Here is a 72,089-nt window from a genome sequence, read left to right on the forward strand (position 1 = left end):
TGGTGTAGTTTAGATGTTTCTGTGAATATACTCCAGTTTGATTTTGATTCATTAAACCTGTTATGGGAAGATGGACTGCATGGGCCTTTACCTATATATGTTAGGGAAGTGGGGAAATGGTCACTACCATATGGGTCAGTGCCCACGCCCCACTCAACACATGGAAAGAGAATTGCAGAACCAATAGCCAAGTCGAGATGTTTGTATTATGTCCTAAGTTATGGTATGTAGGCTGCTTTTTGTTGAAAAGGCATGCTCCTGAAGATGTAAGAAATTTCTCTATCAGGCGACCTCGGGCATCCGTTCTGGAGGAGCCCCAAAGAGTTGTGTGCATTAAGGTCGCCTGTTAGAATGTACGGTTCGGGCAGCTCGTCGACCAGCGCCTCGAAGTCAGAGCTGGAAAGGGCATAATCAGGACTAATGTAAATTGAGCATACCGTTATGAACCTATTAAAAATTATTGTGCCTATCGCTAAAGCCTCAAGGACAGTGTTGAGAGCGAGAGGGTGGCATGCTAGGGATTTCTGGGCTATTATGGCTACACCGCCCGAAGAGTGTGTGCAGCCAACCCTATCCTTTCTGAATACCATGTACCTATTTAGGAATTTGTGTGATTCGGATTCAAATGCGTCTCCTGAAGACACGTCACACTTGGCTGGTTCGAATGCAATATCTCATGGACGTCATCAAGATTTTTAAGGAGGCCTCTACAGTTCCATTGGGTAATATTTTCTCTTCCCATTATGGAGATTTAAAAGCTACTGAAGTCTGTGTGTATGTGTGTTCATGTGTCTTTGGGGGCTGTTACTCTAGGATTTGGCCTTTTGGGCCTATCTGCTGCTGGCTTGGGCGTCGGAGGCCGCTCCTTGCGCTGCGTTGCAGGCAGAAACGGCCCGACATCCATCTCGTCGTCGGATGTCCGAGGGGTGCCTGACGGACCAGGCCCCCCGGACTTGGCTCCCTTCGGGAGCCTTTCGTTTGAGCCGCCACCGCCGAGGGCGTCCGGGGCACCAGAGGTGGCATGAGCGGTGCGGTGGCGGTGGGAGCCGGTGCGGGGCCCGTGGTGTCCATCACCTCGGTACCCTCCAACGCAATGGATAACAGGGAGACGGAGGCGGGAGCGGCACCGGTCCCAACAGAAGTGGTTTGCACCACAACCGCTGCTGCCTCAGAAAGCGGCGTGGTGCCGGGTTGGGCTGCGTGAGGCAACCCAGCGAGGGGCGGAGGCGGGACCAGGTCAGACGCGCTGAACTGGGTCCCTGTGGACACCAGATGCCGCTCCGCCCCCCGGCGAGCTGCGTCGGCGTACCTCCCCAGGGGGAAACACGCGAACCTCTTTCGCGCCTCTGGGAAGGTAAGGTTCTCAGGGACTTTCACCTTGATGATCTCCTTCTCCTGTTTAAATTTCTCGCATGTTCTACAGTAGGCCCCGTGGAATCCCTGTAAGTTAGCACAGATGAGGGTTTGCGATGGGCAGTTGTCAGATGGATGATCGTGTTGTGCGCACTTGGCGCATGTTAGTCGACCACGGCAGGCGGCAGTGCCATGCCCAAACCGCTGGCATTTAAAACATCGGCGGGGTTGGGGATGTATGGCCTGACAGGGCAATGAATCAAACCTGCATTTACTGATTCAGGTGCTGTGGAATGGTCGAACGTCAATATTACATATTTTGTTAGGATTTCCTTGTTATCTCGACGAATCATGATACGCCTCACTGCTGTCACACCTTGGTCCTTAAGGCCTTCCAACAGATCGGTGTCAGTTTCATTCATCAGATCGGACTCAGAGATCACACCCTGGGAGCTATTAAGGCTGCGGTGGGGTGTGACCCTGATGTCGAGATGTGCGATGCGAGTTTGAGTCAAGAGATTTGTAGCTTGTTGCTTGTTATTCCCTTCCACAAGAACTTCCCCTGTTCTGAGTTTTTTGGCTTTGTATGACTGACCAACAATGCCCTCAAGAAATTTGGAGATCAAGAAGACAGACTGCGGCAAGGGGGTTCGATGCATCAACAGATTCAATTTCCAAAAACCTAGCATAGTTGTCCGGCTTTGGGAAACTCGTCGTTGGCAACCGACAAAAGGATACTTTGGTGCGGCCCCTTTTAGGGAGCCGATCTTTGGATTTAGAAAATTTGGAAACCATATATCATAGTATAAAAGCAGGGAAACGGGGGTACTTTCTCCTTTGACCTTACCCTAGTAGTCAAAGAGGTCCCGGAGCTCCCTGCCTGGAAGACAGGCAGGGAGCCCATTGGCCGGAGCTTGACCAAGGCTCCGACGGCCACCGTTTACGGCTTCTACCCTTCACCTTTAAAAACCTCGCCACGGTTGGACACGGCTTATGTTGGGAGCTCGAGGTCCGCGGTGTCGCTGCTCACCGTCACCATGAATACTCAAGGTGCCCCGTGCGGGGGGCTTCGCGGAGTGCCACAGCCGTCAGTTGTGCTAGGTAGACGGGTCCGCAAAGATCCAAAACAAGGATCCAATAGCCACGGAACGTAGGAACAATTTGTATATCTTAGAATTCCAAAAATATATTTGCTCAGTACAATCGCCTATTTACGTTGTGTGTACATTTTGTTCTGCATTTGTTTGTGATTATTCGCCCATAAGCTGTAAATAACTGTACCTTTCTCAACACTGCTCTTATGCGTTGGGAAGAGCAGTCTATGAGCTACAATTCAAGGCTAAATGTGTCCACTAGCTCAAGATAACAAAATAGTTTTGTGGAAGCACTGAAAATTGGCCATTTTTTCGCCGCAACGAAACAGTTAAAAAATAAAGGTTACTGGACGAAAGCCGTGCCCCGCAATATGCTCAAAGGAAACGTGAACATCCAAGAAGGACTCTCCCTCTTCATGTCCTCGTATAGTTAAGATTTAGGCGTTGTAACAGCGCTTCTCAGTCTTAAAGATTATTCAGCAGTATTTTGCGAGATCACTCTGGGGATCGCTGCTTATAATTGATTAGTTGCAAATCTTTGCATTATTAAGTTGACTCCAAAGGATTTTTCAACAATTTTTATTCTTTGTCTCATAAATGTGCCGGTAAATGAGGACACTGTGCTGTTGAGAATATTCAGGAGATCCTTTCTTCAAAGCTTGAATAAATGAAAAGTTATTGCTTTAATACCCATGAACGTCGTACTCACATGCAGAAGGGTCTTCGCATTGATGACAAATAATCCGCCTCCTTTAAGACACATGTTCCGAGGTTTGATGGTGTTGTGCAAAAAATGAATCTGCAAAAGCAAGTGTTGTGTTTTCAAGAAATAGGAATAAAAATTTCTGAATGTGTTCATTTTTCGCCCTACCATTGGGCTGTGAAGGACATTCCAACACCTTAAAAACCCACATTTATGCTAGCGCAGCAACCTGCTAAATTTACGGCAGAGATGGTAGAATAGCTCGTTGGAAATTCACATTGAGCCCTCCTCGGAGAGGTGTGAAAACCTGGATGATGAAACATAAATATGTCTAATGACGATGAAATATAAGGAAAAGCTTAGGGGCTTTTTTATTTTACTTGGAAGGAGGTAAAAACAATGCATGGATGCGTCACTGGCATCGTGGTCCTCATACTGAAAAAGTCAACTTTTTAATCTCACTCAGCTTTGTGGTATATTGGCCGAATCTCGTAGCTCACACAAATTCTTATTTACCGAATTATGCCGAATGAGCCCTGCGTATTCCTGCGACGAAATATAACTTTAGGCTGTTTGACTTCTTACCTGGGATATAAAAGTCGTTGACATTCCACCTGTGGCCGTATCCGCCAATAAAACTTTAACATTTTCGGTCTGAAAGAGACATTGGGAGGTTCGTGTGATTGCGTCATGGGAATGCATTTGCCTATAGCGTACGGTGACTATTCTATCGCGTTTCAACTGATATTTATTGCCCGAATTACTATTTTAAAATCTACGTAAGTTTTACGCATTGTATTGTATGTTATATATTGTCCATGAAGTCAAGGTGTGCAGTATTCGAAGGATACCAAGCATTATGCACCCCAATGCAAAACTTAGTTATCGCTAGTACTTAGGATAGCGCACGAAGGTGTAGCCTAAAATTGTGTCTATTAGTTGTACAATTGTGATAAATTCAAATATGAACAACAGTACATGCTGCGCTCGCTGGGGACGGGCCGTGTATGCACAGCAGGTTGGGAAACTCCTCTGGTAACTTTTTCTTACTGCGCAGGCGCAACCCCTGGCTTAGAATGCGGATTATGTACTCAAAACCACGCGCACCTTCGTTTCTAATTCTGTTTATCACGATAATACAGCGTGACTTTACATAGCGCTCCTGAAAATATCGCGTTGATTTAAATGCGGCCGTCAAAACAAATTAACCGTGTTGGTCTCCCTACGTTAGTGATTTTTAAAAGAAACTGAAATGGCACGAAATGCTTGTGCAACGTCAAAGCCGAAAAGCACCGTAGTTCATTGTGCTATTATTTATAATCTGAAACACAACGAGCATCTTTCCAAAAACACAATGCCTAACATTCGGAACCTACATGGAACCCGTATTGCAGGAAATAAAAAGCGATGCGACTACTATTGCAACGCTTACATTGTGAAGAGCAATTCACCAAGAATACCGAGTACCTACCTCTTCTTCCAAAACATTGCTTATTGATGCAATGTCAATCAGGCCAAATGCAACGTACAGAATGTAGACCGAAAGGAAGAAGCTGTAGTAATTGGTAAAACCTAACCGAAATAGAACATAACCCGATATGGATATCACGCTAAATGCCCTCAAACTGAAAAGGACTATGCAAGGATTTAAAATCGCGTTTATGTCCTCTTTTAAACTCTTTATGGAGATTAGTTTTAGGCCGACGTCTTCCAGGGCTGGGAGATTAAGGCCTATTACTTGGTGCTGCTTCAAGGCGTCTGCTTGAATCCTCACGTACTGGACCAAAACTCCGCCTACAGCACGGATAGTGGCTGCGTTTCCGTAGTCACAACATGAGTAGATAACGCTCGCTATCAAGGCGTAAGTGGTTTGCAGGATATCCAAAAATCCAGGGAGCTTATATCGCCCCACAAGCAAAAGTATGGCCGTTAGGAATGGACGCAGGGATATGCAAACGAAAAACACCCCATTGAACAACCTTGGCAACAAACAAACCATTCTTGAGCTATAGGTGCGGGGCACGACCAGTGTCTTCTCAAACAACGTGGCAGCGCGAAAGAACTCTAGCATAGCGCCTGACTTCAGGGACATAATGAAAAACACTAGCATGCTTTCCGCATTGATCACAAATGCCATGAATGTGTACAAGGAGCTGAAAATAGCACCGTGCGCGTCAGCAGTCGTGTACTTAAGTGTGCCGTAGATGATGTTTATTCTAAACGTGCAGAGGATGGATCCGCACACAAGAAAATAAATGGTGTAGAACGACCTCCAGGAAACCTGAGCTCGGTTGATGAAGCGTGGATTAAATTTAGCGACAAAACAGCAGCCACAGACACGCCACATTAAAACGATCCAGTGCAACTTTCCTGCCACGCTAAAAACCGCAGACGACACCGAGGGTTCCGAACAAGCAATAGTGGTGATAGACGGTCCGGCGACCGGCGAAGGAAGCATGACTCTGATAGCCTGTGCGTCCTCTCGTGTCACACGAAACTTCGTAACAACGAAACGTATCTCCGTTTTTAAAGAACCGGTTTTCCTGCAAAGTAAAACGAACACCCCTAGAGGGAGCGTCCCATCAAAAGCTGTCGCTTGCCTCTGGGATATCAAAATGCATGAACGTAAAAGAAACACACATAACACGAGTGCACACTGCGCGCATGCTAGTTGAGCCCGTGTTGGCGATTTCCGTGTCAAAAAACTTTTTAGAGCAGTTGCTGCACGGACGCAACTCCTCGAAATCTTTTGAGATAACGCATATCAAACTAACGGAACATCGGACTAGGAACACTGTTGTGATTTAATATGAGAGTGATTTATTACCCAATATCAAAATAGAAGCACATAAGTCGTACACTGGGTTATGCATTGCTAAAAACTAATACCTATCATTACCTTCTGAATCAATGTTTCATGGAGATGCTAGGACAGATTTCTGTAAAGTTTGAGTATGTTCGCAGTTGCATACAAAATTCTGTTGTTCCGATGGCTGTGATATTGACGACAAATGAACGCACAAGGTGTGTTACTTCTATTTTTGTGGTGTTGGCGGCCAAAACTTGCTGTTTTTTTACATGTGGATTTCTGAACACATCTGCTTCTGCTTCCAAACCAATGTGAATCCTAGGAGAAAGATTCTGCTTAAAATTACAACGAACGGAGTTTTTTGGGGGTACGATAGAACCAAGAAACTCGGCTCCATAATTTACTGGAAATGACGCGGTCATAATAACTAGCACATGTATTCCGCTGGGCTAAAAAGTTTGTAAATAAAAGCACCACGTGCGAAAACCGCATTTCCAGTTTTGAATCCTAACAATAGGTAATGTTACCCTGATTTCCGCGATTTAATGCATCGAAGTGTCACTACAGATTGTAAGATTAGGATGTTTAAGGCTTTTGCTATTGTTTGAAAATAATCAGATTAGCTGCCACTCTGAATCAATTGTTAAAGGAAGACACAACTTGTGATGGATAGACTCACATAGATAAATTGCGGCAGAAGACAGTAGACAATGCGGTCCTTCACGTCTTTCGTGCTATAAAAATCTGTTATGATGAGCATAATCACTCTCAGTGGTTTTTAAAGACAATAAAATTGTTTATTTTAATTGTTCCTGCTATATATATATATATATAGAGAGAGAGAGAGAGAGAGCAACGTGCGCAAGAGAGCAGGGCTACACAAGCAAGGCTATAGGTAGCAGTAGAGTTCTGCAATGTGGGCCACGTACATTACTGGAAATTTTTATGTGGCCAATAACAGTTTGAGTAGCCATCGCTGAATATGGACGACTCCGATTAATACGTTTCTGGCTACCGCACCTTGTTGGGCACTTTCCCGGGTGATATAAACAGGATAACGCGAATCAGGAAAATCGATGACAAACCTCGTAGCCTCCACCGCCCCCCCCCACCCGCCAAAAAAAAAGAAGAAACGCATGCCTGCTCTAACAATGAATAAGACGAGCACCACCTGGGGATCTTTAACCTGCGCCGAAAGCTCGAACACACGGGCGTTTTCGCTTTTCGCCTCCATCAGAAAAGCGGCCGCCGCAGTCGGGAATCGAAACCGCGTCCTTGGGTTCAGCAGCACAGTGCCATAGCCATTGCTATGGCAATGTTTTAGTTACTGAAGAGTTTTGCCACTTTAATCATTTCTGTTGCAAACAGTACAAGCGACCGAAGGTACGCACTTACAATGATTAAAATGCCTAGGATATAGCAGCTTTGAGGAATGACGCTCCGCACAACTATAGTGTCGAGAGAGAGAGAGAGAGAGAGGGAGAGAGAAAGAGAGAGATCTTTTCGAGAAAATAAAGACGATATGTTTGTCCGAAGCAAGCGGAGAAAGGGGCAGACTTTTTTGAATGTGGTGTTGGGTTCGAGTGGCTCCTTTCCGGAACGACATAGAAATCGGCAAAGGAAAGAGGCAGCGGTGAAAGACGGGGCCCGATAGATTAGAGGGCCAAAGATGAAGAAAGAAATAAAAACTATAAAAAGGTAAAAATAACAAAAATACAACAGCTGCTCAAAGGTCTTTTTTCTGTAAATTGAAGCTCTCTTTCAGCTCTTGCCTTGCTGCTCCTTTTCACGGTGCAGTGCCATAGTCTAGGTAATCGCTCAAGAAAGTAATGGAATTTGGACACTGCAAGATCGCACTTGTTTAATAGAGAACGCCAGAGTTCTCTAACCCTCGCGTGTACTCGCTCGACCCTGATCTGCACCTTCGCCTACCTGCTCACATACCGCGCTCGGACGTTCCTAAAGGTTGTCGCCTGTGGCTAGTATTCCCCTTTACAAATGCTTGCTTTAGTCACAACCGGCATGGCTAAAAGCCAAGCTTGTGAAGCGTATGCCACAGAAGAAACATTTGAACACCTATTGTGCCACTGTGTACCAGAACCTCTCAACCATAATCCGGAACTCGCCGACAACTTGCTCAAGGAGCACGCAATTTTGCGTTAATCCAGCCGTGTTTGATTGCACGTAAGCAATTTTCCTTCAGCCAAACAAATGCAAGGTAGCCGATGTAAGAAGTGAAGCAGTCGCGTTTTTTTAAGGTTTAGTGACAGTCCGTGAGCGACTTCGAGGACTTGTTGCAGGTTTGAAGCAGCTTCAACTGATACGCAGACAAGTTTGAATGGTGCGGCTGATTTACAATGTCCACTGGTGCGCATGAGTATTTACGCGAATACAACTGCTATAAGTAAAACAAATACAGAACTGATCGGAACCACTTTCTAGAAACGTGCAGGTGAGCGGCCTCAAACGCCACCAATGTCTCTGGCCGACATCTGACCCTTGACTCTCTGCTCTTACACGAACTGCCCATCTCTTATTTCTGACTAGCTCGATGTAGCATTCCCCACACCTCAAAGGCTAACTGAGAAAGAAACAAACTATATATAAGCAAAGAAAATCATCATCATCATCATCATCATCATCATCATCAACAACAACAACCACATCAACAACAACAGGCCATTAGGTGCACTGTTGGCCGACGGCCTCTCCCATCGACCTCCAACGACTCCTGTCTAGTCTATTCTTTGCACCGAAATTCGCTATTTTTTTCCTCCGAGCAATTGGCCTTCCCCTTCTTCTAACCCTTTTATCGGAATGCACTCTGTGACTCTGGTAGTCCACCGGTTGTCATTAGGCCTAACTACGTGGCCAGCCCAAGTGCATTTGTTTTAGGAGCGAAGCTGTTTAGAAAATGGTATTTTTTGCCTGCCCACCGTTAAAAAATACCAAGGAAACACGCACGCGCAAATGATAGCGCGCACGTGAGCGCGTGTCTCGCGTCGACCGCCTAGCATCCCCGGCGCACGTTTGTCAAGCCAAGCACACCCACCTAAGAAGATTTGGCAAACGTGGCAAAAAAAAAACCTTCACGGTACCCCGTAATCGCGGCAACACTTCCTCGGAACAAGAAAGACACGTCATAATGCACGCCACTCCAAATTGATGTCCACTGATCATCACTTCCAAACAATTAAAGGAAGCTCGCACTTATAGCAACAATCATGGAGTAAAGGTCGTTGTGGCAGCGAAGAAACAAATCGGCTGCAATCGTGAACTTAAATCGTGAACTTACTGGTTAGTGTGAGATTTCTTTATTTTTATTTATTGGAAATATGATATCTTCCACTCTAGTTCCGTCTCTAATTCAGGAAGCTCGTTTCCTTTCCCTTAATATTACTCCTACCATTGTTCCATGGCCCGCGGAGGCAACGTGTGTTGGATTTAAAGTCGTTTAGTAAGGCCCCAAGTTTCTGCTCCATATGCCCTCACCCGAAGTACGCATTGGTTCTTGGAGCTCACCAATTACTTCAATAATATCTGGAAGGACGGAGCAATACCTGAGGACTGGAAGACCACGGAGGTTCGGCTGATCCCAAAATCAGGAAAACCACCCAGTATAGAGAACCTCCGGACCATATCTCTTACTTCGTGCGTAGGAAAACTCCTGGAGCACATCATCCTGAAAAGACTTCAATCCTTTCTGCAAGACACGGAAAAACTGCCCCCAGAAATGGTAAGCTTCCGACCCCATTTATCAAGGCAGGATATACTGCTCCAGCTCAAAGAAGAAGCAATGAGACCCGCAACTCGTAACTCCCCGACGGCTATATTGGCACTGGATTTAAAGGGCGCTTTCGACAATGTAAAACACACGGCCATTCTGGCGAAGCTAAACACCCTGGACTGCGGAATCAAGACCTACCAGTATGTCAAGTCTTTCCTCACAGATCGGAAAGCCAGACTCAAAGTAGGCGACCACACCACGGACCCCTTTCCAATAGGAGGACGTGGAACTCCTCAGGGGGCTGTACTGTCTCCCCTCCTCTTTAACATTGCTCTCATAGGACTCCCTGCACTAGTTAATTCTATTCAGGGTATAAATCATGGTCTCTACGCGGACGACATTACCATCTGGTCCACCACGGGTGCAGTGGGAGCAATGGAGGAGCGCCTACAGGAAGCAGCGGTCGTAGTAAATGGCTACGCCAGGTCATGCGGGCTGAGCTGCGCCCCTCAAAAATTCGAACTATTGCTCGTGTCTCCAACCAAACAGAAAGCTTCAAGGGCACCCACCATCGCCATACACAGATGTGCACATTATCACCCCTGCTCAAAGCATCAAGATACTGGGCGTCACCTTTCAGGCGGACAAGAAAAATATCATAACAATCAAAAAGACCAAGACCATGACGGAGCAAGTCACACACATGCTCAAGCGCATAACAACTAAGGCAAGGAGCATGGGCGAATCCGATACACTCCGACAGGTACACGCGGTCGTCATCTAGCGGATCACTTACGCAATACCCTATGCTCTGCTCTCAACATCGGAATTGAAGAAACTCGACACCATTATACGAAAAGCCTACAAACAGGCTCTGAGCCTACCAATCAGCACCTCGACAGACAAACTGCTTCATCTCGCACTCAACAATACAGCTGATGAACTCATAGAGGCACATCTATCCCACCAGAGGGCAAGATTAGGCACTACAAAAACCGGCAGATCCATCCTTTCGAGACTTGGACTATCGATTCCGCTTCAACAACCAACACCCCAAGTCACAGACATCTCGCATAATATCAGGCGCTACATCACAGTACCTGTGCTACCGCGAAACATGCACCCAGTGCATCAAGCCGACCGCAGAGAAGCAAGAGCCCGTGCTATCTCAAAGCGGTATGGAAGCCATCCTGCCGTGGCGTACACGGACGCGGCCCTCTATCCCGGAAGGCGGGCCTCAGTAGCAACAATTATTATAGGCCAAGAGCACCGCACCAGCGTATCACGGGACCGAGCCAACCTTCTACTCGCCGTGGAAGCGGCCATTGCCTTGGCGCTTACCAAAATTCAAGTTCAGACCGTAATTACTGACTCAACAGGCTTGTCACAACATTTCCTGCGGGATAATACACAAAACTGCACTTAAAATACTTCAACAGAAGCCAGTAAGAAGACCCGCGAAGATAATCTGGCCGTCTGCGCACATTGGACTCTCAGGGAACGAGATTGCCCATCTCACAGCTCGAGAATTGACTGACCGAGCACCTGAAGAAGATCTGCGTCCGCTTCCTCTAGTCTCGTTTCATGAGATTACAACGCACTATCGGTTACAAAGACAAACGTACGCCCCACCGCACAAACAACTACCCAAGGGCCACGATAGAATACTTCGTGCCCTGCAAAATAATACTTACCCAGACGATAGCTGAAACCACTACATAGCCCCTACCCTGTATCCCCGTTTGTGCCGCTTCTGCGGGGAGTTTGGAACACTTTTCGTATGGTCAGCGGATGTACACAAAGCCCACTTGACCCGCCCAATCCCTTCCACACTTATGAGCTTTGGGAGAGCGCTATGGCCAGCTCTTACCTCGACGTCCAGCGCAAGACGGTGGAGAGGGCAGAAGACGCGCCCGTGCCCATGGACTCCTGGAATGAGGAAGCCACCCTAAAGAGTCTCTACTAAGAAACAATAAACATGTTTAGTCTCTCTACCTCTCTCTCCCTATAATCTCCTTTTCAGTGATAGAGGTACCTCACTTTTCGTTATTTGGGAGTGTTTACCGAGTGCACCCCAGTCAATACCTACACTGCGCCGCATTTCATTCATGTGGTTGGGATCAGCACAGACGGCCTCCGAGGTAGTTATAATGTTCTACTTGTCCTAGCGGTTCGTTGCATAAGCCGAAAAAGGCGTTTTAGACAAGTTTACTCATCATTGCTTCTAATTTATTCTTGTTTATCTTTAGCCCTACGGCCTTTACTTCTTAATGTAGTTCCTGGAGCATTTTGTTTCGTTTTGCACGCACCCTCAGCAAGACTATGTCGTCTGAAAACCTCAAATGGCTCAAGTATGCTCCGGGTATATCTAGTCTTGCGTTTTTACGGTCGAAACTCCAGAATACCCCTCCAGACAATCTGTGAACACTTTTGGTGAGATATCACCCTGTCGTACGCCCTTACCGACCAGGAGTTTGTCGCTTGGCTTGTGGAGTAATATAGTGCCCGTCCATCCTTTATCTATGTCGTCTAGGAGTCTTATGTAGGTCTCTCCTATCCACTGGTGTTTCAGTGCTTTTAGCAGGGTTTCAGTGCTTACAGAATCAAACACTTTTTTGCAGTGGGCTACGGAAAACCGTTTGTGTGTGTGTGTGTGTGTGTGTGTGTGTGTGTGTGTGTGTGTGAGCGCGTGCGTGCGTGCGTGCGTGCGTGCGTGTGTGTGTGTGTTTGTGTGTGTAAGGGTTAAAAGTGGATGTTTCGATTCATCTTGGTCCATCTGGCGTTTCGAATCAGTGGCTTGTTTAGGACGATTTTTTTCGACGTTCAGTGTTTTTGGACCGCTCTAGCACTGCTTTTTTTCGCAGATTTTGTTAGCGTGCCGTAGACGCCACATGTGCATGACAGCAGAAAAAACTTGGTGTCCTAGAGCACTTTGCGTTGGCCTGGGTCTAGACGGTGACTGTGAGGCAAATACACCCAAGCAAACCCGAACCTCTCTCGTGATGAGCGCGTCACAGTGCATTTACTGGTAAAATAAACCTCCACTTCCTAGGAGACAGAGATATAGCTTGTGGTTAGAGGAAAGCAGAGAGGTCTGCTGGCATGTTGTCCCCTAGATTCCAAGCGGCATTGACCTATGACCAATGACAGAAAATTCCTCGGGAAGCCATTGGCTTCCGAGCTATCGGCGTTCCATCGGTACATTGGCTGAAAGGCGCCAAGCAAATCGTGGTCACACAGAAAGCGCATCGGAGGCCAAGCTTTAGTCAAGCGACAAAGGCTGGCTACGGAACAAGCGTGTCTGTCGTTTCAACACGTCGGTCGGAGGTAAACAGGCAACAACGCAGAAAAATGTAGTTACCAAACTGGTTACAGCACTGCGTGACGAAACAAGGTGTATTTAAACTAGCCTGCAGCGTATTCAAAAAAGCTTGTGAGATTTTATCGCGTTCTTTAGGCACAGAACATTTGTGTGTCCTAATGCAAGACTGGCTGGCGGACTACTTCCGTTGTGCCTTGCCGTTCTTTCTTTTTCTTCATGGCGTAAGTAAAGATCGTTTCCCCGAAGTCCGGTGTCGATCAGGAACCCAATCGCCCGGGCTCCGGTTGTTTTGGCAAGTAGCTGGCAGGGCGATTATGTTGAAGGTCTTGGAGCCGGCGGTAGAATTGACGAACTCGAAGCGTTGCGGTTGATTAAGTGAAAGGAAGGGTTTATATACAGCTATGTACAGTAGGATAACTGGGTACATGAGTAGTAAAAAGGCAGAACTTCGAACTTCAGCTAGACGCTAGCTCCGAGTGCGCACAAATCACTCGAGCTCCTCAACTTCGTCTAAATCTCCTTTCTCTGAGCATGCACTAACCGCTCGAGAAACGACGGCCGAGACTGTCTCGCCGCAAGATTCGTCTAGTTGCCCGGTACGGCGCTGCACCCTAAACCTCCGACGCGATCTTAACTTCGACTAGGGGGCTCACAAATCCCAACCTAGCTTTAATGGTCGAGACTCCTTGTCCCGCCGGGAACTGCCCAGCTCGGCGCTCAGACAAGAACGATTTCCAACGACCAAGTTCGGCCTTATAAAACCTCGAGATCACCCTCTCTCGGGAACGCGCCTATAGCGTTCGTACACGCGTATGGGAGTGCCCAAATTCATGTAGACAGCGGTCACTCAGCACCCCACGGAATATTCAATGAGGCGCCGCCATCTTCGGGTGAACGGCACGCTCGCAGACGAGCAAGTGCGGGCGACCCCGCGGGGAGAAAGTGAAAGACGGCGACAGTGCACTGCGCCGGCGGGGGCGCTTAAACAATGGTTTCTTGCACGGCGCGCGCTTCGACGCCGGAAATCCCACGCCGGCGGTGGTTTCCGGAATCCGATGGCGCCGTCTTTTTTCTCAATGGGGTATTATGCCTGTGGTATGCGGTGAGCCAGACATTCCGTCTCCCGTGCACGCCGTGACGAATTGGCGACGGCTGCAGCGTAGAGTCTATAGTGCTGGGCCACCAGACAGAGCGGCGGGTTCTCACGCGCAGCTCGGGCGCCTGGCCACAAATCTCATAAGTGGACCTTACAGCGTAGGTGTTAGACGTGTCACTGTCTCGGGTGCCTGTTTTTAAGGATTTCAACTGCCGTTGTACTCCTTTCGATGCCAGTGACGTTTGTTCTGGTGTCGATGACGTTTGTTTGAAGCATATCTGCCTGTGGAATAACGCCATTTGCCTACTTCCGCTGAAAACGTAAGAGCTTACGCTCGTTCCCACCGAACTTTGGGATGGCCTTTATAAGGGTTCAACTGCGTGGATTCTACTTGGCGTTGTGGGCTGTTGCAAAGAAGTAAGTGGTCGCAAACTGCGCTAGTGCGTCAATAATTTGACCTGAACTGTCCGTCAATAATTGGTCGCTTTCGCAGTCGCCCAGATTACCACGTTATTTTAGGTATTGATTTACGTTGGTCATATCGCTCGACAATGTCGCTCATGTTGTTACCTAATGATTCACGCATGAAAATAGTAAGGCTCACGATGTAGCTCTAATCTGGAAAAGATGTCTTCCGAACAGATCCCGTGAAAATCTTTACGTTCCTAACCTAATGTGCAGTCCGCCATCTTTTAGAAAAGCACATTTTCGCTAATAAAACGTGGAAGGCACGGCATTTTCTTTGTTGCCATGCATTTTTTGTGACTACAATGAACACAACAAAATTACACCGAACCGGCGGCGCGTTGCTCTGTCACTTCGGCTTATAATTTTTAATCATTTTTATACTGCTACTGTGTGAGTCAGATTTTCAGTGAAATTCAGTTCTAGATTTTTACAAAACGAATTAAGTGCTGCTGTCCTAAAACGCGGCACTGAAAAATATATTGCAGTATATGCAGTAGGTTACGTTTGCGAGCGAGTGATAACAAGCGGGAAGTTAAGGTTCAATATTTTCACAGGTGCGTGTGTTAAGAAACGTGCTGGGTAGCACTCTATTTAGTAATCACCTTGCGTCTGCACTGCAGAGGATGCTTTTTTTGCGTATTACATGCGCTACAACGTAAGTGTACTTCCCGTTGCAAAGGGGCGGATGCAGCAAACGGAGCACTTCTCCCAAGCTTAAAATTCGAAGCATACTGCCGTTGAACTAAACATTTTCTTCAAGGCTGATGGTTGCATTGCTACAGGAAAAGTTATTGTTTACATCTACCTGAATTTTCGAGGGTTGTAAGCATCTGAAGCTGATAAATACAGCACGAATTGATTGGCGCTTTACGAGCCTTTCTCTTTCTGTATACTATTTTTGTGTATTGCGTTCATGGTGAATTGTTTAGCAAGCAAAATCGTTCAGTATTTTGGCAATTGTCAGTCATGTGACTTGAGCTAAATAAATGTTTGGTGTGCATAATAAAAATTACGCGAATAGAGCTGGAGTGTTATGGTGCTTCTTTAATGAAAGCCACATAATTTCTTCGTTGAGAATTCCTTTGTTGTGCCCAGTGCAGTTATGAAATTGCTAGAAATACATAGACGCTCCAAACAATTGCCACGCGGATTCATCGTGGCCATTTAACTACACCCTTTGATATAATTTTTGTTATACTGCGTGATGTGCCTTCCTTGAAATTAAATTTTATCTTACGCAACAAATTTAACAGTCACAAAAAAGTTAGTGTGAAATCTTTATTATTTACCTGGCGTACAAATGTTTTTCAAATCGACCCGTAGAATCTTGAAAAACGCCTTCACTTCAAATTATTACAAGTCTATTTCAGAAACATTGGGTCCACGTGCTATATGGAATGTCTCCAGAGCTGCCATCGTCCTCCACAAGGAGAGCAGTAATATACCTAAAAGGAAGGGCGTCAGACAAGGAGACACAATCTCTCCAATGTTATTCACAGTATGTTTACAAGAAGTATTCAGAAAATTGGATTGAGAACAGGTGGGAGTAAGGGTTAATGGAGAATGGCTCAGTAACCTCAGATTTGCTGATGACGTTGCCTTGCTAAGTAACTCGGGGGACGAATTGCAAAGCATGATTACCGCACTAGAAAATCGTTGGCCAGAAAATTAATATGCATAAAACTAAAGTAATGCCTAACAACCTCGAAAGTGCACAGCAGTTTGAGGTAGGTGGCGAGGCAGTGGAAGTTGTGAGCGAATATATCTACTTTGGCCAAGTTATATTGACCCCGGATCCCAACCATGGTGCAGAGATAATTAGAGGGATAAGAATGAGGTGGAGTGCATTCGGCAGGCAGTCTCAGATAATGAATGGCAGCCTACCATTGTCCCTGAAGAAGAAAGCGCATGACAGCTGCATCTTACCGGTACTCACCTACGGGGCAGAAACTTGGAGGCGCAGTGAAAGGGTTCGACTAAAATTAAGGACGACTCAGCGAGGAATTGAACTTAATATTATAGCTGTAACGTTAAGGGACAAGAAGAGAACGGAATGGGTCAGGGAACAAACTTGTGTTAAGGAAGTGTGAGTAGATATTAAGAAGAAGAAATGGACGTGGGGAGGGCATGTAATGCGAAGGCCAGATAACCATTGGCCATTAAGGGTAACGAGTGGATTTCTAGAGAAGGCAAGCGTTGCAGGGGGCGGCAGAAAGTGAGATGGGCAGGTGAGATCAAGAAGTTTGCGGGGATAAATTGGTAGCAGTTAGCACAGGACGGTGTAATTGGACATGCATGGGAGAGCCCTTTGCCCTGCAGTGGGCGTAGATAGGCTGATGATGATGATGATGACATTATTATGATCAGTGCCTATTCTGCAAATTGTTATTCGTACCACTTTTTGTTTTATGTCAGCCCTTGCACAAAAAACTATTTAATGCATTGAAAATATTATGTCAATGCTTGCCTTAAATACTTTTCTATGTAATGGCATGTATAAATGAAACATTAGGGCGCCAGGCAACTCACAGAATAGGCATTGGCCATAATGATTGGACAGAAAGCCAAAAATGCGCATGAAAATAGCATAACGTCCAGGCACAGACATTTGTATGGAATGCGCTTTGCCAAGCGTTGTCCAATATTGGCCTTCTGGAGCTTGGCCAGTTGCTGGCTTGTCACCTTTCCCAAACACCACCCAATAATGGTGGCCGAGGTATTGCCAAGCTCGGACACATTGGCCACTGACGATTTGCAATTGGGCTTGGCACATTCGGCTGCTTAGGAGTCTGCTCGGCGGGGTTATGGAGGAGGTAATGAAAGCACTATATGCCTCGAGCGCGGCCTGTAGGGGCGCCACTGAAATCCCCCTAGCGGCCCGTTTCGAAAGCATGCGCGGGAGTCGGCATCCCGCTCCCCAGGGCCGCCGCTGCTTTTGCGGCACGTCCACGACTGAGATTTAGCGTGTGTGGGCGTTTGAAATCCATGTTTATGTGGAGCAGTCACTCTGTTCGCAAATGAGGTGTGTTTACGAGAGTGTAAATGTTTCTGACACGATCTTAGTGTGGTATATTCGGTCTGTATAAGCGCCAGGTGTGTGTCACAGGCCAGCGGCGTGGAACCGGCGTGTGATGGAGCCGATTGTAGTTGCACTTACCTGAATTTACTAGCAGTGTCTCCGTAACCACCGGTTCCTCAGATGTTCATGCTACGGCTATACACTATGATTTAAATTGGTTTTGTGCGCTTACATAATCAGCGGGGCACTCATACCTGACAGCACGCCGGTTATGTTTGCCAATATTAAACCTCAGATATTGATCACTACCATTTACAAGCCAGGATGTGTTAATTTCGCGAATATTCAACAAAAGTACGATGGACAATGCATAATTATACTCGGGGATCAGCACACGACAAAGTCGTCTTGTCGTGAGGTGAGCGCTCGCAAACATTCATCTGCTCCTCTGCGAGCAGCACGGAGACGGGCTTAGAATATAATCAGCGTGCGCGACTAATGCTTCTTCGAAATATCGTCATATGGCACAGGGCGTCTGCAGAATAAAGCAGAAACTGAAATAAGAGGGCCTCATCATCACATACCACACTCTTCCAACGTCACATTTCATCGCTTGTTGAACAGCCTACCCTGTATACTTCCAAAAATGCGGCCGCCGTATGATCAGCTGTTCGTTGAAGTAGAAAAACAAAGGGAAAGTGAACGCGACATTTGTGTTTGTGTGATACTAAAACATTCATTGCTTGATTCCGCTCCGCATTTGTACACAGCGTCCCCCTCCCCTCCCCCTCCCCCCCCCCCCCCCGATGTCTCGCGAAATAGCAGTGCATTTCGCGTATAGTTGGTCCAGTGAACCCTAACTGGCTTAAGTTTCGACGAACGTCTTTAGCATGTCAGAAGCTGCACTGTTTTTTTATTATTTCCGTTAGAGAATTTAGTTTCTTAATTCCGCACTTGCAAAACATTTATTTTCCCGTGGTTTCATTAACTTGCCTTGGTGTGTGGGCACATATTTAACGACGCACAGCTAGGCTTGGAAGATACTTAACATTTTCGCATGGTTTATATGCTTATAAAAGGCATAAGTTATTGTCCGGGATTGGGTAATCACATCCCCGAAGCATATTTTTCTGCGACGTATATATTCTAAACGAAGCCGCATTCGTTGTCCACGCTGCTAAATGAAGCCAACCGCTCATTGTGCCAGTATCAGGTCTAAACGAGGCGACAGCAGAATTCATTTGTGCCTGATGTTTTGGAGGTGACAGGGGTTATATGTTGCTACCGTCGCCGACGCCCGGAAGAGCGGCGATGAAGCGCGCAGCACCGCGTCACCGGGTAGCTGTTGCAGGCGATCGCGTACTCTACGAAGACACAGCTGCTTTTTAAGTGACCTAAACGTACTCTTTGCCTATAGACGTCACCATAATAAGTTTTTTTCAGGGCGCGGAAAGGAGAAAAGAAGCGAAACAGAACCTAAACCCTGCACGCGGCCCTATCAGCCACGCAGCGCAAATCCCGTCAACGCCGCGGAGAAGCGGCGGCAGGCGGCGCAGCGATCGCGAAGCTCGAGGCGTATACGCCTCGAGCGGTGGCTGTAGAGGCGCCACTGAAATCCGCCTAGCGGCCCGTTACGAAAGGAGCCGCGCGACCGTCCGGCCCGCTCCCCACTGTCGCCGCTGCTTTTGGGACACGTTCACGACTGAAATTTAACGTTTGCGCGCGCTTATTTGCACTCCCATACGAGCTACACTTTTTCTCTCCCAGTTGCTATTCCATGGTTTCATCAACTTTCATTGGTAATGCTATAAGCCGTGAGTGCGCACATATCTAACGATACAGAGCCTTGGAATATGCTTTACATTAGCGTGTGACCTATGTTCCCTAAAAGTCGCAAGTGGCTCTCAGGTACTGGGACAATCCTATCACCAGACAGAATTTTCTACGACCGAGGCCGCATCCGTTGTACGCGATGGAAGACAAAACCCACCTCTCACTGTGCCAGTATCACGTCTAAACGAAGCGACAGTAGAATTTACTTGCAGCTGACGTGTTCGGAGATGACATCGGTGATATGCTGCTGCCGTCGCTGACGCCGGTAAGAGCGCTCAGGAAGCGCGCATAACCACGTCCCCGGACACTTTTGTTGGCGTTCGAGCACTTTACCACACCGCGGCTGTTTTTTAGATGCCCTAAACGTACTATTTGCTCACATGCGTGCCCATAAGAAGTTGTCTAGCGCGAGGAAAGTCAGAAAGATGAGAAAGAGAACCAAAACAGTGCATGAGCCCCCATCAGCCATCCAGCGCTCATCAAGTAGACGCCGCGGAGAAGCGGCGGCAACGGTGGAAAATTGCGAAGCTTCAGGCTTAAAGAGAGTAAGGCGGAAGATAGAAGAGAAAGAAGGTAATAAAAAATTAGTGCCCTTCCACTCGGTCAAGATGAATGGCCTGTGAAGCTGGACGCAGAACACGAAATGCACGAAAAAAAACATGTTTGTTTGTAATTTGGGATCGAGCAATTAGCACTTAGCCCAATGAAACTGAAGGACTCGAGATTATTCTAGTGGACAAACATGAAGCTGTCTGTTTTCATGAAGCTGTCAAACAAGAAGCTGTCTGTCTCGCGTCGTAAGCATCTTGATTGGTCGTAGGGTTTAACGCACCGACGCAACGCAGGCGATGAGGCGTGCCGTAGTGGAGGGCTCGGAATTAATTTTGACCACCTGGGGATCTTTAACGTGCGCCGAAATCTCGTTCACACGGGCGTTTTTTGCTTTTCGCCTCCATCAGAAAAGCGGCCGCCACGGCCGGGAATCGAACCTGCGACCTCGTGCTCAGCAGCGCAATGCCTTAGCCACTGAGCCACCGCGGCGGGTAGTCGTAGGCATCTTACTATCTGCGTAACACACCAACCCAATCCTCTCGACCACTGAAGACACCAGAAAGATCGGATCGGGGTGGTGGACGTACACGTTTAAACGTCCCGCCAGCACAACGGGCATGTCATCAGTGAGGGCCTGAAACCTATATCTGTGCGCGCACGACGTCCCCCTTCCCTTCCCTCCACTCCCAACCCGCGCCTGATAAACGGGCAACCAATTATGTGCGCATGCGTAGGCACCGCAAAATTGTTGCTCTGGAAGCCCTTCAAGCTGAGCAAGAAATATTGGCTCACGTCGACACTTTGTTAGAAAATTATACAACAAAAGGAAAAGGAAAACAAAAAAGGCGCCGGGTGGCAAGTCGTGGAGATGATTCAAAATTAAAGACTGAGAGGAGTTAACAATAATTCTTTGAATTTAGCCGGATTGCGTTCATAGACACCAGAATATGGTAGCTTGTTCGATTCATCAATGGCGCGATATAGGAATGACGTACTGAATACGTTAATTGAACCATGCAATCGTTGGACGTCAATGGACTTGAACAGACGGCGTGAGTAACTGGATGGTGTGGGCAGGAGGGAAGTGCGGAGGTGATGGAAGGGATAATAAAGTTTGTGGAAGAGGCATATCTGTCCAATTTCGCGTCTAATTTCCAGGGAGGGGAGGGAGAGAGGGCTTTCACGTCGGTAACGCTGAGATGCCAATCATATTTAGAGGTTTTGAAACGGGCTGCACGATTCTGGACTGATTGTATGGCATCGGTTAGGTAAGACTGATGAGGGTTCGAAATAGCCGATGCGTATTCTAGCTTAGTTCGGATGAAGGTCCCGTATGCCATTTTACGATGGTTGCGGGCGATAATGAAAGGAAGGAAGGGTGTACAAGGAAGGCAGGGAAGTTAACCTGGCTAGAGCGTAGTTTTTTATCCTGCACGTGGGACAGGAAAAACATGCAAAAAAGAGAAAAGAAAGAATGAAGAAAAGTTGGAGCAGACACGTATGCCCAGCGCTGAAGCACTGACACTGATTCACACTGGAGGCGTTAAGTGAATAGGGACCGGGCGGCCGTTGTAAGGCACCACCGTCGCTTCTGCAAACAGCGCCGCCCGTGGCCAACCGCTCGTCAGTGGATTGCCGGTGGCGGTCAGCGCAGCGTTGTTGTGCATGGCTTTCTGTCATTCTCCTGTGGTGCGGCTTGCAAAGCTTAGATAACCACAAGGATTTTTTTCAGATCTATAAATCTTGAGCGTGGATGTGACCTTTACGAGGCATGCCATGTGTATGATTTACGCCCATACTCAGTATTTACAAATAGCAGACGATGCTCAATGCGCCAAGCTGGAAGCCAAGCTGGAAGTGAAAGTCCGTTCCTTCGTGCAAATTTTTCATGCCTGCATGCAGTTTGGCGTATCGAGGAATATATTGCAGCTAATTGCTCCTTCAAGCCGGTGAGTGCAGCCGATCCTAGAATGCTGCGGAGCTGGCCTTTGGCAGTTGGTGACATAACGGCGTCGTACACAAGCGAAAGATAAAGTTGGGGGTTACCTTTTAAGATTTACCCCAAAACAGAATTGCGATGGACGAAGCTTCCCTAACTTCAAGAACTACGGTATAAATGTGTTTAAGTTCACCGAAATACGCTTACTCAGTCATCCGGAATCGTTTACAGAATAAATACCGTATGATATCAGAGCGTTATTGGTTGTCGTGGAAAAGCCTTGGATTACAAGAATTGCTGTGGTTGCTGGCTAGTAGGTTAATGGTTTTTGAAAAACCAATTACTGCGTGACTGAAGGACGAGAGACCTGAGGCCGCCCCCCACAACCCTCCCCGGACCCACAAGTGACCATCCGCGGCACTCCCATTCCCCAAGTCACCTCCCTTCGGGTACTCGGAGTTCCTTTTCACTACGACGGCTCCGGCGCCATTCTTCTCCCACAGCTCCACAAAACAATCACCCAACTTACGCACCTAATTCGTCGCATCCGCGGCTCCACCTACGGCCTCAAAGAATCCGACACCTGCAAACTCGTTCAAGTCCTCCTCATCAGCCGCCTTACATACAGCTGCCCTTTCATCAACCTCAAGACACAGGAAGCTAGCAAGCTGGACGCTCTGATCCGCAAGACCTACAAAGCAGCCTTAGGCCTCCCTACCCACACTTCCAACACACGCCTCCTCCAGCTTGGCCTCCCCAACACTCTCACAGAAATCTTGGAAGCCCAACGCACTTCCCACCTGCACCGACTCTCCCTCACACCGGCTGGTCGACGGGTACTTCAGGTCATCGGACACACGGCCCCTGCCACCCCTCACGTGCCCCAACGTATTCCCCTCTCCATTCGTCAACGCATCCACGTCCCTCCCGTCCCCAAGCATATGCACCCCATCTACAACCAAGGCCGCCGCAGCGCCCGCGTCCGATTCCTCGAAAAACGCTACGGCTCGGATCCCAACACCCGCTATACCGACATAGCGCAGTCCTCAACCCGCCACAGCACCACCATCGCAGTCGTCAACAACGAGGGCCGCCTCCCCATCGCGGCCTCCTACCGCCACATCCCCACGCTCACCGCCGAGTCCCTCGCCATCGCCCACGCTGTCCTGACTCACTGCAACCAACCCTACCTGACCATAATAACCGACTCGCAGCAAGCGTGCCGCCTCTACCAAGCCGGCCTCGCCCTGCCAGCAGCCATTCACCTCCTTCAACGCCTCCCTGAAGACATTGACCTCTCCATTGTCTGGACCCCGGCCACTCCGGCCTGGCAGGGAATGAGGCGGCCCACGCCGCAGCCCGCGCACTCATTACCCGGGCACTTCCCTCGCCTAGCATCGACAAAATAACTCCCCTACCCCCAGACCCAGCAGCCCTGACACCTTTAGACCCCACGTACAACTCCATCCTCTCCCACCACACAAACTTCCGACGGCGATACCCGCCCCCCCACCCTTCCCTCACCGCCCAACAGGCCTACATCCTCCGCCGACTACAGACCGAAACATACTTTAACCACATCATTCTATCCCACATTTCCCCTTCTCTCTTTCCACCCGACTGCCCCCATTGTCACATTCCTCTCAACACCTACCACCTCGTCTTCTCCTGCCCCCAACAGCCACATCCCCACCCCTTTCCTTTCCCTGAGCAGTGGGAGTCCGAGCTGACCAGCTCCGCACCGGAGCGCCAGGTCGCCCTGGTGCGGCGCGCACTGGAGGCAGCCCGGACAAGAGGCCTCCTGGACTTAGGAGGCTAACCACGCCCTTATAGCCCTTCCCTTTAAGCTCAATAAACGTTTTGCCATCCATGCCATTCCCAATTTAACTGAGTATTTCGAGAAACAAGCATATTTTAAAAAGGAGCGATATCGAATGTGTTTTATCAGAAGAAGAAATCCCGTCTCGTTCCGGTGAACATCATCGTCGACGTAACGAGAAAGCAGCAGATCTGAGCTTCCACGACCATCTGAGCGCCGATGAAGATGCCGACACGGCGGAGGTTTTGAACGATGAAGTTTCCGGAGAAAACAGGTGCCAGAGGATGCCGACGACCCATAAACTGCTGAAGGTCCTGTTCCCGCTCCAGGCCAGCCAATGGACGCTATTGACTTGCTCAGACGACTTGCTGGGGCCCATTAAGGAACCGAGGACGCGTTGAACGCGCTTGCGTGCTACAAGAAGTCCGCCCACCCACGCTAACGAAGGGCATGCAGGCGAAAATCACAGGCCTTTCTTGCCAAAAAAATAAATTCGTTTCACCCTAGCATCTTACAGTTGTTATTTCCGTCGCGGATTTTAGCGCTTTGCTAAATTATCGGCACGCGAGCGCCACGGCAGCCGAAATTACAATGTCGTGGACCATGGCAGCTGCTAGGATGCACGCTCCCTTAAGACATCGAATTTATGTAATCAACCGCTTGTAAAGTGACATTCCCGATTTTACAAAGTTCTTGATTTAACAAAATATTTCGCGGTTCTCTGTGACTTCGTTAGATCGGGTTTTTACTGTATTTCTTTTCCACCAAATGCTTAAAAATATCAACCAACGCGTGGAATCTAAATGCTTACTTCGTTTATAAAAAAAGGTGCAGGTATTGTTGCTGACAGCCCTTGTGAAGATGCATTATTTTAGAACTCGTTGATACCGTCCCGATGCAAGGTGTACACTTGTAACGTTTGTTTCCCCCAAGGCCAGAGGCGGGCAGAAAGCCAATTCTCCGAGATCCTGTTGATTTGGCACGACGCTGAGCAGGGTCATGGTGATTTAGGTTCTCTAAGAAGGGGGCCCAACGGGGAATTTTGGGACACTGTAGATATGACGAAGAAGAGTGAAGACTTCATTTATACCCACTTACATTATTATAACTCGGCACATAAACAATTAAAAAAAAGTTCTTGGAAGCTTGCACTCACGCGCAACACTTTAATGGCGAAGATCTTGCAGGTGAGCATTGCCGGACGCATAGTTAAGTTTCTGCATCATTGTTTATTCGCACAGTTGCAGAGCTAGTGATCTTCGTGATATGCATCGAAGAGGTCGTAGTCTTCTTCGCGGCGAGTGGTGGAGGCAAAGTCATCCTCAGCATTGTAGACTTCGTCTAGCCCTTCGTTATCGACTCGAGGCAGTGGTGGCTGGATCTGCGAGTCGTCTCGGGCAGGACTGGCACACTCGTAGCCTTGTCTCCAACTATCCATAATGGCTTTTAGAGAATGCGGCGGCCGCGGTGACCTCTCCCAAGAAGGGTGTCTTTTTATATGTAGCATTAGTGCTGGAGTTTCTGTTTTTACATGCGCCGTAGCGCTTGACGACAGCGCTGGAGTGTTTTTTTGCCAAAGCCACTGTGAGAGGCGGGGACTTGGTGGTCGCCGCGAGGCAGGCCCTTACGTTCGCGCTTGGCATTTTCTCGCTCCTCATGGTTCTTGCCAGTTTTTATTTTTACAAAGCCACTGTGCGTGCCGAGGATGATCGGCGGTCGCTGCGAGCATGCTCTCGCGAGCGCTCGGCATTTTCGTGGCATTTGTTCCTGAAACGGCGAACCTACAGCTTGTACAACAGCTCCGCTGTTAAAAAAATTACACTGCAGCTAGACTTTAGCTCCAAATGCGCACAGGTCACTTGAGCGCTTTAAACTCCGCCAAAAACTCGCCTACTCTATTTCTACACCAGCGTATTGAACGAAAATGTCTGGGAATCTTTTCCTGCCGCAAGCTAAACCTGATTGCGCGATGCACGGCCGCACCCTCAACTACTGACGCGATCCTTCAACTCCAATTTCTAATAGATTACTAACCCAAAATCCCAATCGTATTTTAAACGGACATTATCCCTTCGCCACGCCTCTGCGACAACTGTCCAGCTCGAACGCCCAGAAAAGACTCTCCTGTTTATCAATATGCGGCCTTGTAAAACCTGGGAATTTATCTATCCTAGCGATGCAACCCCCAAGCTTATGTACTTGCGTAGGGTAGGGCCCCAGTCGCAGAGACAGCTTTTACTCACAGTCATGTTCCGAACAATTAATCGCTACAGGTTACGCTTAAAAAGCACGCAAGTTACACGCGCAAACTTGAGCACGGCGTCTGAGAACGCCAAGCGACCATGAAAGGGATGTGGCGGTAAGAGGCACACCGCATTACAACCCTTTCAGTACACCACGGCTAGCGGAAGGGTTATCGTTAGGCAAATAGGGCCTTTCGGGAGGGGAAGGGGTTCGTTGAGTGCCAGGGCTGAAGCGCAATGGCCATCGAGCTTGCGACGGCTATAACTTCCTTTTAAAGCAAAGCTTTACTACTTTCGTCCAGCGATATTGTGGAGGGTGCGCAAATGACCTTTTGACCAGAGACACATCCCCGGCGACACACCCCTCGAAGCGCATCGCGTGATTCGCTGGGCCCACTGTTGGCGCCTGCGGGCGCCGACAGCGGTCGCCACCGCCGCTGCGGCCGAGGCAGCCAACCACCCCCGGAGCCTCCCAGGCATGCGGCGCTGGGGCGTTTCGGGCAACGTGACTTGTCTTGCGCCTAGCGAAAAGGAACGGTGCATTCGCCATGAATGAACGTCGCTGCCGCGTTCGCCCCGGCGAGCGCCGCGTTCGGCCGGCCTCCTGTTAGCGTTGCACGGAACCGAACGTCTTTGAGACGTGGTCGTCAATACAGCTAAACCAAAGGTTAACCAAGCGAAACCAAGACTCAACCAGACTAAGCCAAGCTTTTGCTTTGCATATCCAAGGATAGCGGAGCTAAGCTGCAGCCATTTTCGTTCCTGCTTCCGAGACCTCCCCGCCATTTAATGATGCCGCTTTGGTCGCGACGATACACGCTAGCTTGGCGAGACAGACTGTCGCCACGAGACACCGAGATAAGTCAGGAAAATCGCGGCGTAGTTTTCAGCCGTGCATGCGGTGAAGACAATACGGTAGCTTAAGCTATTGTTCCCACAAACCCGTGAATTGAAGGTGAATAACCTCGCTAGTGGCCCATGGTATGGGCTGTGCCTCAGTCAGAACTGGTTGTCACAGCACGAGGTCGAGCGTGCTATCATCCAGTGTTTGGGGAAAAGGCAGGGTGGTGGTGGTAGGTGGGGTAGTGATGACAGCATCACCTAACTTTATAGAGGGTGGCAGGAGCCTCGCATAAGCGCCAATATGACATGTACGGGGTGTGACCTGGAATATGTGGTTGTGTAGGCCAGGAAAAGGACTGGTTTGCATGCTTCTGAAGTACTATTCTCTTTTTACTGAGGTTTCTGGTGCTGTGGTATATATTGCTCGTTCCAGGGGGTGTTGGTGTGTGATATATGTGGGGGTCAATAAAGGACACACCTCCCATTCTTCGTCGAACCTCTGGCTTGAAGGGTAGAAAACCCCTCGGGTGTGCGCGAGGGCAACCTTGTAGCCGGGTAGGGTGCCATGGGCTTGCACACAAATATTTGTTACCGGATTTTGATGAGCGCGTTACAGGCAAACTTGTCTGGCTGTTTGTGAGGTGAAACTGCTAGAGAAGGTTTGAAAAGCTTGTACAGTCCCTGATTAGGATTGCAGCGAACGTTTGTGCCATAGCTTAGGCGATGGACGCTTTCGTCTGCAGGATCCCGGTTGTAAGAATGTATGCGCTCGTGGGGAGAACTCTTCGTCCAGGATTCGAGACCGCGTTATTGAAACAAAGGCGGACGTTTGGCTGAGTTGTTTGAAGATCGATTACTCTCGGGCTTTTCTGCTAGTATGATGATGGTGGGCCTGGTGCGTGTTCCGAAGGAGTGGGGCCACATCAATAAACTAGGGGATCTCGTTCAGAAGCTGAGCCAAATCGTCTATGGTGGGTTACAGCGACAAGCGCAGGAGCAGTAAGGATGAAACTGGCTCAACCAATGAAGTGTGGCCGCGTGCTGAGGTGTCTCTTGCACTATCGTCTCCGTCTAGCAAAGATAATCAATTCAGCCGGGGGGAAGTACTCTGTACTGCTGGTCAGGTTTGGCTTCTTCGACTCGCTCAGTGGCTTCGCTGTCCTTCCTAGCCAAAGAAGCAGATTCCTCTGGTGCTCCTGAAGATGTTGGTCGAGAACAAAGAAGGAAATACCCCATCAGAGATCACCACATGAGGAAAAAGCATGGAACATTAAACGCCGAAGAAAAACCAATATGGTATAAAAAAAAATGACTTGGCGTTAAGTAAAGCAATAGTCATGAATAACGATAAATCAGAAGCCATTGTAGTATGACCACAATACGAAAGTCACCCAGCGCTGATTCTTTTAGGTTCAAACGGAATAAAAATGATGAATAAAATGAAGATTCTAGGGGTGATAATTGACAAGTGAGCACTTCTACTCCACTTAGTACACCTAAAAGAAAAAACGGCTGAGCTACCATACAACCTGAACAAAACATTAAAAGACAATAAAATACGAAAAGAAAATAGTACACAAATGTACAAACGAGGAACCGAAAGAAGATTGACTTACGCTTCAACAGTATGGTACCCCGGCAAAGTGACTATTTTAAGAAAGTTAAAGCCGATTGAAAGACAACCACTTTTAATAACAACAATAGCTCTTAACGCCTAATGCATCCTTGACAATTCCTGCAGCTATAACGCCATTATACCTAACTATACAGGAGAACACAGAACAACATACTATACTAAAAAAAGGAAAAAGCTTTGCCTGTAGCAACAACGTTTACACAAGTTTCTAAATAATGAAAAAAATTGATCATTGGCAAATTCATCCAGCAAATGAAACAGCTATAACTATCACCAAAGATAAATACCAGGTTAAGTATCGTATTTACACTGATGGATGCAAAACAGAAAACAAGGTAGCAGCAGCTTTCGCAAAGTTGAACAACAATCAAGTAATAACGGCAAGAAAAGGCAAATTACCGAGCTGGAACTACGAAGCTAGTGTAGTATCAATACCGAAAGCCATAGAATTTATAGTAATGAACAGCGAAAACGATAAACACCAAGTATTCAAACATAGTAAACATTTCAGGCACAGAAATTCCGCTAAACATATAAACCCAATAAATGACTAAATAAAAAAAGAAATTCAGAAAGGAGCTATTTCAATATAAAGGTTAGCTATTCAAGGGTTACAGCGGTATACTAGAAAACAACTTATTTGACGAACTAGCGAAAAAAGCCGCAAGAGGTGGAGAAAAATATTGTTTTGGTAACAAAATTATTCATTTCAAGACAGCTGCACAACAAGTTACTTAACGAATGGAACAGTAACTGGAATAAGGAAAGTAAATTAAGCTACACATTCACGTGGAACAAAAGCATGAATCTCATTTCAGGCCGTTTTCCAACAAACTTCCATCTCTCACAGGCGTTAAGAGGACACGGCACATTTCCTTTTTAGTTTTAAAGATTCAACGCAGGTATCAAGATTTAGCTGCGACAAAGAACTTGATAATGTTGAAATTTATCTGAAAGTATATCCTATAGTTGCTATAGAAAGGAGAAAACTGCTTAACAATTAGGACAGAATTTAGAGAACAGCCTTAAATTGTAAATAAATGTACAAGGAACACTTTAGAAGTAATGGACTTCAAAATCAATAAATATGCTGCACCAACGTAAGAATTACAATGATAATAGAGTTTACCAAGGACACTACAACTACAACCACACAACTAGAGGAGATAGGACAGAGAGATGGGGCAGAAATGCGAAATTGGAAAGGATTCCTTCGCCCATATTTCCTGTCAATCCTCTTCTACACCGGAACAACGGAAGACACCGAACAGAACAAATACACGAGCTATTTCTACAAACACGAGGTGAAGGTCCAACCAGCAAAATCAGAACTAGACCAAACCTGCGAGACGCACTAGTGAAGCGGAGTGGCAGATACCAACGCTTCACTTTTGGTGACCTGAAATAGAAAAGGAAGGCTGTTCATGGAAACCAAGCAAACAACACCGAGACAAAGAACTGAGATTGAAGATCAACTCGGAAACTCAAAGAATTATGTAGAAACCTAAACCGAAAAAAGGTGAAGCGGCCAAAAGCACGGCCGCAAGTAACAAGATCAAGGAACTAACCACATTGTGTTCCCTATTAATCGCATTATGTATATACGAATCACCCAGAGTGGGGAACAAGCGAGTTCTTCAATACGTATTCTCTGTGAAACAACAATAAAAGCTCGCTGATAGGCCCGTTCCCCTGTGGTTGTCGCTGATGGCAATTCTCCTCATTCCTTCCCCATTACCCAACCCTCACTTTTATCTCTACTTAACTATGTATCCCAATACCCTACCCCTAATTTTCTTACGCTTCCCCCTTTGTTCCCCTGCTATACATTAGTGGTGCCGGCGGGGAATCTTCATCCCTGCTCACATTCTGTTCTAACAGCAGATGTTAAGACCCCTTACACTCACCTTTGTGGACCTTTCTGTTTGTTGCAATTGCCCAGAAAGCGCCTTCTTGCTACGTAGCCGTCGTAAACAAGGCTTCACACAATCACCTATAATGTTGAATCAAAATTCGAACTGCCTTTGTAATAGGGTAATCCCGCGTCAAAGAGAGACGATAATATATGTAAATATGTATGGAGCAGTCAGCTATGGGAAAAAAACTCCCCCCAACTCCCCGAAGGGGATTGTGCGGAAATGCGAATGCATTGGGTGCACCGATGAGTGCGCTGCGGCAAGCAGTAACGGAGAGAGGCGTGCGCTCCACTGCATTTATATACATTTTCCGAGCGCAGCGAGCGGAGAGAGGGTACGCGGAGAGGAGAGAGAGACCCGCGCAACACGCCCGCCCCGCGCGCGAGCTCTCTCTCCCGCCGAGCTCCGCGATGCGAGCGCCCTCACACGCCCGAGCGCGCTCCTCCTCTCCACTCACTCTCCGCTACTCCGCCCGAGCTCCGCGATGCGAGCGCCCTCACACGCCCGAGCGCGCTCCTCCTCTCCCCTTGCCCTCCGCTACTCCCGCCCGAGCTACCACCTGCTCCGGTTGCTAGGCGCGCCACAGCTGTTGCGGGGGGCGAGGAGGAGCGCGGAGAGATAACACCTGCGGGCGCACGCCGACGGAGCACGACAACCCCCGACTAAGAAATGCATTCGCATTTACGACGACGACGACGACGAAGGCAGAACTACGAGGCGCGCGCTCACGTGCGCTCGCGCTGGAGGAATGCAGGCGCACGCCGGCCAACGGAGCAAGACAACCCCCGGCTAATAAATGCATTCGCATTTAAAAGGTTTTATTACAGCACACGTTCAGACCGTACAGATTTCTGGCCGTTCTTAGCAACAAATAGCTGATCGTCAGATACCGAGCTTGATACCTTTCTCTGGCGGTGGTCCCGCGGGGGGGAAGGATAAAGACGGTATATGGGGGGTTCTGATCTCGTAGCCTCCCAGAAGCAGCATTACGAAGAGAAAGGGGCAGGAACCAAAATGTATGCTTTTGTGGGGTAGAGAAATGTGTTCGTTTGCCTACTTAGAAGTGGACGTTATTTTTTCTAAGGGGGTTTTTGCGTGTGCGGTGATATACTTTACGCCGAACGCCTGGCTCGCCCGGTGGTGCAGCCATCGGGTATACTGGTGAGTAGCGATTTCGGCGGGCACGGCTGGATGGGGTGAAACACAAATAATCCTTACGACAGGTAAGGGTTCGTGCTGTTGATAAATTAGTAGAGCGTTTTTGGTGCTGAAATTCACAGAGAAGGTTCTACACGCCTCTTGACCGTTCATGATGATGATTTCCGCATTACACAGTGGCTACGGCCAACGTTCATATGGCGATGGCCACTTCCACCCACACGGGGCGGGTGGTTGTAATGTCTCCGCTTGCGATTAGGGCTTCAGCAGTAGTCGGCAAAGTGGTTGTGACTCTCACTACCGGACAGGAGGCTGCGTACGGCTTTGTGCGAAGTGGAGGAAGTTTGGCCTTACTATGTGTAAATCCGCTTCAGTCGGGAATGTCTGCAAGACTGGTAATGCGACGGCTGCATGCTGTGAAGGAGTGTGGCCTCATCAATTAATTATTGGACCCTATTTGACAGCTGAATCACATCGGCCTGGAGTGTTGAAGCGGTGAGGACGAGTACAGTTGGGTAAAAATGACTAAACCACTGGAAATGCAGCGAGATGAACCACTAAAAGTTTCTACAAATGGGCTGACGCAATCAGCATGCATCAGGTAAATGTGTCGATGAGAAAAACAATGAACGATAAAATGGCTACAGTAGAATGCGCAGATTCCTTTGAGAAGCTGTAATCACATTACGAGGCCATCAAAACAGGAGTACACGCAAAGTCTGGTGTGCTTTATTCCATCCGCACGATCTAGCCACACACGCTTTCAAGGCAGCCCGAAGAAAGCTGTCGCTGCTGCTTGTGAGGTGTTGCTCCTTCGGTGCGTTCGATGGTTTCGCTGTCCTCTCTAGCCTGAGGCGACGGCGTCGGTGCTCCTATATCAAGCAAAGAGAAGAAAACACCACAAAATATGGCATGCTGAGCCAATGAGAAAGGCAACACAACAAACAGACTGACTACAATGCCGTCATGCAGTCTTATGCCTGTGCTACACGGTAGCTTTCAATTGACAATTGGACTCTCACCCACAATTCGCCCTTTGTATTTACAATTGGGCACTCGATAGACAAATGGTTCAATGGCCTTCGCAAGGCCTTTGAGGAAGCCGTGTAGCACAGGCATTAGAAATAGAGTAGCTAGTGCCTCTATCTAGCCTTCTGCCAGTAAAAAATCGAAACTCCGCTAGGCACCTAGACGAAGCAATGCCACTTTGTAGTTTGAATACGTGTGGCAACTAAGATTTTTTGTTTATATCGCAACGCAGCCAACTCCTGCCTTCCTCCCAACCCAATACCAGAATGTTGCAAAATAAAGCCTTTGCCTCCAACTGTAAATGCTTCAATTCAATAATTTTTTGGGAAAACAGAAAAACTCGGTTATGTCGAAATTGCGCCGCCCGTTAACAATCCAAGGGGGACGACAATATTTTGGTGTCCTCACTACAGCTCCCCCTACACCAGAAAAAAAGACCTATGCACAGTGTTATTTGGACAAAGAGAAAATACATTCCTTTCAGAGAGCGTACTCAACTTATCTGCCTTAAAAATTTGTCGAAACATGATTTTTGTATAATTTACATCGGTATTCTTGCAAAATAGGCCTGAAAAGCATGTGGCGACGCAGCCGCATGAGGAACAACTTATTACCAAATTATGAGCCCAGTTTTCAGAGTACAAAAGTAAAACCTCCCAAAGCACACAGAAGTAATCTTGTCAAAGAATTGCTTTGTACCAGCGAAAAATATTCGGCTCTTTGTGAACCCTTTGGTGGAACTTTTTCTTACACTAAACGGCACTTGTGCTCAATCTCGCGAGAAAAAAGTGCCCGCACAAACACTCGAAGTTTTGTTATCGCAACTCTTAATAAAGAACCCGCCGTGTTCTCCTTCCTGCTGATTTGTACTGCCTATTATACTCATTAGTGCCTTTCAATAATTCTGCATGCATATATGTGTACTGACTCAAGTTTGACCTACCGCGATTCATATATGACTGCCGAGATTAAGGTTGACCAGTTCGGTACTTTTTTACAGTAGCAGCTAACCGTTAACGTTGCTACACAGGCATTTTTAACATGTTCATTTCCATAACAATAGTACGGATAAGGTTCTTAGTTATTGCAGGAATGGCTTGGCACCCGGTTGATGAAGTAAATCTTCATGTATGTGTAAAAGGCTTCGTACCGGACCCAAGAAGAATACCGGAAATTGCCAGGACTACAAGGAAAAGCTGCAGCTTCATGGCGATGACCCGTTGTTTCTGCAAAGGTAATGAACGATTTTACTGTAACGGCATCTACAGCATACATTTTAGCTCTCAGGGCAGAGCAAAAGTTGTCTAAAAGGTTTAAACATTTTTTTACACACAAAAAGAAAATAACACGCATATACGTCGCATGAGTGCCCCGCAGTTTATGCGGGTTTTTTAACGGCGCCACTTGTACGAGGATTCTGCACCGTTAAACGTGGGCAAGGGTACCTGTTACAGAGTTACGGAAATATTTCTTGTGACTACATCTGATTATATTTGACAGAGTACGCGGTAAAAGGTTTAGCGGCCAGAAACAAAGTAGATGAAGTATTTCCGAACGTTAGAGGTGGCAGTAGCAAGTGTACAAGTCTCCCAAATTTCCCACTTTGGAGGGAGCAAGATAAACTCAGAGGATTGCTCTCCACACCTTCACTGCGGGGTTTACAGTTTATATGAAGCGTTTCTGTAGGTGTGCGCGTTGTTGTTTTGGAATAACGCTGCCTTCACATGGCCTGCGCATAGGGCATCCAGTGTTCTCGACAATACCCTTTGTATTTGCAAGTGTCCTCATTTGTAGAGCCCTCTATATGCGACCGAGCGGAAAAAATTAAGTGACAAGCTTAGCCTACTATCTCGGACGCTCCTATCATTGCCGAAACTGTTGGGTCCATGGGACAATGTACGCAACCAAACGAAAGCCTTCGTTGCCTTAAGGGAGTTTTTCAAGTGACGAAGATGTGCGCACACTATTAAATGCGTGTACATTCCTCTGAATGCGTGTGGAAACACGCAAGGGTGTATGTATATTAGCGAAAGTATCTGTGTCGCTTCGTGCATATTTTGTATTGTTTGTATATAGATGTATATAGGTTGTTTTTTTGGACTATATTCCGCTGCTGTAAGGAAGCATGTGTATATACAGGGTGTCCCAGCTATCATGCACCGATATTTAAAAAACAGCAATTGCCTACTCGAAGAAAACCTAGTGCGTAATGTTTCTAGTGCAGTGAACTAACTGGCAGTAATTTTTTCGTTAATGAGATTCAGATAATTTATTTTAATTAATTATATAACTCGACAAATACTGTCCCAATTATCAAGGTGTCAATGAGACACTTGTGGGTGCGGACGAGAGGAATCTAACTGCGGTATTTTCAGCGAAGAACTAATTGCGTACTCGTTTATTTTGACTGATATAGAAACCCCGCGAAATATGAAAAATACCACGTGACGGTGCTCCCACCTGCATCGTAAAGTAGCGCCCTCGTAAAAGCTGATTGAAAGCAACTGCTTTGCCTGTCCCATGCCCGGAAGGACAGCGCATCCCCTTGATAGAGGCATGGAAGGTGCAGCAACACCAAGTTTTGGCGGCTTAGGAGCGGCTTGTTCCTGTCAATTACGCACCGCTCTTCTCTTTCTTACGGCCGAGATCCTCTTGATAAACAAAGGCCCTCGCTAAAGCAGTCGACGTGCTGCTGTAACCAAAGTCGAAACGCGAAAAGCAATGAAATAGACATACAATATTTATCCCGGTTCTGCTCCCACCACACAGAAAGAATGCATGCGAGCTAATATTTAGTGGCAGTAACTTGCTTCAGCCCAAAGCCAAATTACAATGAGGGCCTTATTTTTCGGGTATACGTGCTGTAAAACACTTTTACGACAAAAATAAAACAAAATAAACAGACGGGGAATCCACCCACGTACACTGTAGAGAAAAGGCAAAAACATTGTGTTGAATAAATTTAATGCATACCACTTAAAAACGTGCCGATTTGGCCATAGGGATGCCTGCACAGAACAAAGCAATACATCAGATTTTAGTGTTTCTTAGTAACTGGTGCATTCATTTGCACTGGTTGCTGTTAACTACCGCCTAGAGGGCGTGTTCGAACAGGTCTCCTTCTGCAGCTACGCAGTACTGAGCGACTGAGCCCGCTTAATCACATCTTGGCTTTCTTTATGATGGACGGAGGACTTGTGCTGCACACATCCGTTATCTTGGCCTTGAGCTCATCAGATGTCTTCGTCTCGGTCGTGTAAACACGATCTTTCACGTAGCCCCAAAGAAAGAAATCCAGTGGAGAAAGATAGGGTGACTTAGCCGACCAATTTACAGGCCCGTGCAGTCCAATCCATTGTGCTTGAAAAGTCGCATCAAGCCAGTTTCGTGCTCGACTGTATCTGTGTGCTGGCGCCCCGTCTTGCTGATACCACATCAGTGGAAGACGTAACAGCGGGACATCGTTAAGGCACCGATCAAACGTTACTTCAAGGATTTCGTTCACGTACCGCTATCCAGTCAACTTCTGGTTGAAGAAGATTGGGTGTATTACAGTACCGGCGTAAATTCCGCACCACACATTGAATGACCACTGGTACAGGTGCCGAGTGCGCTTTACCCAGTGTGGATTGGAGTCGCTGTAAAAGTGTGCATTGTGCAGATATACCTGGCCGTTTCTGCAAAAATGGGCTTCATCTGTCTACCTTGCGTTGCTAAGAAAGTCTGGTGACTTACGATTTTGTGAGGATCCAATTTGAAAAATCCAGACGATTCTGAAAGTCTCTGTCTTCCTAGCATTGGCGCAGGCTAACGTGATACGGGTGACAGTCCGAGTCCTTTAGAATCCTCCAGACTGTCGACTTGGAAATTGGTGCCTGGGCGGCCATGTCTCCCACGCTAGCTTGAGGTTTTGGAGCCATAAATGCAAGAACATCCGTGCGTAGGCTTGTACTCACATACGCAGTCCTCTGCCGCTGTTGTTGAAAAGAGCCGGTTTGTCTCAATGTTTCATAATTTCTGATGATTGTTGATGCGCTGAGTTTAGCGCCAAACTTCCACGACTGATCAATCTTTGCGGCCTTTCTCTTATGGGCATTTGCCGCTCCCAAGGCAAGGATCATGTTGGCCTTCTGCTGATTAGAAAAACGCATTGCGACTGGGGCAATGCAAAACGCGCCGTTAAACTTTCGGGCTGATTTTATCAATTCTTTTTTGTTGGGACAGGTTCTGAGGCGAAATAAACGAACCATCCGTGCATTCGATCTACGCTAAGATAACCGCTATCACATCTCATTTTGAAACAGCATTATACGTGACGCGTTGCTTCCGCTGGGGCAGATGAGGCAGATAAATCAAACACTCGTTCGCGATTTTTTCTTTCTTTCTTTCATTTATTTCATTTTGGCTAACTAAGAGAAACATTGTTCGAGGGCGCTACTTTACGATGCAGGTCGGAGCGCCGTCACGTGGTATTTTTCATATTTCGCGGGGTTTCTTTATCAGTCAGAATAAATGAGTACGCAATTAGTTCTTCACTAAAAATACCGCAGTTAGATTCCTCTCGTCCGTACCCACAAGTGCCTCATTGACACCTTGATGATTAGGACAGTATTTGTCAAGTTAGATAATTAATTAAAATTACATATCTAAATCTCATTAACGAAAAAACTTACTGCCCACTAGTCCACTGCACTAGAAATATTATGCACTAGGTTTTCTTCGAGTAAGGCCATTGCTCTTTTTTAAAATCTTGGTGCATGATAGCTGGGACACCCTGTATATGTGTGTGCTTGTGTGTTGTAGAGAGCAAGTAGCTACTGAGTGCGCATGCGATCTTTCAGCCACTGCTGTCCCAATGTACTTATTCTAACCTTGTGGTACATTGGGGCAAGTATTGTACCTTTTGTATACTCCAATGCCTGGAGTAGCCAGCTCCTGTTTGGGTTGGAGCTAAATTCTCCATTGAATAATTATTTCTTTCTCTCTCTCTCTCTCTCTCTCTCTCTCTGTATTTTCTGTCTAAATGGTATCCCCTCTCTCCGGTTTATTAGTTAATATTGAGTACAGGACTAGCACGTACATTTGTGCCCTAGCAAAGCGAAACATCTGCGAGGCGGCGACGACGACGATTACTGTCGGTTTATATCTCCCTTGCGGACATGGTGATTACTCTGAAAATGTTACCAAAGTAATAGCTTTTTGTAAGCACCCGTATGACTTCCTGTCTAATGGTAGAGCCAATTAGATGTCCCTCCGCGGAGACAAGGGCCCCTTTAGGCGTTACGCTATCTGCTATGACAAGATTGTTGTGGAGGGTCTTCACTCAGATGTACGAGATTGCGTGTGCGTGAATTAGTGTGTACGCGTTTTTGACGCTCATATAATTAAACGATGTTTTTACAAAAGTACCCGTCTCTGCTCTCTATAAAATCTCTTTTCTCTTAAGAAACTGAAGCAAGCTGCATCTTTTGTGTGACAGATAACATTTGAAGATTGCGTAGCACAATAGTCATGACATGAATTAAATGGCGAAAAATATGGGGTCCAAATTATTTGGTACACGTAACGAGAAATATTTGAGAAGGTTGGCAGAAGAAACGCCCGTGAATAGTCTCAGAAGTAAATTCATATTGATTTATATTTTTTTCGATTTGAAAACAAGATTCCTGTTACCAGGAGTTTCCTTGTGACAGCGAAAACAAAAAAAAAGTGTCGAAAAGAGCATGAACGTTCGCAGGATAGCTGTAAGGCTGAAACGTCACAAATACTGCTTATAAATTCTTACCTTTGCTCCTTAGAGTGCCACGGGATGCGGGTTTGTTCAGATGTCCGGTTCATATTCGGTGTGTCGCGGGTGGATGCTTCTCGAGCTGCGGGGGAGGCGGGCGGGGGACCGTTACAAGCAAGTCTCACCATCGCTGGCAAAACACCGCATCCGGTATTATACGAAAAGCAAAGAAGCGTGGCTGTAATATCACCCAGTAATAGTCACAGCGTTTTTCTTAAGTGGGTCAAATCGACACCCATTAAAGAGGCCAGGCTCGTGTTCGCCAGTTATTGGTCGTTTTCGACGGAAACCGCGTTTGCAGTTGCCGCCACTTTCATTTATTTCATGACGGATAAGCCTAGTTCCGTCTGCTTCCTGTGCACTGCTCTATATTTTTATCGAGATATCCTGGCAGAATTTTTCGTTTAATTCTGCAATCGTGGAGGACTATCGTTCGCTTTGTGTTCACTGCAAAAACAGCGAGAAAGGCAAAAACAATAGTACCTCTCGGGAATGAAGGCGCAGTCACGTAGAATGATCGTCGAATTGGGACCCAATGATTCTCTGTAGCAGACGTCACCGACATTTTGCAGAGCCGGAAGATCTGATTCTGCTTTTCTTAGCGTGAAATTGTAGAAATTGTTGAATCGTGCTTTTACCTCGTCTCTTCGTGTGCGGAAATTGTTAGCTGTATTATATGTGTCAGTTTGGGGTTATTTTTCTCTGGTTGTCCTGCTGAATGACACGTGCATCGGAAGTGGATTGGGTCGCCGCATCGAGATAACTGCATAGATGCAGATTTTCCACCTGCGACCCAACCAATACCTCCAACGTACTGGTTTGGCTAAACAACAGCAGACCACAAACCGTTGAAGGTGAACATAGATTTCTTGAATTGCGTACTTTTCACTACACTTGAAAGGTCTCAGGAATGTTGTACTTCGGTATAACAAATGCTACAGAGGAGCTGTATTAGGACAGGTTTTTGTACATATCTCAAAGCCCGCCACACTTCGAAACTCCAACACTCCGAATGCATGCGAGTGTGGGACGCCCTACCGTGCAACATGTTCCATACCATGTGCTTCAACCCGGTTGTTAAACTCAGAAAACGGAACTGACAGCGGCGAAATTAATAGGACAGATATGGAAGCCATTAGAAACGGTTTGGGGGAAGCAGATGGCGAAGCAAGCCATGTCAAGCAGCAGAAAGACGAAAACGCGGAGCCTCAAGCAAGGCGTCTCACACCTTCAAGTGGACATTAATGCTTTGACATTCGGAAGTTCGTAGGTGTCATTTAACCTTGGAATAATTTCGATGACACTACGCCTGTGGTCTTTTTCTGAAGCCCACGGTAAAGCGTTTTGTGCGGAATGAACGCGCTCCACCCTAAGATAAGTTGGCCATGGATGCGATCTTTTCCAATATCGTTTACCTTCAAATTCATAAATCCACCTCCTATGCAACTTTTTTGCATAGGCGACCTTCACATTTGAGCAACTTAAAACTGCGTAATATGAACCAATTTCGGTTATGCAATTGTCCTATTTCCAGCAAAAGTAAGGCAGGGTAGCCAGCGTTTTACCTGATTGTTCATGTGGCAGCAGCACTAGTACCCGCTTAAGAAGTCAGCTACTTTTAGCGTGTTTGATTAGCTGCAGGTTGATGCAGCCGATATTTCAACGAATGCATTGCTCGTATACATGTCGGTAGATTGTTTTATTGTCTGGAGTACCCAGTCTGACTGCGGGTGTGGCTTCATACTGCAGGAGAATTTAGCTATATCCGCCGGAATTGGAGTAGCGTACTAGACAATGTACACAGGATACACTGTTGTGGTTTATTATTTACCAGACCAAGGTGTTTCATTTGTTTCAAAGCATCATGGGGGTTCCGTGTAGGTTTAGTTGTGTTGCCGTTATGTTTTATTTATCGGAGCACGAATGGCAACGTAGTGTGAACCCCCATGTAGAGACAGAGAAATGTAGAGAAATGTAGAGACAGCGAAGAGACCGACACCCGCGTTACCTGATCGAACACCTCCTGGTTCTCGTCTTTCTTTATTGCGTGCTCACGCTCCTACCCCGCCGCCCGCCCTCTTCGTCCTCTTCTCTGGTTGAGCTGCAAGGCGCGTGGCACTTCCTGCCACAGCTTTCCACGGGAAATTCAACATCCTCCTCTAAAGTTTTCAGTTTGTCGTTTCCGTTGACGTTCAGCTTCGCGTGCCTTCGTTGTATGAGTAGCTTCTTGACGTAGTTTGAATGAGTGAAGGACATAAGGCGGGCTCGTTGCACATGCTCTCGTCTCGGTTTGTAGCGCAGTGGGAAGAGCGCCACGTACTTCCCGTTGCGGCCTGAGAGTCATGGGATCGAAACCGGGCGCCGCCTATTTCTTTTTATAGTGTACTGCGCTGACGTCAGGCCAAACGCTGATGAGGCTGAAGAGACGCGCATGCGCAGTAGAGTGTGGACGGTGGACAACTACGAGGGAGGGAGGTTACACAGCCCCGAGCATGAGATGCTTCGCATTTAAAAAATCAACCACTCACCAGTATCCCAACAAAGACCGGCTCCATCCAGGAAGCGGAAGAAGTGGTGATCGCGTAGCCAGAACAGAAACCACCGCGATTGCGACAACCACTTGATTGTCAAGCTGCATGCAGAAGCTACGCGGCTGGTGCAGTTTCTTAAATAGCACTGCGCCTCCTGAGCAAAGCCCCTTTCTCTCGTACGGTCAGAATCGTTTGGACACCTGCCCACTCCGACCTCCCGGAAAACGACATGCATTGACCGCGCTCACACCAACCGGGCACCAGAGGAGGAGCACAGTACAACGCCGATTGAGACCTTCCAGGAAATAACCCAATATTATTGCCTAGGCAGGAGGACTTTTCACCCCGCCCAACCCAGCTTGTCTAAAATGCAGGAAAACACATTAAGACGAATTCAAACAAACACGTTCACAAATCCAGTACACCTAAATAATATATTCCCTACACGATACTCCCAGGAGTGCGCGTTTTGCGGCAATTTAGGTACACTCTATCACATCGTCTGGGAGTGCGACCGAAAACCCAAACTCCCCACCACCCCCCTCTCTCCAACCATTCCCGTGAGCAGTGGGAGAGCATCTTGTCCAGCTCAAGCATCGACGACCAGATTAGCTCGGTTGACCGAGCGGACAGCGCCAGGATTACCTGTGGAATTCCAGACTAGGGAGCCACCCCACAATTTATTTTTGCTCAGTAAAGTTTCTTCTCCTCTTTTGCAGGAAATCCTACTTTCTCTGATGATTATGATGAATGATCATAGGTGAATTGAAAGAAAAAAAACGCTTCGAACCTGGGTACCTCGTGTTATAAAACCGGCGTCTATTCGATTGTTTCATTTCGACATAGTCCAAGCGAATGAATAGCCGGTACCAATTCGCCCTGTACCCCCCGATCACACACTACGAACACGAATACTATTTGTAATGTATTCGGAACCAGCGGTAGCGACGATGGCTATGGTAATTCTTTCAGCAGTGGTGTTTGAAGCGGAAAGAGAGGCAAGGGAGCTGAGAAGTGCACCTTATGAGTTGACAACCGCAAGAGCACGATCCTGGCGTGAAGGCAGGGGGCAGCGTCGGTACAGCGAGTATAGCGGCAAAAGTTTACTGGTATCGAAGATGTCTAACCTGGGAGATTCTTCAGCCTTGGTTAAGTTCTGGGTGGCTATTGTTGGTAATTGTGGCCACAGTAATGTGTGACCGGATTGAAGACGGAATGCGCTGAAAGGCTTCTCAAGCAGGTGGGATCGGGTAACCTAGGGTCTACAGAACGTGCCGGCCGGTGGCAGCAAGAAGTCTGTTGAGTCGGCTATCGCGGTGAGCTTCCAGGAGTTCTTCAAGGTTGTCCTGAATTCCTATTTGAAGGAAACAAGAAGTAGTGGCTCTAACGTGGAGGCCAACTTTTATTTTGTAAGTATTTAAAATGAGTACGTCGACTTTCCTCCTTTGGGGTCCAGCGGACGGGGTAAAAAAATTCCCCGAATTTCCCCGAGGGGAAGAATGTGAAAGTGCGAATGCACGAGTTGAATTCGCGCGGTTCGGTAATGTTCACGAAAGAGAGATCACACACACACAACTACAAAGAAAGAAAGATGCATTTATTCACAAGACACCTATTTGTGTTGTCGTTGTACTTGATTGCTAGAGCGGATCTCAGCTTTGAAATTTCGTGTCAGTACTCCTTTAAGCAGGTGCATTAGCCCTGCTCACGCCCGATTCTTGGCCAATCCCCCACGTGGGTATGTGCCATGTCAGCGGCCAGGCAGCGCGCGCCCATCTCCCCCCGTTGCCAAGGTAGACGAGGAGATTCCTGACCAATCCCCCACGTGGGTATGTGCCATGTCAGCGGCCAGGCTGCGCGCGCCCATCTCCACGTGCGCGGACATCGCCGGTGGACGCAGGTTCAGGGTCGCTTAAGAAGTGCATTGCACTTTTTATGTGTTATGGCTGGTTAAAAGTAGTTGATATTGCCACACTATGAGCGGTAATTATCCCGGCCAGGGTATGCACCGACTACTGGGAAACCGCCAAGACCACTAGGTGGAGCCAGGAACATGGTTAGAGGAAGAAGACGTTCTGCCTGCTTGCTCGCTACTGTGAGTGTGCCCTATACTGATTAAAACTAGTCTTCTCTTTAGCAAAAATCTGCCCCTCTCGTGACAGTTAGGTTGAGGTGCTGGGTATCCAACCCATGTACTTCGGTTCCGAAGACCTGCCTACTTCAAGCCCCAGCGCAGAGGACACAAAACCAGTTCAGAAGGCAAGCCTACGCCTGCGAGGCTTGGAACCGGAGTTTGGGCGTCTCGCCACACCTGTCAGGTCAGCCATGACTTCGATCGCGAGTCAAACTTGCCAGATGGCAGGAGTGACTCAACTGCTTGTCCTGCATACGCCTCGCACCCCCAAAGCAGTTCACGGGGATAGCTTTGAGGACGTCGACAATTGGCTTGACAGCTTTGAACGGGTGGCCTCATTCAATGAATGGCATGATCGTCAGAAACACAGGAATGTTTATTGTTCTCTGCAGAATGTCGCTCAGACCTGGTTCGAAAACCCTGAGTCCACCATGGACACTTGGCAAGAATTTTGGCGACAGCTCTTGGCTACATACCGCAGCGGCGAACGAAAGAAGCGGGCTGAGATCGCCCATCAGTCACGTGTCCAGGGTCCAAATGAGACTGTGGCCATGTTTGTAGAAGACACGTGCCGACTGTTTAGACGGGCTGACCCCGACATGGCCGAGGAGAAAAAGGCGCGGCATTTAATGAGAGGAGTAAAGAAGCAGCTGTTCGCAGGCCTTGTTCGAAATCCACTGGGTAGCATTGTTGACTTCTTAAAAAAAGCAGCAGCAATGGAACGCACGATGCAACAACGTGTGGTGCAGTACGGCCGTCAGTCTTATCATTAGACCTCGCACTGTCATGTTCTAGCGCCGGGGAACGCGGATGACTTTTCTCTGCGGCAGCTTATAAGAGCTATTGTTCGCGAGGAACTTGCACTGGAGAAAGCCAACCTCGTCGCTCGTCAGCCAAGCGTGGCCTCGCTTTCCGACATAGTCCGCGAGGAGATACGGCAGTTATTGTAGCCCACACCGCCGCCGCAGAGCATCTCTGCAACAACTTACGACGTGCCTTCACCCCAAGTCGTGGTGTGCGCAGACGCTCTGCGCAGACCTTCTCCGTATGGGCCTCAACATTATCAGCCTCCAACTGCGCCCAGGCAGCAGCGGTTCACCGGCAGCGCTGCGGGGATTGATCCAGGAGAGCTAGAAAAGCGGCGATATGGCTCACGCCGGACAACAGATCCTTCTGACATCATTGCCGAGAGGTGGGCCACGTTCGCCGCTACTGCCCCTATTGGAGGATGGGCGTGCAAGGGTTTTCGCCTGATGCCCCTCGACCCCGCTGCAGCGAACGGCCTCCTGAAATTCAGGAGTACCTGGCCTCCGCCGCAGCAGCAATGCCAGGCCAGATCACCTTCGCCGCAAAGCTTCATGTCTCCTCGACGCTCACTCTCTACTACGACGACCGCGGAGACCGGTGGACGGTACCGTAACCCTCGCCGGGGAAACTGGGGACGGCGTCCTCCGGGGTTAGGGCTGGCGCCGCTCACATTTCGCAACATCCTCCACCGGTTCGACGACACGAAGCAAAACCCGACGCCCCGGTCTCACCACCGCGACGACCCGACCCCGAACCCGCTTTTGCAGCGACTTGAACAGACGACTTGACGCGTAGCCCAGAAACGCATCATGGGAGCGCTGGTGTAGTGTCCGCCGAAATTCAGATTTCAGCCCACGAATAGCCTTTGACGGCTCTAGTGGACACAGGTGCGGACTTTTCTCTGATGAGCAACCTGCTTGCTGGACAGTTAAGAAAGGTGGTAACACCATGGAGTGGCCCGCTGATTCCCTCGGCTGGCGGCCACCTCATTACACCGATTGGAGTTTGCGCGGCCAGAATTAAGATACGAGACACGTATTTCCCGGCCTGCTTCCTTGTCGTGTGGGAGTGTTCAACGCCACTCGTCCTCGGACTAGACTTCCTTTATGAGTACGGGGCTATCATCAACCTGCGAGACCTACTGGTCACGTTTTCTACACCGAAGCCCAGCCGCGTTGTAGGGCATTACGTCTTTGCGATGGTCACGTGACGTTGCCCTTCCGCCCCCCCCCCCCCTCATGCAAGTGTATTTGTTTCCGTCAAGTGCGACAGTGACATTACGTGCGGAATTGCCGAAGCTAACGCGCCTCTTTTTTGGAACGACAGATTGGCGTGGCTCGGGGAGTGGTTGAAATTCGGAACTATAACATCGACATTCTCCTAACGAATTTCAGCGCCGCACACCAGCATCTTCACCAGGACACAGCTGTGGCTTATCTCACAGAAATAGCGGGCATCGATGAAATAGCTGCCGTACAGAGTACATTAGCTGAAGATCGAGAAGAAGCGTTTAACATTGCTACCGTCACAACCGCTGCTGAGCCTACCAGTCTTGTTGAAATTAGCCCCAATCTAACCCAAGAGCAAAAGCACCTACTCCAGGCTCTCATCAGTTCGTTCAGTGACTGCCTTGCTTCCTCGACCAAGGTAATGCGCACTGGACTAGATAAACACCGCATTATAACCGCAGACGGAGAGAGTCCTGTTCGGCAACAACCGTACAGGGTTTCGTCAAAAGAACGAGAGGCGATTCAACGCCAAGTCAAGGAGATGCTGCGGGATGACGTGTTACACCGTCTAAAAGTCCATGGGCACCACCTGTCGTTCCCGTTGCTAAGAAAGATGGTACCCACCGCTTCTGCGTCGACTACCGAAGACAACAAAATTACAAAAAAAAGATGTAGATCCCTTGCCACGTATCGATGACTTCCTCGATCGACTCCGCCATGCCAGATATTTTGCTTCCATCGACCTACGTAGCGGATACTGGCAGATTGAAGCTGTTGAACGGGATCGTGAAAAGATTGCCTTAATTACCCCTGTCGGATGGTTCGAGTTTCAAGTCTTGCCTTTCGGCCTTTGCTCTACACCTGCCACATTCCAGCGGATGGACAGCGTTCTCTCGGATCTCAAATGGCGCTCTTGTCTCGTTTATTTCGATGACGTAGTCATCTTCTCGGCTACGTTTGATGAACATCTCGAACGCATCCGCGCAGTATTCGATGCGATCCGTGCAGCCGGTCTCTCCCTCAAGCTGGAAAAGTGCCACTTCGCCTTCGAAACACTTGAGTTTCTTGGACACGTGGTGAGCTCTGAGGGTGTGAGCCCAGACCCAGAAAAGACGTCTGCGGTAAGCTCGTTCCCCACGCCAACTGCCAAACGTGCCATCCGTCGATTCCTGTGTCTTTGTGCTTATTATCGACGATTTGTGGCCATTTTTTCAAAAACAGCGGAGCCCCCAACTCGCTTGACAAGGGACGACGTACCTTTCGTTTCGGGAGAAGAGCAGTGCAAAGCTTTCGAGGAGATCAAGATGCGCTTGAAAACGACCCCTATACTTGGTCATTTTGACGAAGATGCCAAGACTGAGCTGCAGACAGATGCAAGAAACGTTGGTCTCGGCGCCTTTTTAGTAGAGTGTCAAGAAAGAGTTGAGCGAGTGATCGCCTACGCAAGTCGCACTCTCTCACGGGAGGAAAGAAACTACTCAACGACAGAAAAAGAGTGCTTGCCGGTAATATGGGCGATTACAAAGTTCAGACCATACTTGTATGGCCGGCCATTTCGCTTCTTTAGTGACCATCACTGCTTGTGCTGGCTGGCAAGTCTGAAGCACCCGTCGGGACGTCTTGCGCGGTGGAGCCTCAAGCTTCAGGAGTTCGATGTCACCATTGTGCATAAATCCGAAAATCGGCACACCGACGCCGACTGCTTGTCGCTAGCTCCCCTTGAGCGTGATCCTGGTGACTCGTAAGAGGACAATGCGTTCCTCGAAGCCATGGAAGCTACATATTTTCCAGCAACTGAGAGACGACTCGGAGATCCAGCCACTCATTTAGTACCTAGAGGGACGTAGCGCCTATCCCACGACTTTTTAGGCACTCACTTTCATCTTTCGTACTCCGGGACGGCGTGCTCTTTAAAAAAGGGTTTCACCCTACAGGATCCGAATACCTCCTGGTTATACCGACATGCTTGCGCGGCGACGTTCTACACGCTTGCCCCGACGAGCCCTCGCCGGGGCACTTAGGTTTCGCTAACACAATGGCGCGCGTCCGCCAGAAGTACTACTGGCCAAAGTTAGCCGCGACAATCAAACACTATGTCACAATGTACCGGGATTGCCAGCGCCGCAAATCTCCATCTACTCGGCCAGCCGGCTTCTTAGAGTCCATCGATCCCCGAACCTACCATTTCAACAGATCGGCATGAATTTACTCGGCCCATTTACTTTGTCGTCAAGCGGAAACAAGTGGATTGTTGTCGCTACCGACTATCTTACACGATACTGCGAAGCAAAGGCACTACCAAAAGGGACATCACAGGAAATTGCGAGATTTTTCCTCCACAGCATCGTGCTACGCCGTGGTGCCCCAGCAGTCGTCATTACTGACCGAGGAACGGCGTTTGCATCAGCGCTTACTGAAGAACTAATGAAACTTACGTACACCGACCACCGCCGCAGAACTGCATACCATCCCAAAACGAACGGTCTGATCGAGCGGTTGAACAAGACCATTGCCGATATGATTTCTATGTATGTTAACAATGACCACAAGAACTGGCATGAGGTACTACCCTACGTTGTATTCGCATAAAATACGGCTCCGCAGGAAACAACTGGCTTGAATACTTTTTCTCTCGTTCATGGTCGGGAGGTCACCATTATGCTTGATGCGATACTTCTGCCCAGTGGAACTGAAGCACCCACTTAAGCGCTGAAGAATTCATTCGGCGCGCCGAAGCAGTTCGCAACCTCGTGCGATGTAGAATACGCAACCAACAAAAAAATCGATGCACGCTGATATAACAGCCGGCACAGAGAAGTGGTTTACCAGTCTGGAGACCAGGTTTTGGTGTGGACCCCTGTGCGCTTTCGAGGGAGATTCGAAAAACTGTTGCGCCGCTACTTCGGCTCCTACAAAGTGGTGCATCAACTCAGTGAGGTTACGTACCAGGTAGTTCCCGAAGGAACTGTTCGATCTCGATGGAGGGACTTTCCAGAAGTTGTTGATGTGCCACGATGAAGCTGTAGCACTCACGTTGAGTGCCAATGCCCATTCAATGAACTCGATGGACTTCAAGTTGCAATCTCACTCCTGGAGGATGCCAAAGACGCCTCCAAGACTGTGAAGTACTGTCGGAACTATACTAGCAATTGTGTTGTGTTTAGAGCCTTCCTTTTTATTGTTTACGATTTTCTTTCGCATCGAGTCGATGTTTTTTGAAGGAGAGGGATAGTGCCACACTATGAGCGGTAATTATCCCCACAAGGGTATGCGTCGACTACTGGGAAACCGCCAGGACCACTAGGCGGAGCCAGGAACCTGGTTAGAGGAAGAAGACGTTCTGCCTACTTGCTCGCTACTGTGTGTGGGCTCTATACTGATTAAAACTAGTCTTCTGTTTAGCAACCATCTGTCCCTCTCGTAACAATATAATAAAATGTTATCAACTTTTTTGAGGCATCGGCGTTGGTTAGTAATATATTTGATGGGAATGGGTGGGTTGGGTGACAGTAGCTTGTAGCTGGGGAAGGAGTGCAGCGCCAGAGCCATCTTAAGGGAATCGGACTTCGAGTGTTCGAAGGTGTTTGCTTTAGGAATAGTTATACAGTCGATTGCTGCTGCAAGGTCAGGTGTGGTTGTCGCCCACAAGCGCAAGAGGGGAGGATTCGGAGTGCTGACTTGCTGGTGGCACAAGTGAGGCCTCGAGGCCGGAGATATGTCAAGATGATATCGATGGCTTGTTGGAGTGTACCTTGTGTGACAGATGCTCCAATAGTGGTGCAAAGGGTTACATCGGCAGCGTAAAGGGCATGGGGGAGACCAATAATGGCTTGAAGGACAGATGAGAGCATGAGTAGAGCGGTATTGAAGAAGAGGGGGGGAGATTACTCAACCTGGAGGTGTTCCTTTGGGAGGTGGGCAAAGCCTATCTTGTAACTTTGCAACGCCTGTGTTTACTGCGTGAGGATGTGACTTTATGTATGATTATTTTGTTCTCTAGGAAAACACCAAAACCTATGTTTTGCGTTTATAGAATCAGCTATCTTCCCGAAGTCGAGATTGCATTCGATTCACAGCTTGTTACAGAGAGGCAATATGTAGCTGACAATGGTCATATCTCCAAAATTAGACGCACTGCTCGAACGCCGTCACTTTAAACGTCGGTTGCCATCAACCATCTCCTTTATTTTGAGAATGCTGCTTCGGTTGGGAGCCGGAAAGCAGCATGCACGGTGCAGTTTCAATGAGGCAAAATAGTGTTCGTAATCTGCTGCAGTTGGCATTCAACATGGTGTGCGGAGCTCAATAAGTGGGATATATCGGATTAATTGCAGTAAGCGGCTGCCCCTTAAAGGATCAAATTTTATGCATGCAAGAATACTTCCATGTTTTCGCGAACACAACGAGCCGAGTTTGTCTATCCCGCGGGTAGCAATGCTAAATCCACGCCACACCAACGTTTCATTCATGAGGAATAATGAGTGTTCAATTGCATGAATTCGAGAATCATTCGAATGAACTATGATCGCGGCTTTGATGGGCAGTATGCTTATTCTGCTTTTTTATTAAAATTAACGTGCTGCTAAAGGGCAAGCATTTTCTGCTTGATAGACCACTATAATTTCACGAGTGCATCCGAGAGCATGCTGAAATATTGTGAAAAAATAAGAGGAGTGCGCACGAAGCAAAAGAAAAATTGCGGAGACTCAATCCGCGGTTTGCGCTGAATTGGACCGATGTCCGGTGTATACGGGGCCGGTGTGCATTTTTACGTCTACATTGAACCTTTTGAAAGCGAAGCGCAAGCGGGGTTGTTTGTTGACCTCATGCCTAGTCACCAGTGTGTATAATATGGCGGCAATTGCAGCGACCAGTATCATTTTTACGACTTTGTTAAGTTTACAGCGCTATAGAACTTGAAGCATTATGAGGCTTTAATGTCGGCCATAATTACAGTTGTATCCGCAAGCGGTAAAAAACGAGATTTAGCGGAAGGGATTGCTCAGAAAGCAGGAAAAACAGCTGCAGAGTTTAATGGCGCAAGGTAAAAAGGGGTAAAGAGAGGCATGTTTAGACTTCCTGTCGAACTGAAATGGTGACCGACGTATACTAAAAATATGTGCTTTTTACGATGGTTTGCGTCCATTAAATTCGAAGCGGAGGTTTCCTTTCGGCACTTTACACTTTCCGGTATTTTTACCTGTCGTTACATTCCAAATTGGACATTGTTCTTGGGTGCGTTGGAGCGCATATAAGAAGCGCTTGTGATCCGTCCACCTACATAATAGGAATCGTTCAACGATCCACTGAACACCCAGAGGAGAGCCCAAGAACGCGCATCCTGCCTTCATTCAAGCTTCAGAGGTAATGTGTATGACTCATTACAGTCCTCGTTCGAAGCTTTCTTCCTTGTTCCAGTGCCTATTTCTGCCGTTGGTGTGTAGAAGGTAGTAAGATGGCCAGCTGTAATAGAAACACAGATTCTTCTACTAAGGAGATGAGCGCCTAAAGTGCCGTCGTTTCTACAGCTACTGAAACAGTATCAGCATAACAATTAAGAGCAATATAACTGTTTGATCGTAATAATCATAAAGGCTGATCAAAAGGTGGATGATCGTATAGGCTGTATAACGCGCACATCGCAGACATAGTTTGAAAACAAACATATTTACGTTTCTCATCATTACGTAATCGTCGCGACTATGGCGTAGTGATTACTTAATAAAACTTGTAAAAACACAATCTTTATCCTGGCAAACAAACACCAACCTTTCCGTTTCCTTCTTTTATAAACCCGTGTATTCGGAGCCGACCAGAGTTCCGCAACCTTCACACTTCACTGGTAGCACGTAAATAAAATTTTATAGTGGGAAACTTTTTTTGAAAAAAAAAAAACTAATACCCTTTTATCGTAACCGCGCTCCTGCCGTCAGTGCAAAGGTGAGGACAGCCGACGGAAATTATGTGACGTTGACAACTTCGGTTTGACCAGCTAGTAACGAAGTCTAAATTAAACTCAAAGTAATAATGTAGTGCTCAGAGCAGCCAGTTTTTGACAAACCTAAGGTAAAGCAAGAGTTACGGCCATTTCCTGTTTAGCATTTGCAATAAAGCCGGCGTTTAGGAAAGCATTCTTGTAGCTGCCCGATATTCGTTTACGGACACTAAAGAAGCGGCCCCCGAGCTATAAAGAGCTCAGCTGCGAAACAGATTATAAACCAGGCACACGTACCCGAAGATTCGGGCGCAGTTGCCCAGAACGGTGCAGTGTGCTCTCCCGTTTTCCGCATGCTGCAGAAAAACTGATCTCCCGCACTTTCGTTGAACGTCAATCAAAAATATACGCAATCAGGCTGTGAAATCTATTATATAGATATTCCGCGACAAATTTGTTGAAGTGTTCCTTTTACGCTATTCTAAGCAACAGAAATTGTTTAGCGAAAGCATGACAAATCATATGTGGCCAGTGGGTCCGAGCATGGCAATGCATCGGCTGCCAATATTCCCTGGTGTTTGGAAAAGGTGACAAGCCAACAAATGGCGAAGCTCTGGAAGGCCAATATTGGACATTGCATGACAAACAATGTCGCCATGATAAAGCCTATGCGTCGACGCCATGCTAATTTCAGGCAAATGTCTGGCTTTCTGGCCAGTCCTTATGGCCAATGCCTATTCTTTGAGTTGCCTTCCTTCCCAATTTCTGCTTTATACATGCCTTTATAGAGAAAAAATAATAGGTACGTATAAAATATTTTTTACAGTGAGAGATATAAAACATAAATAAGACTACATGGAAACGTATAGAATATGCGCCGCTCATAACAATATTGTGTGCACTGAACAAATTCCGCAACAAAATTTTCAATTATTTGAGTTGAAGACGTTCAAGGAGCCCCATAGCACGCCCGCTTACTTTGCTTACATTTTGATTATGTACATATCACACATTAATTTACACAGTAACATGTCTGAAATGGTAAGAAAAAAAAGAATTGTTCAACAAAATCTCGAACATGACAGAGTGAGCGAGAATAGCAACTTTTATGAAAGAAAAGGCAAGGGAAATAGTGCACAAAAAATGAAAAAGGTTCATAAAGCTGCAAACAATCTTTAAAGTACGCGTACAAAGAAAAGAATTCAGGTAAATGTAAAGAAGACCTTCTTCCTCGGTAACGTGCCGATCTGCCTAGATCACAATAAGCATTTCAACAATACTAATGAAGAACAGCCCATGTTGGAAGAGTTGTTCTCTCTGGCGCATATGCGACTTGTCCACGGGAAATACCTTTACCTTGTAGCGTGGTGTGTTATGTAAATAAAATCTTCTAGACAATGCTAAATGTTCGCTGAATGCTGAATGCAGTACCTAGAACTCTCCTTTACGAACGTACTTGTGCAAAATACTCAGCCCAGAAAGTTTAGTTGTTAACAGTCGTTCCCAAACAAAAAATGTGGTGCACTTACTGCTATTTATTATTCAATGCTGTGCTTTACGACAGCAGTTACGTGGCTTGTTTTTAAGAAAACAGTGCGGAATTTCCATTTAAATGTGCTTCATGGTATGGCAGTCGTTGAAGCTAATTCAGGATGGTCAAAGTTAAGTCGACAGTTTTCTTTATTACTCGGTTGGCTGCACGTGAACACTACCTCAACAGTGAGGTTGTGCGCCCAGGGGGACACAAAATGAGGTGGTAACTATGGATATCAGTGGCACAATTAACTAAAATTGAATATTTATCTTTTGAGTGCCTTTAGTAAGCAGGGATGTTTGTATTGAAAAGTCATGCGCAATCGTGTTTCTACGCAGTTTCATTTGGCAGAATTCCTCTAGCGCATCCGTACTTCGAGATATTGAACTGCGCCGTCTAATTACCGTTCGCATGATTACACATGCTAGACAGTGAAGGCTGGCGCAAAGCTCCTCCCTCCCACGCTGTGCGGGTCTTCACGAAAAGCTAAGCGCCTAATTAAAAAAAAACCTATCGACTTAACTTTGATCACCCTGTATGTAAAGTACAAGATGGAAAGCATCACTCCAGCGGTTCCGTGTAATATTTTGTGCCACACAAAATGAATCGCAACAGAGAAATGCGCCTTCAACGTTTTATTTGCTAAAGTTTTGTTTTCCTACAACGCGGGATGAGAAAATGCAAGGTAATGCCCTACACGTTGGGTGGAGAACGCACGAACGTTTACATGTTTTTCGGAAGACATATTTTCCAGCCTGGAGCTAGCAGGGGAGCCCTGTGGCCGTTCAATGCGTTACACTTTTAGGGCGCAGCCGAATAAAGCGATAATTCCGAGCGACGCTAGAAACGTAACTCATTGGCTATAAAACTGGTCATGGTGTTGCTGTCTCTGTCGCTCTTCTTCCTCGCAGAAGCCCCAGATCCAATGAGACCGACGTAGAAGCCCAGCAGTAGTGTAATTACTTTGTCGCTTGGCAATCTCTCTACGTAGCTCACGAAAATAACAAAACTAAAGCTTCATTTATAGCTAGCGTTTAATGACACCAGTTTAATACATCCATAACTCATACTGCACACCTCTTCAACGCAAGCTGGACGTCGTGAACCTGCAGTGTGAGCATGGCAGCTTGCTCCGAAACACAAAGCCGGAAACAGGTTAGCTACAACTGGCGTCACACACATCGAAGCACGTCTACGTGACCGCTGAATTCTTGGCTAGAACCAACAACACTACGCACCACTCAACCGTGTGAACCATTAAAAACACAGCTCTAATTTAGACGAGAACCAGCGCGAGCTATACCCGCACCAGGCTCTGAAAAATGAAATGGTGACTCATGTTTTAAGCGGCTGGCCGCAGTAGGAGAACGGCGCTATTCCAACACGTAGATATACTTCACACACTGTAACCGACACTAAAACACAGCTACACAAGTGCTACAGCCGTTTCAGCAACGAAACAAACGCAGCCGTCGCTGCGACGCGTAAGGACGTCTTCGGAACCGCGGTGGCAAAAGTAGCGCGGATGTGCACGTTGCAAGTAGCCCACCGGACACCGTTGCGTTAGCACGGAAAAATGACTCATGCCTCCAATGCGTGTAACACAATCGCACACGAAAATTTGAATACGCTGCCTTCTGGTTCGTACAGGCTTTGTTTCGTGACGTGGTGCTGCGCCCTCTTTGTAACTACTTTTTGTAGCTTTGTGGCCTGTTCACCCCGCAAACCGGCGTATTTATACACGTCAGGTTTACGGATTGCGGTCAGCCTATGACCAATTTTATTGCGTGGCCGAGCCTCAGCCTCGGGTAAGGTTTTTGTGTTACGCTACTTCCTGTCACCGTTCACTTGGCGCCCAATAAATCTTTCAGTGATGTACCGATGGGTGGCCAATAGCTTGGAAGCCTATAGGAAACAAATGGCGTTTCCAAACAATAAAAATTCGCCACCACCGCTTGGAATGCTGCATCTACGGCAGTTGTAATTCAAGGAGATAATTGCTGCAAAACCTGCAATACAGGTTCTAACACAGGGAAATTCTCGGGCTATCTGAGTCAAAGTCAATAGCTAAAAATGTTTCGCATTTAGCTGAGAATTTCTTCGTCGTTCCAGACGGCAACGGCAACAGCCACGCCTCACGAAATGCGTCGTAATAAATGGGAGGTTCACGAGTTGTTCTATGGACGCAGACTCAAAACGCGCTTTTTCTCAGTCGGTAACATAACGAAGAGTTCCTTCATATAGGATTTCTTCCCATATGTCCCGTGCATCAAATAGCCGCTCTACGATGAAATTTTCCTACAGTGGCCCTATCTGTTGGTGATGAAATGAACTGCACAACATGCCTAGACGTTGCATCGCTATGCGGCACGGCCCGACTTTCCGAATTGACGCGGTCACGTGAATCTCTCTGCGCTGTTCGAGGTTAACTCCAGAGCTCTCGGCCCGTATGTGTTCGTGGCGAGTTGCATTAAGCAATCCTTTATTGTAAAAACACATCAAAAGTTTGCTTTATAAACACATTCAGCGTTTTATCTGGCGTTTTGCGCCCAAGCAGACATACGAGAGGATTGCGGTCTCCTTCATCTGCTGTCGTCAGGCAGCGACAGAGTTTGAAATTCACTTCGACAGTTTTACGCATTGTTAAACGATTTATTTACAGCCGCCTGATCGCCCACTAAAATAGTATTAAAATACAATGTGCGGTAGGCCAAGCGACAACAGAAAATTTAGTACTTCAGGTCCTAATGTTTAAATGCCGGAGTGCCCGCAAAGGCGCCGACGTAAATACAATTGCAACATACAATGCACCAGAGTAAACAAAGCAGTGAAAAACTGACAAAAGTACATAAATAACGAAACATGCACACTTAAAATAGCACTTAACGTAGAATTGTCAGTTTGCCAAATTAGTATGGTTTCTGTATCGTGCGTACGGTTGCCCCACGGTACTCGCAATCCAAAGTGTGGGGGGAGTGTACAGGTGCATGCCGATCCAAGGGTGCAATCCAAAGAGCTAGGAACATAGCCCAGTTGTAAGACTTCGGCAAGACTCATGGGGTGTGTCCTGCTTCCGGGGTATGTAAAACCATGTGAGCACGGTGACTCGGCGCAAAAGCAAAAAGTACATCTTGTAAGTGTTGACCAACATACCCCTCCGTGTACGTGTAACGGGTTGCAACGAAAGGGAGGTTGGGGCACTCTTTGGGTGCTGCAAGACTCAACCACAACGTACAGATTTTTTTGATCATGGGTCATGCGTAGATAGTATGGTGCATGAAGGATTTCGCCATAAAATACAAACCGAATTCATTGCTTGCTATCAAGATCGCTTTTCTTTTTGTCATGGAATAACGTAAATCGCCGAACAAGCATGCTACCAAAGATTTGGAAAATAATCGCATAGACCGGGCACAGTCGAAACAAGAAGTCGCTATTCAGGGCATTTATGCAGTTAAACCCCGATTATACGACTTTCTCAAGGCAGTGCAAAAGCGTCATAAAATCCGGGCGTCGTAAACTCCGAACAACAACAGTTACACCTTTAAACTCAGTTTCCCGCGAGTTATCTTCAAAAAACTTCAATTGAAACTCGAAATTACAGCTTTGCAGGGTTCGGAAACCAAAATCGCCAAATTTTGAATGCGAAAAAAAGTGATGGATGGCAGGTGCAAATGCCACTGTACTAAAATAAACCAATGTAATGATTCCCGCTAGCCAGTGCGAACCATGACACACACGATCACGACAAGCACATGTGGAAGCCGAAGCCTGTCACTGTAACCTCGTTGGCGATTCACTGCTGAGTGGGAGAAATGAACACTTGAACACTGCATCAGCGACCGTTGCGCAACAAGACGCGACATCAGTGGCGAGTGGGGAAAAGCGAATCTGCAGAGAAGCAGGCGGCTGCTAGAGGGGAGAGAAACAAAAGACGAGACGGAGAAAAAAAACTATGCCGGAGCGGAGCGAATAAGCGGGCTTAAGGTCTGGGGAACAGGCCCGAAGCACTTTCATTTCGTCTGCCGGTCGGTCACGCTCTTCACGCGGGTCATCTGATAGCGCGGGTCAGGCATGAAATCGCCTGGGATAAACCAGGTCTGTAAGCATTATTTTTACGGCGACATCGCCGCGACTCGATTTGTCAGTCGTAAAACCCGATTGTCGTAAAATCCGGCCACATATAACCGGAGTTTACCTGTATATAAATTTACTTTCATGGTCTTCTTGCCGAGAAGTATGTTAACGCAGCGTAAAACAAATTGGCTCCAGAACACACTGTGAAGGTGGTTGGAAATTAGTGCTGTGAACAACCCCCACAACAATTCTACATGCCACGTAACTTGAATCACACACGTGGTTCTAGAAAAAGTGAAACAAACCAGAGATTCTGCCGGCCCTTAGCTGGGATTCGCGGCGGCGCCGTCTCGAACGCAGAAGCGTCGGCTACTGTCGGACTCGGCGGGCGGACACCGCTGCTTTAGCACGGCGGTGCGCTCGACGAAAGAAAACGGAGAGCAGCGTGTTTCGAAGGGTGAGACCGCGGAACCTAGCAATTTTGATGTGCTAGCTCGGGGCAACACCACCGCGCGACACAAGCGCAGACTACAAAAGAATCCGGCATGTGAGTTACTGATTCCCATTTATACAGATTTAAACAATCTTCGTAAGTTTGAGAATTGCGAGAAAGCTGACGGAACCTTTGTAATCGCTTTTTATCAGATCCAGTTGTTCAATTCATCTTTTGTAATACCTGTTAAAAGACAACCGAATTGGTATTTAGGAATTTAGAAAACGCAGTCCCATTCGTGACAAGCAGTGCGCAAAAAATGGCGTTTCTATAGCGGCCATATGGCTGTAAATGGCCTCCACATTTTGTTTCCTCGCACTGCAAACCAATCCCTAACGTATCTTTGCCGTACCATCACTTCATGCCATCGGGTCCGGATTACCCAAAAGGTGCTGTCGAGCAAGTTAATCAGGCCGCATGAAGTAAGCGCGCAATGGACGCGATGCTGCGCCAAAACAGGCCCTTGCTGAAGCAGACGACAAAGCCGGCGGAAGGATACCGCTGACGCGCACACAGGGGTGAGCGCGGGGATCGCTGGGTAATAGCGCCCTATCGCCGCGCCGTCTACACTGTGCACCATGAGTGAAAAGCGGCTCCGCCTGTCCCTCCCTCTCCCCCCCCCCAGCCTCGCTGGGAGTTTCTTGTCCGGCATGCCATGAAATAACCGTTGGCTTGTAGAGGTAGAAAGATTTTCTTTAAAATTAACAATGAATAGAAATGGACAGACACAGGCAAACGGTTAACACTGTGGAATGCCCGGTGAGGACAAAACGATCACGTATGGGAATTTTCCTTGAAGTCGATGAATTTCCACAATTTAGCGAAAGTGAGCCGTCGCCTATTACGGTCCGCAAAAACATGTTCATTTTATTTTAGGCAGTCCGGTTTTCGCAGGGAGCTTAATTCGAAAAAAATGTTTCCCCAACAGAGTATTTGGTCCGTTTGTAGCCGGTTAAAACCCTGATAAAACGATTCTAGGAGGTGCATCCTTAAAACCAAGTCGATAGTGTAGGACGTTCTTCTGTATTTCATCTTTTACTTCTTGGGTTATTTTTGCGTAGAAGTAACCAGTGTAAGCTTTAAAAAGCACAGTCCTCCAACAATGCCAACAATGTACACTTATTTTGTCGTCACACTAAAACTGTTTTTACGCCTTGCAGAAGCCCAAGATCATCAACATGAAACTGCAACTTGTCCTTCTTGTTTTGGCAATTTCGGGTGTTCTGATTGTCTCGGGTAAGAAGGCGTTCCATAAAACGTAATGCCTTTAATCCGATGCTTCGTTGTATGAGTGCGAAATCATTATTGAATGTCTTTACGTTGTCAACCACACGCTAGCACAGAAAGGGACGAGCAAAAAATACATGTGTAGTACGGTTAACAATTAGCTTTTACTTCTACAGTAGCTGAAGGTAACTTGCACATTTGTTATAACATGGACAGTGAAAATATGACTCGAGGTACATCACCTTCCTCTCAGTACACATTCCTTTGTTCTTTGCCGGACAAAAATCAAAAGGGTTGCCTTTCTTGAATATTGTGAGAAGAGTAAGCCTTTTGATTTGCATATTAAAAATACTTTACTTGTTGCTCTTTAGTGCGGTGAGAAGGGCAGAATTTCCTAGCAGTTCGTTCGTAGATGGCCATGTTAGAAATCAATATTTACAAAAGACTTACAAATTGCCACCAACTATCCACAGCTACGCAACAAATTTTAATGAATGTAGATTGTACATTGCTCTTTCCCGAAAATGTATTTAAGGGCAGTATTTTACCGCAGTAAGGCTGCGTTACTGCGTGGTCTCTATATATATTTTTACCGAAAAACATAATTTCAAGTCTTGACAATACTAGCCGCATCCTATTTTTAAAAGGTTGACGTTTACAATAAAGATTATATACATGTTGCTTTTTCTGAACGAAATTCCTCTTGCCTATTTTTACATTAACACTTGAAAGATATAAAGCTCGCACTGTTCTTGCCGTGAGATATTTTTGGAGAACATTCCTGCCTCGTGTTGTAAGTAAGTGCGGTAGAGTGCGCTAGAAATAAAGAAATCTTGTATTTCCCAGGTCTCCTAAAACTATCAAATATACGTAAGTATTGCTAATGCAGTAGAGTAGCCATTTTTCTTACGCAACTGTAAATTACATATGGCATGTACACCATTTTTTTATCGCACGGTGACGGCTGTACATTTTAGTGAGCTCGACGAATTTTTCCGGTAAAAAGTCGCTGCTTGTTCAACGCACCCAGCACAGTTTTTTTCTTCTGATTTGTTTTCTCCCTAATTGTGTTCAGGAACACCAGTGGAGCCTGCTGCCCATTCTAGAGCTGACACCGAAGCCAGCGAAAGAGCTGCAGTTGCAACTGGCGACCAGGAGAGAGCGCTTCCCCCCGGCTGCCTGGCATCCCTATGTGGCTAGGGTCGAAAATGGGGTAGAAGAGATTTCAGCCCTCGCGGAATTTTCTTTCCTTGGCTGCGTTCAGCCATTGTCAGTGCTGTAATAAAACTTGACTGATTTTGTCAAAAAAAGTTTTCTCGTTTGATTGAACTAACGTACGTGGAATGCGCCAGGATGGATGTAGAGAACTTAAATTAGTCCTCCTAATGCCAACATGATCGTCCGTTTTATAATTGGAGTTCGCATTTAGAACTGCCATCTGTGTTCCCTCTAAGCACTTCGTTTGGCAAAAGAAACTTCAAATGCAGATTGTTCTAAGGCAATCGCCAATCCAAAATAAAGAAACTGACAGTGAGTTTACGGTGACTCCAAGGCAACCTTCTACACACTTTTTATTATACTAGTAGCAGTTCGAACACTGAATATTGACGACAGACCTAAGGTGAATACAGTTTGCCAGATTGCACCGAAGAGATGTCTTCAGTGTTGTCCTATGCAAAAAAGATGCAGCAACATTTAAGAATTAACTTCTGGTTCTAACAGCACCACTGAACGGCAGAAATGCGAACGCCAGGGAAACGAGTGTGGCTGTAGAAAACAGGTTTCTGCGGCACAAGGAAACTGAAGAATGTCGAGAACGCTTAGCAGCACATCGCTAAAATTTGTGGAAGAAAAGAAATTGCTGTAGATAAATAACTGAAGGTGAGAAGAAAATTGCGGCCCCGCCCGCAAATGTTTTAGGGCATGCACATTCATACAGTGGACGTACCGGCTAGACCAGAAACAAAATACTGACTATACGTGAGGATTGTAAGCCGCAAAAACTTCAGTTTCCTGCATTGAAACATATAAAATGGGAAATTTATTCTTGAACGTCCATCATGTTGAAATGACGCGAACTAACCAGCGCCAAAAGAAGTCCGTTACATGCGGGACTAAACCATTTAAGGCAAATATAACAGGGTCTGTGGATTTTTGTAGTCATCTCGTGTACCTCATTAGTCTGGTAATATACAACTACCCTAAAAGGGCAGCGAGCGCGAAGAACCAAACGGCAGCCATGTTGAGTCCTATACGCCGCGATCAAAAGCGGTGTAGTCTGTGTTTGGCAAAGAAAGCTGCGACGTTTGCACACGCTATGAGCGAAGAAGGGTCCCCACAGACCCTGAAATGATGGCATCTGTCACAGGCTTTACGAGATCAGCTGGAAAAAGGACGCTCAGTTGCATTCCGGAGTTTCCTGTTCTTACAGATTGACTGTGAAGCAGCAATATCCAAGCAGTTGCTTGGATATTGCTGAGAGTTTCAAATGGCTGACAAAAAAACGTACCTTTATATGGGAAGCAAAACAAGTGGCTATTTTGTATTCAAGAGGCCTGCTCCAAATAGCACCAATACTTGGTCATTTTGTAAACATGCGGGTAAAGAAATCCCATGAGATGCCAGTAACACTTCCGAAGGCGCTGCACTCGTTCAGTCTAACCAGTGAAAGTTGCCCTCACAAAAACTAAACAAGGATTGTCATACCACCTTCTGGGCGATCATGCAACATATTCATGCCAGAAATACAATACTTTTTTCTGTAAGATACTGCCTACGGCGCCTTGAATCTGTTTTTTATTGCAAACAATACATATTATTATCTTACTGGGTATGCATCAAGTCGAACGGTTTCCATGGGGATAAAATAGGGCTGACTTTTTTTTTATTAAGACCACAGTTGTCAATACTTCCTGAACGCAGAGCCACGCGTTGTTTCCCAGGGTTGGCCATCGCTCGGACGAGACACTATGACGCAATGCGATAAAAATTCATTTGTACTTCTATATTAGGGGGTACTCAAAATTTAACCAATAATAAAGAGTGAGTTGCCCTGCTACGATAAAATTTTTATTTTTTGTTTTACTTGAAGTTTTCATTGGTGGCGAACATTTGAGCAACCTTACAAAATAGAAAAGATCGCCAGGATAGATTTCTTTGCAGTTACTTGTATTCACTGGCGAGGCGCGCATCCAGGAAACCTTGTGAGGGCACCGTCACTCGTGACGTCAGGCTCGGCGGGATGGCGGTACTTGTCCGTGCTCAGCACATGACTGTGTTGACATTAAAGGGACACTGAAGTGAATTTGTCAAGCTCCCGTTTTTGCTTGCACTGTGTAAACTGGCTCAAATTAACACACTATTCATCGTTTATCCGGTTGACAAATCGGTAATTATTTTACAAAGCGCGAAAGAAGAAAAACTACTATGCGCGGTTTGCGGCGGCCGCACCAACTAAAGGCTGTGACGTCAGGAGGGGGGGGCACCATGATTGGACGATGCCCAAGGTTAGCAATCAAAAGTTTCGGTTTCGGTTTCGGTTCTGTAAAACAACATGCTTGACATCTGATGGCGTTGTTGGATGGGCATTCTCGATTTCTCAATTATCGCCGTACCGCGCTTCTGCCATGTTGGCTGTCAAATGTCTAAGATAAACCTCCCAGGGCGGCTTGGAATCGTAGAAATCACTAGACGAGGCCTACGCAGTGGATGAACGCCCTCCGCGTCACCGCAGACTCTCAAATGCCATGCGCTTTTCCCGCATATTCGGAGCTTGCCTCACTCATGTCTGTTCGTAAAAAGCTAGTTCGCACCAGGCCAAGGGTGTGCTGATTCAGGCCTGGGCCCACTGCACGTAAGCAGTCGGTGCTTATGGCAACAGCACACCAACGAGAACTCGCTAGCGCGTCATTGTCAGTATGCGCGCGTTCTGCGATCTCGCTCGTGGAGCAGTGAACGTTACGGCCCAAAAATGGTGAACTCAGTTTAGAAAACATCGGCCGCATACAAAAAAAAAATCAACTTACAAAAAAAATACATGTACCCTCGGGGATTCGAACTTGCGACTTTCAAAACAAATTCCAGCGCCTCAGACCGCTAGGCCACGAGCCGGCGCTGGCCAGTACGGATATATAAGGTTTATAATGTATGACCAGTTTACACTTTTATTTATTTTAAGCATTTTAAGTACTTTATGTGACTATTTGTTGTATATCACTCCTGCAGTAAGTGTCCCCCAAACTTCCACAATATCTCACGTCTAGCAATCGCATTTCTTTGACGGAAAAGCGTTCGCAGATGTGCGGTCGTGCTGCTGACCGCTGTGCTTGTTTACCCAGCGCGAAAAGTGCTTCCTGCTCCCTAGTTTTGCGCTGTACGGTAAAAGTTTCAGGTGATTTTATTTTCTTAGTACCTATATTGACTTCGCTGACTCTTCTCCCGCCTTCAATTGGCCTTAGATGTTCCTACTAGCGTAAAGCCAGCGAAGCGTCGCATGTGCACTTGTGCAGCGCTTGTGTGGAGCGACCCGGACTCTGAGTTTGACACAGTGTACAAACTAACAAAGTAAGGAAAGGCACATTCTTTCATTCACAAAGGTGTTGTGGCTTAGTTTCAATTGAGCGAGCGAATAGCGACGACCCGTCGGCGGCCGGCCGATGAAACGCTGGGCCGACTGACTCGATCGGTAGGTCGGCTGGTCGGCGAACCGTGCAGTAGCGCAGCCTTTTTCCAGCTCATCTCCTGCTGACGTCAGACGAAAACGCCACAGAAAATGGGCGAGCGTAAAGAGAGGAGGACAGCATTTTCGGATTGATTTTTCTACTAAATAAATTCGCGTAAACGCGGCCAGAGTGGTCGAAACAATGCCTACGGACTCCGAACTACAATTTGCGCTAGTAATCCCGCAATGTTTACAAATCACTTCAGTGTCCCTTTAACAAACTCTGCCTCACCGAATGCAAACTATTGTTTTCAGTCCAATGTGAGTGCGATTAATAACATCTCTGTTGACACCATGATGGAGAATCGGGTTGAAGCGGAGGAGACGACGCACGCCGGCGTTTTGTTTCTTCGGTGTGCGGGCGCAGTGACCCAAGCCGCGCCATGTCCGTGGTGCATCGGCTATGTCTGTGGCCATTTACAGTGTTGCCAAGCGAAGAAATCGACACCTAAATTGTTCAACCAATACCACCTATAGGTAGAATTAGGACGATTAAGTATATGAGATGAGTAAAACATTTCAGAACAATGTGTACAGTGTTTTGACTCTTATAGACATCAAAAACAGTTTATTTCATTTGCACAATTATAAATACTTTGTAATCTTAGACACATGCTAAAGGGGAGAAAGCGATAAAAGAAAACACAAGTTTAAGAGGCCTTACGAGCACTCCCTTTTTACCATGACTGCCACATTGCGTCAGCACTGTCAAATAGCAAGAATACAACTTTGTGACAGGAGTTTCGTAGTTTTGTACCATTTCTATGCATAATATAACCTCGTTGTGGATAAAGTTATACCCGTACTTTCTCAATAGAGATTTATGTTGTTACACTCATTATCGTGCTTCATATGTGCCCAAACCACGCAATTGCGGTTCGTTTGAGGCGTTTAAACATTATTGCTGCCTCTTAAGAGTTGACAAATTTACACCACTTAGTTCAAAAATGCTTTGCAGTGAGTTCTTTTGTTAGGGTGAATGAGTTCGTAAATGTTTTTAATGAACATACAAGTTATGGTATTTTTTTCTTATTGATAACAGTCATATCAAGTAAATATTTTTTTGTCACCGAAGACCGCTTTTTCTAACAAATAAATTTGCGTCAGATGGCTTGTAGAATACCTGTGCTTCTTTACGATAACGAGGAGTCTGCTTGAAAATTTGAGCAAAGCAAACGACAGCACTAGGATTCCGAAAAGTGGTGAAATCCTTTTGTTGGAATTTGTAAAATGAATTTATCTTTTCCGAAGGTTCGTTGTTAGTCATGTGCCTAAAAGGGCGTTTGTATCACTAAGCTGCTCCTCCGACTAGCTTTTTACGCTTCTCAGTGTTTTGTAGAAAACCCAAAATTCAGCCCTATTCGATTGCGGATTTCTGTCATGTGAATAGCGAGCTGCTATTTTTTCTGTCTTGCACATGGTTTACAGCTCGGTGATTTCGGTATCTCACCGCACTTTTATTGCCATAATGACCGCATCTGGCTCTGTAGAAGCTTCTCTAGTTAGCTAGCCCTCGTACAAAGACTTCGAGTCCAACGTTCTCCCATCGGCTTCTGCGTTGCGGGCTTGAAAAGGTGCGGCCGCCTGATTGGCTGGTACTGCGCCAGGTTGAGCACAGCACGATGACCGTTTGTCTGGCTGTGGCACCGGCTACCGGTTGCTGCAATACCATTGCAGTCGCAACAGGCTGCACCACCGCTGGGACAGCGTTCAATGTTGGCTGCACGACGACTAGAAAACACGCGCATGATCGTAATTCATTTCATAATATCAATAAACGAAGACAGTCGTTTCTCTTAACGTCGTTAATACGATCTGTGATAAAGTGCGCAGTCCCGTATACACACCACCTTTCAACTCCCAGTTTCCCCTCCGCGTGTTATTTTCTAAGAAATATTTGCTCGGAACGTTTAGTTCTATTTTTCGGAGAGGCGGAGGTGCCATTACGTATTAAGACTGATTAATTAAGACTGCTCGGCTGCTCCAATCTGACCCGCCGTTCTCAAATTTCGTATTTAGCTCCTTTGCTTTCAGAGTTAGGTTTCCAGTTTGTTTCCTACCGAGTACTTTAAGCAGAGCAGGTGCCGACTCTAAGATTGCCGTTGTTGGGTTGTAATTTAGAATTTATACGCTATCTTCGTTCTGCCCAGTAAAAAGCGCAAATATTTTTGAAGGGGTATTTTAACTTCCTGCGTCCCGGCTCTGACTTACTTCATGTCCAATTTCTTTCTTTTAATAAGTACAGTTCTTTTTCTTTTGAGATTAAGACTTACTTTGCACCTAACATATGATCGCTGCTCCGAATCTTGCTTAGCATCTCCACGTTCTGCGAAAGACCTGGGTTGACACTTAATATGAAGTTAACTCCGTTTTTCTGGTTTATCTTTGAGGCCTCCCTCCCCATGTCCATTTCTTAATATTTCGTTTGCCGAAGAATGTGTTCATTACGCTCAGGTTGTTGACCTCCCGCCAATCCCACCAGTGTATCTTCTCGACTGTTTCGACTGCTTATTCCACATTTTGTCACTGACCCTTCCTCTATTTGCTTTTTACCTGCACTTGAATTAAAGTTTCGTACCATCAGAGTCGTTAACTGTTTTGTTCCCATCTTAATTGCTGATTCGATGTCCTTGTCGGAACTGTTTACTGCCTTATCATTGTAGCGTTATTATCGTTGTCTTTACCGTTATCCTGTATCGCTTGTTTAGATTGATTACAACTACTGCGACTCTTTCGTTAATGCTAAAGAGTTCCTGCATGCTTCCTGCTATTTCCCTGTAGATTAAGAATACCACCGCGTGCTATCTCTTTTCTGGATGTCGTCGGTAAAGCAGAATATGTCACTAGTCAGTTCCACGAGGCCTTCGCCTGTTCTTTAAACCAACCGTAAGCCTCTAATACCCCACCTAATATCCGGGAGCTCCTCTAATAGTACTGCAAAGCATCCTTCGCTAGACAGGGATCGTACGTTAAACGTGGCCGGGCCATGTTCCAAAGGCGGCCTGTACGGACCCAGAGATCCTTAACAACTTCTGCTGTGTCACTGGTCTAACCACCGGTGTGGTCAGGATCTTGACAGCTGCTAGGGACTCAGGTCCGAGCATTGCATTGGTCAGTCTTCGGGGTTGGGGGCCAACTACTGCACCACGGTAACCAGATCCTTATCTGTTGAGGGAGTGCTGTTTGTGGTCCTAACAGCATTCCTTGCGGGGTTGCGCCTATCTAAATAAGCGTATTAGGTATCCGGGATGATGGTTACTTCCGGAACAGGCAGTACTCCAAACCTGCAAAAGTTGTTCTGAAGCAACGCGAAACCCTACAGTCTGCAGCGCCATCGTGCAGACGTCCTGGCGCTACATTTGCTACATACAAGTAGACGATAAGCAAATAGGCCGACATATGCCTCTTGACTCCCCGGCTTCAACACAAAAAGCCCGCCTCTACTTTCTGCCAAGCTCGATGTCACATTCGCCACCCTCATAGACTAACTGAGAAAAAACCATATAGAAGTAAAAGAAAAGGATACAAGTAAACTCATATCAATTGGACGACGATCATCACTTGGCTCGCCAGGCGCACAGAAGAAGGGCATTTGCTGAGCTGGTTCCGCAACCTTTCACCCCTCGAGAAAAGGTTGCTGCTGCGATGTTACGTGAGTTGTTCAGCCTCCCCTGAAAGACGCCGCTATTATCTTTCTCGTATTCTTGGCCACCAGTTGTACTACTCACCCTCTTATTCACCACGTGTATGCAAAACACCTAAGGCGATCAGACCGAAGGTTATACAATGGTATAATTTTCGGTATTCTTTTGAAAGAATGTCACTGCTTTTAAGCTGGTTTTGTAGCTGCAGTGCGGCGTAGCTCATTCCTTCACTGTGTGGTGTTTTTTCTATGTGACCGTTAAAACTTTACTTTGATAGGGCAGCCTATTTGCAATAGGGCATCCACAATGTTTGAATAATATCATTACGAAATACCGTGCCTCTTAAAATTACTCAACGCCGAACAATTCATCCCTACATAAAGTTCGGCAATCAATTCACTACATGACAGCGCATTTTCATCTCCAAAGCTACTGAGGGCTTAGAAATGCCATAGCATGGCTTCTCGTTAATCACGGTAGCTTTGGTCTCAGTACACAGGTGTACACCATGGCTGGCTGCAGACGATGTATGTTGCCGAAAAAACCGTTGTGTGTGTTCATCGTGGTCAGGATTAGCATGAACAATGGACTAAGCAATTTGTAAGCAGAGAGAGAAAGACAATTGATTCCTGGTCAGGCTTACAAGGGACGGTTCAGCCACAGCAAAGTAGCTCTGCGGGCGCAACCCCTGCCTAACATTTCGTGCTGGAACTGGGTTCCGCACACAGCTGACTTAAAATAATTTACCTCTAGAACTAGAGCGTATTTAACTTTGAAGTATTGCAACACGTGCTAACATCTTCGACACCAATAAGCGAGTTTTCTTTCTGTTCTCTCCGTCTCCGTGTCTGGAACTAGGGCGGGCGGTGGAGGTTTCGCAAAAAGTTTTACTCCTACAATTATTTGCTAGAAATAGTCCACCATCACAGCGGCAGTTTCTGTTGTCCGCATTAGCTGTACTTGTTATGATGAGTAATTAACTCACTGAAATAACAATATCTAGATAATTGCAGAGATTGTACAACCTTGTCTGTATTTTCTTAGAGGAGTTTAGCCAAGCACACAGTTGGCGCTTATTTCGGACACAGTAACTAACCGAAAAAGGAGATTGAAGGTTGCGTGCCTTGCTTGTCAATGATGCATTAAGAATAATTATGTTGAAGTGGCTTTCGATCGCCCGGCCAAGCCCGTCTGTTTTACTACAGCGCCCAAGTTTGTCAGTTATTATTGACGTTAGAACCGCGTGTGAGGCCATAAATTGATACTGAATCTTCTTCTTTCATGATCTCACAGAAAAAGTCACATCATTGCAATGTAGCTTTCTGTCTTCCCCTCACAGATATCATTAGGACCAAGTTTTCTTGAGTGACCCATAATGGACGCGTTGCTAGGAGGTGGCCTTGAAGAACCTTTACAGTCACTTTGACGGTCCTTGTTCTTGTCTCGCAAGTGTTTCGGAAGTCTCTTTCCACGAATTCTTTAACATCGAGCCATCACGAACTCACCGACAACTAGACAGTAGGCAGGCTTAGCACATCGCTGCCGTGTTTATGTATCAGTTTACCCTGTTAGTATAAGCCGTAGTTTCTCTTTACTGTGAAAACAGTAGGACAGGTTTTAGCATACCATTTGCGGTTTTTACGTATTCCACGTTACCATTAGCGGCTGTCAAGGTTTTTGGACGAATTAGACTCAAAACGAGTGACCCAAAACTTTCTAGTGAGAAGTTAATTGCTTTCGTTTAAAGTAGCGTGAATATTTCAATTTTCTTATTAAGCATTGAGAATAAATGATTTGTTTTGACAATCTTGTAGGTATCTCGTGTAGAGCTTTAAAAAAGAAAACAACATGATGTCGGTGGCGTCATCTACAGAGGGCATTTGCAATAATATAAATCTTGAACTTTTCCGATTCTAAATATTTTGGCGCAAAATTGTAGACTGTGTCGTCATAACTACGCAGGAACTTACCCTGTCGTTCACAAAACCATTTTGGAGACGCAAAAACACATTTTAAACTTCGCAGCTTTGAGGCGGGAGAGCTCTAGCACAAGTGGCGGCGACGCTTCCGTGTTGCAAATTCCATCAACCAACCATCAAAATTTATTGCTGGCAATGTTGATGGTCATATCGGTAAGCTTGGTGCACGTGATGACTGTATTGGAAGAGACGCTGGAAGATAATGGCAGGCAATATAGTTTGTGAGGGCAGTTGTTGGCATGATGCAATGAGTTGTTTGATGGAGGACTTGATGGCAAACGTGACTGCGAAGTTGATGACGGAAAGAAATTTTCCGGGTGAACGATGGCAGCAAGGCAAAATTCATTCGGTAGCAAAGCGGTTGCAATATCAAAAACACAGCTATGGCATTGAACGTTTCGCAAAAATTACAAGAACTAGCTTTTTTGCCGAAACTTGGAATATTGGAGATAAGCTACTTTAATTAGTGCTTCTTGTTTTTATGCCAGAAATTGGAGAGATTGTGTCGAACTGTATGGCCTTTTTCCACCGCTTTTTGTTTGCGGAGAGAGCAGTTCCGAGCGCCGCATTTAATACATGGGCAGCTTTTTTTTTCACACCGACAAGGTCACATCTGCGATCATTTTCGCTGTGCTTCTATTTTTAAAGACAGGCTTAGACCTCGGACAAAGTCTTCCGTGGCGTGGCTTATATTCTCTGCGGCAGAGTCTACGGGGCTAGACCTTCCCTGATCCTGCTTTGTGGTAATGAGCTGTCTTGACAAAAGTTGAACCACTGTGTCATTACACAAGACAATTGTCATTCCATTGGCACATGCCATTTCATTCATATCTAAGTTGGCTTTCGTCGAGGAGAACGTGGATATGAGATATCTCTTTTCGAGATGGCTGGCTACATTGCTTAAGATGGAGTCGTTTTGTAGATCGGTACGTGAAAAACAAGCGGTATGACTACCAAAACGGCATATATGCAAGAAAAACTAAACATAACTGATAATAGTTGTACTTGTTGACGACCCGATTTGGTTGGCTGGAATAAGGCCGCCTGCTGGGATTCTCGATTGGCGATGGTAGTGCAGTGCTTATGTATTCGCTTTTTGTCGCAAAGGTCAGTGGTTCATCTTCGCTCGAATTTTTCTATGCGCCGACAGTATAATACTATGTCTGTTTAACAAGGAAATGTGCCTGTTATTAGCTTTTCTTTTCAACCACACGCAATTTCCCTAAGCGACTTCGCAGGTTGTTGATTTCCACAACTTGCTTATGCACCGGAGAGCACAACGAACTCTCAATTTATTGCTGGATATGGAGCCTGGCCTTTTTATTTATAATGCTTTGTGCATCTATGTTCAAGCTAGAATTTGTCTCGGCGCATTCAGTTTGCATCTAGTTGGATGAACTTTGCTGCGATACAGAGGGAGTGCCGAAACCAAAACCTTACCATCGATCGCCATTGCTTCTACTACCGGCTGGCCGCCAAGCTTCTGGAGTCGCGCACATTGGTCAGCTGGCTTTGGTTTAGTTGCTTGTACCATGAATTGTCGCTTCGACGAAGAGATACCACCGGTGATTTACGGTAACTGACGAGTCAACTTTGTGTACTAGTGTAAAAACAGGTCAGGGGTGTACCGTGTTAGCGGTATGCGTCTCCGGATAACCATAATGGTTTGCGGTCGCGACCAATTGTGAGTATTGCGTAGATATTTGAGAACGTCCTCGAATGTTCCATTGGCTGAACGGTTTCTTACTCACAACCGACTGTCAACACGCGCGGTCAACCATTGGGACACCGTTACGCCGCTCAAGGTTGAGTTCGCAACAGTGCCGATTTGTTTTTTTTCTGTAGGTATTTAGTTTTACGCAACTGCGAAATTGTACTTCTTCGTATCATTCTTCGGACCTGGAGCGCGGCAGTACGCTTCACGAAGCTTTTGTCTGACACACATAACTCTCTACCCTGCTCTGCGGGTACTAGTATTTTCAATGCGATCACTCAGCTAATGGCACTGCTACAAAGAAGGCTCTCTGCGTTCCGATTGAGGGTACGATTGCCGAAACGGACGTCACACTCGCAGTGACGCACTCGCACTCGCAGTGAATCTTTGAACATCCTGGTTTTTAAATGCCCACCATAAATGGTTGTGCATGTGTATCTGCAGCGCCAAAAACGTGCATTGTACCGGAGTTTGCTGCCACTTCGACACTACGTGCGTATCTTGCATGTGGTGAAGAGGCATAAGTATTGTTTGCCCGGTATCGTGAGTGTTCAAGCACTGCTAACGTTCATTACCGCCTCCGAATAATGCACGACCAGGCGTGTAGCAAAGTTATAGTTTGCGTTGGGCCCTCGTTCTACTCGTGTCATGTGCACTGGTTCTTCGGGAAAGTCATTTTCAGGGTCATAGACAGAGACCTTGGGGGTGGTTGGACTGAATTGTGATTAATGCTTTCTGTATTCCAGAGATCCCTCCTAGTGCAAAATCCAATATCACTATCTACAGTATTACAAAACAACTCTGGATAGCAAGTATATACAAGGAGAAGCTTTCCCCCTAGATCCAGTGGTGCCACCGTTCATACACATCAACACAGTTTACAGCTCAGGTCCCATTGGAAAAATATTACGGCAGATCACAAGTACGTAAGAGAAAATTACAGCATTCGGTTAATAAAGCACACATGAGGCCTTATCGCCAAACAGGTGCACTCAGAACAGCTCCATCTCACCTGAAAAATTAAGTATTCACACAAGCGTACGTATAAACCCAGAGCAAACAGACTGGGCTGCATAACAATCCCGACCTTATTAATTCACATTAGTAAAAAATTCACTGAAATTTACGTCACGGTCAAAATAAAAAAAACTTTAGGACCGAGTTTTCAATACGCTCAATCGGACATAAGGCTCAGTGCTGCCCAACTGTGCGGTGGTGTTTCCTTGCGCTGCGAGAATGGCGTGTACTGCAGTGAAGGAGAGCCGAGCGACAGCGAAGCGGAAGACAGCCGAAGCTAAGTATTTACCTGCACGGTTCTTTCTCACTGTGTCGGATTTGGAGCCGAGATGACGAACACACGTAGAAAGCTGGTACAGTGTGATAGCTGTCCGCGGCAAGTAGATACGGAGTTTCAGCTGGATGGTGGCGAGGCAAACATAGGTGCAGGTAAGTGTCGTCTGTGCTTAGTGGTTGCGCGGCTAGAACGCGTAGAAACGGATAACTCGGCGTTAGCTAAGCCGGTTCCAGGACTAGAGGCAGCGCTAAGTAACGAACGCGACGTACGCAGGGTCGTTGAGAGAAAGTTAGAAGCAGCTTAGAAGAAGCTATACAGGAGCTCCATTTTGCAAAAAAATGAAGAACCCCTCAGTTCATGCAGTGGCGCGAAGGAATGCACCGAGGTGACACACGGGACGGAAGATAAGAAAGGCGACAGCTTC

At 46.8% G+C, this 72,089-nt stretch overlaps 2 long non-coding RNA genes across 3 annotated transcripts; one reads left to right on the forward strand and one right to left on the reverse strand.

Annotated features, from left to right (window-relative positions):
* Positions 1–32,237: 32,237 nt before the first annotated feature.
* On the reverse strand, positions 32,238–38,464 carry LOC144145146 (uncharacterized). Of its 2 annotated transcripts, XR_013317442.1 has the most exons (4): positions 38,345–38,461; positions 35,533–35,567; positions 33,710–33,785; positions 32,238–32,402 (listed from the first exon to the last, which is right to left on the reverse strand). It is a non-coding gene; the product is annotated as an uncharacterized LOC144145146 (long non-coding RNA). The 2 variants fall into 2 exon arrangements; XR_013317443.1 differs by lacking the exon at positions 35,533–35,567 and having other exon boundaries at positions 38,345–38,464.
* An 11,803-nt stretch (positions 38,465–50,267) lies between these two features.
* Positions 50,268–59,624, forward strand: LOC144145147 (uncharacterized). Its single transcript, XR_013317444.1, has 3 exons — positions 50,268–50,412; positions 58,248–58,323; positions 59,390–59,624. It is a non-coding gene; the product is annotated as an uncharacterized LOC144145147 (long non-coding RNA).
* Positions 59,625–72,089: the final 12,465 nt, after the last annotated feature.

The sequence above is a fragment of the Haemaphysalis longicornis genome, unplaced genomic scaffold, assembly GCF_048455015.1.
Source record: "Haemaphysalis longicornis isolate Haplotype H1 unplaced genomic scaffold, Haemaphysalis longicornis Haplotype H1 scaffold_7, whole genome shotgun sequence".
In the NCBI taxonomy this organism is placed as follows: Eukaryota; Metazoa; Arthropoda; class Arachnida; order Ixodida; family Ixodidae; genus Haemaphysalis; species Haemaphysalis longicornis.